This window comes from Lactuca sativa, chromosome 4 (assembly GCF_002870075.4).
Source record: "Lactuca sativa cultivar Salinas chromosome 4, Lsat_Salinas_v11, whole genome shotgun sequence".
NCBI lineage: Eukaryota > Viridiplantae > Streptophyta > Magnoliopsida > Asterales > Asteraceae > Lactuca > Lactuca sativa.
This window is the reverse complement of record NC_056626.2, coordinates 170,736,028-170,808,116: the sequence shown is the minus strand read 5'-3', so window position 1 is coordinate 170,808,116 and position 72,089 is coordinate 170,736,028. Positions and strand designations below refer to the sequence as shown.

At 37.5% G+C, this 72,089-nt stretch overlaps 4 protein-coding genes and 1 non-coding gene across 5 annotated transcripts; all 5 read left to right on the top strand.

The window, feature by feature from the left end:
- The first annotated feature begins 1,436 nt into the window (after positions 1-1,436).
- Positions 1,437-1,543, top strand: LOC111881477 (small nucleolar RNA R71). The gene has a single exon (XR_002846835.1). It is a non-coding gene; the product is annotated as a small nucleolar RNA R71 (small nucleolar RNA).
- A 34,397-nt stretch (positions 1,544-35,940) lies between these two features.
- On the top strand, positions 35,941-37,400 carry LOC111881475 (probable 2-oxoglutarate-dependent dioxygenase AOP1). The gene is made up of 3 exons (XM_023877864.3): positions 35,941-36,423; positions 36,507-36,831; positions 36,917-37,400. Exons 1-3 carry the CDS (start codon positions 36,059-36,061, stop codon positions 37,166-37,168), a joined length of 942 nt encoding a protein of 313 aa, XP_023733632.1. The 5' UTR covers positions 35,941-36,058; the 3' UTR covers positions 37,169-37,400.
- Positions 37,401-41,747: 4,347 nt separating this feature from the next.
- On the top strand, positions 41,748-43,898 carry LOC128133547 (uncharacterized). The gene is made up of 6 exons (XM_052771029.1): positions 41,748-41,918; positions 42,085-42,182; positions 42,661-42,958; positions 43,039-43,309; positions 43,463-43,682; positions 43,874-43,898. The coding sequence occupies exons 3-6, from the start codon at positions 42,875-42,877 to the stop codon at positions 43,896-43,898; spliced, it is 600 nt and encodes a 199-aa protein (XP_052626989.1). The 5' UTR covers positions 41,748-41,918; positions 42,085-42,182; positions 42,661-42,874.
- Positions 43,899-54,521: 10,623 nt separating this feature from the next.
- LOC128133881 (probable 2-oxoglutarate-dependent dioxygenase AOP1) lies at positions 54,522-55,865 on the top strand. The gene is made up of 3 exons (XM_052771394.1): positions 54,522-54,920; positions 55,002-55,326; positions 55,410-55,865. The coding sequence occupies exons 1-3, from the start codon at positions 54,556-54,558 to the stop codon at positions 55,656-55,658; spliced, it is 939 nt and encodes a 312-aa protein (XP_052627354.1). The 5' UTR covers positions 54,522-54,555; the 3' UTR covers positions 55,659-55,865.
- An 11,905-nt stretch (positions 55,866-67,770) lies between these two features.
- Positions 67,771-69,114, top strand: LOC111881476 (probable 2-oxoglutarate-dependent dioxygenase AOP1). The gene is made up of 3 exons (XM_023877865.3): positions 67,771-68,169; positions 68,251-68,575; positions 68,659-69,114. Exons 1-3 carry the CDS (start codon positions 67,805-67,807, stop codon positions 68,905-68,907), a joined length of 939 nt encoding a protein of 312 aa, XP_023733633.1. The 5' UTR covers positions 67,771-67,804; the 3' UTR covers positions 68,908-69,114.
- Positions 69,115-72,089: the final 2,975 nt, after the last annotated feature.

The following is a 72,089-nucleotide window of genomic DNA, read 5'->3' as shown; positions in this document are numbered from 1 at the left end:
AATGACCTCCCCAAAATAATCGGAATTTTGGGGTCTTCTTCCGTATCAAGCACCACGAAGTCTATTGGAAATATGAACTTGTCGACTTTAATAAGAAGATCCTCACAAATGCCTCGTGGAAAAATAGTCGTCTTGTCTGCCAAATGGATCTTCATGTTTACCGGCCTTGGCTCCGGTAAATTCAGTTTCTTAAGGAAAGAGGAAGGCATCAGATTGATGCTTGCACCCGAGTCGGTCAACGCTTGAGTGACAAATGCGTTTCCAAATTGGCACGGAATTATGATACTCCCCGGATCGCCCTTCTTTTCGGGTAGCTCATTCAATATTATCTCTGCGACTTCAGCTAAATCGTTCCTAGCAGCAAAGAGACCTTTTAGTAAGTTGAAGTACTTGGATGTTTTGAGCATTGTTTCCACAAACGGCACATTGACTTGTAAAGCTTTAACATGCTTCATAAAGGCTCTATAAGCTTCAACTTTTTCCACAGGCATGGCTCTGATTGGGAATGGCAAAGGGGGATTATATGGCTTTAAGGGAATGACAGTTTTGTCATTTACGCATGGACTCGTCGAGTCCATTAGAGGGACTCGGCGAGTCTGGTCGGGCTTAGCTGGAAGCGACTATTCTGCTTTTTCTGTCTTCCTATTGGAGATCCTCTGTGCATGTGTGAAAATTTCTTCACTGCTGGAAGTCACTGCACTCACATTCTCCATTCTCGGATTGGTTTCGGTATTACTTGGAAGTTGAACCGGTCTTCTGTCGTTCACTTGGTGTGCAAGCTGTCCCAGTTGTTTCTCAATGTTGAGAATGGATGCCTGCTGATTCCTTAGCATATTTCTGGTCTCGTGTATTGCAGCATCGTGATCATTGTGTCTCTTTTCGGACGCGGCTATGAATCTAGTGAACAACTCTTCTAAATCGGCTTTCTTTTCCATCACCGGTTCTTCCTTTTGATAAAATCCCCTCTCTTTCTGCTTGTATTTCTCCTCCTTAGCCTTCTTGTATTCTTCATATGGGAGCCATTCCTTCTTCGGTTTCCGCCAATTCTCGTCGTATCAATCACCACTTGAATAGAATACTTGAGCTTTTTTGTTTCCATTCTCATCCAAATCACAATCCTTTGTGAGATGGGGCCCTCGATAATTCTCACATCTAACCCGAATAATATGGATTGTTTGATCCATTTTTGTAATTCTTCTATCTAGACTATCAAGTTTGGCTATCACCGCCGCCATGCTATCATTTGCTGAGTTCACTACCCCCGACTTACTTCATTTCTTGGATTGTGGTATTCTCTAGAATGCTTAGAGAATTCTTCAATTAGCTCCTTGATTACCGAGGGTGCCTTCTTCATGACCGGGCCTTGTGAGTCGAGCAATTTCCTTGTGGTGACATTGACTCCATCATAGAAGATGGAGACCTCTTGTTGGCTATTAAGGTCATGGTGTGGGCAATTCCTAAGCAAGCTCTTGTATCTTTCCCAAGCTTCATAAAGAGATTCTCCAGGTTGTTGCTCGAAGTTGGCAATGGCTTTCTTTAGCTTGGCTATTTTGGAGGGTGGGCAAAAGTGGTCTATGAACTCTTCTTTCATCTTGGCCCATGTGGTGACTGATCCGGGAGGAAGTGACTTTAGCCAATCCTTTGCAGCACCTTTGAACGTGACTGGGAGCATGCGAAGAAGCTGGGTCTCGCGTGGAACATTCGGTACATTGAAGTATTCAGCCACATCATTCACTTTGTCCAAGTGTTTGTAGGCGTCTTCGTGATCCTTCCCATAAAAATGAATCTCCTTGAGTTGAGCGAGAATATGGCCTTTTAGTTCGAAAGTAGCGGTTGCGGGAATTGCGGGCTGCACAAGTCCTGGGCCGGTGTCATCGCATATCTTCTTCTTACATTCCCCCATGGGCACTTCATCGATACTAGCCATAGTGATAGCTAAATCGTCTTCAAACTCGGATTCGTGCTCGTATGTGGGCTCTTCTTCTTCCTTGGTCTCGTACTCGATATCTTCTTGAATTGGGTCTCCGATTGTCAAAGAGGCACTGGATGCTCCTAATTTGCTGCTCCTCTTCTTGCTGAAAACGGATTTGAGGTTTTTGAGTGGCGAGTTCTTTGAAGAAGCAGATTCTCCAACGGTTTTTCCTTTGCTACTCCTTAGTGCGGATTCCGGGTCTTCAAGAGGAGGGACCGGAGGTGTATCAGATCTTCGGGTCATGAAACAACTGTAAACAAAACAGAAAACGCGTAAAAAGAACAAAAATAAAATAAAGAATTAAAACAGTAACAGCGATGTACTCGCCGAGTCGGCACGAATGCACTCGGCGAGTTCAAGGCAAATACAAAAAATTTATTCTAGTAACTTTAAAAACGAATATTTATCAAAACTTATACTACTTACTAAATTATCTTTTAAATAACTTTGTGTAAGATAAATCCCACACAAAGGATCGATAAAACAAGAATTTAGCGTTAATTTTAGAACCGTTCCCCGACAACCGCGCCAAAAACTTGATGTATATAAAACCAACTAGTTTTAAACCTACTTTTAATTATAAAATAACACACAAAGGCAGTGGATCTATCAATTGTGGTATAGTTAAATAAGTAGGGTATCGAACACAGGGAACAACAAATTAAAACTAAAAACTAATTCTATCTAAATTAATTAATAAGTAGGGGGTTTCTCTAGTTTCTACAAGACTAGAAAACTTACTAACTATTACTTAATCTAAAACTTAGAAAAACAGAGAATTAACTAGATTCAATAATGGGAAGGAACTTCTGTTTAGTTCAACTCAATTGATCTTATGGTTGATTTCAAGGTAATGGTGCAATGGATTAATTCTTTTGTTGGTTAACGATTCAAGTGATTAGATTCGCATTCACTACACTAATCCTTAGTAAATAAACTAACTTAAACAGTGGCCAGTTGTCTAATTTAATTAAATTCACTAGATTAATTATTCAGGTTAATTTAGACTTGCAATACTTAACTAATTTAGTCTTTTAGTTAACTTCTTGTTGATGGTCATCACACAAGCTCACACATGAATTTACTTAATTTTCTTATTAACTCTAGTTTCATGTTCATCAATCCTAGACATATGACAAAGTGATCACATAGCATATGAGGTTAATAATTAAAAGATGTTCATGCTATTTAATTACCTTCCTATTAACAGAAAATTAATTATCATTCACACGTAAGGTTCTTTAGCAAGCTAAAATAACAAAAATCACCAACTTAGAATTAATCCTACCAACAATCAAACCATAGTATCAATTTTGTATCCCCAAACAGAAGTCTAAGAGCTTTAGCTCATAATTGAAGTAAATAACAACAAACAAACACATTCTAATTGTTTAACCATAATGACAAAACAAAAGATTAAGTAGAATGATGAAATTTGCCTCAAATCTCCTTCGGAATTGAATTCTAGCTTCTAACTTCGTCTTCTAGGGTGTTTCTGACTCTTTAATCGCAGTTGAACTCCTCTGAATCATTCCAGAAATTCCCCCCCCCCCCCCATCGTTCTGAGGAGTTATCTTTATATATACGAATCGACTCGTCGAGTCCATCTCTCAGTCCCCGTATTCGATAAGTCTCTGGGTCTCTGAGTCATTATCTTCTCGAATCTTCGTGTGGACTCGCTGAGTAGTCAACCCAACTCGCCGAGTAGGTGTAATTTTTAGTGTTTTTCTTCTTCGTTCCATTCTCGAGCTCTTAACCGCTTCTCCTGCTTCCTTTTGCTTCCGAGCTTCATTTTTGGACTGAAAATATAATTCAAACACTTTTAAGTATCTTTTGTCCATGTAATGCAATAATTTAGCTAATAAATGAATAAAAATCTACACTTAATATGAACTAAATATGCACATATCAGTAAATGCACCAGTAACTTGGTGTTATAAAACTTATTATTGTGTGTGATTTGATGAGTAAGTACAAGCAAACATTTAAGTCGAAGTTTATCCATTCCTTTTACCCTTGGAGGGATAAAAGCGATATATGTAGGACCCTCAATGATTTAGTGATGACACCCCTAAGTGTTTGGCCAAGTCTGAACTGATTTGATTTGTTCAATTAGTCGGTCGTCATAAATTAGAAATCGAGAAACAACAAATGGACCGAGAGAATGATTATAATCCATGCCTCAGTCCATATGATATCTAGAATGGAGGAATATATGATCCCTTATCTAATGGACGTGTCATTGACTAGGTCAGAGTTCGACAGCAGCTTTTAAGAGCTATGATTTCTAGTCGGGTTGTGGAGTCGTACTTGTAATAATAGTTATTAGACGAATCCAGGTGGGAGAATGTTGGATTAGTGTCTAAGTCCATAACTATAATTGGTATGTACTTGACCCGAGAGTAGCATGGTTCATTTGGGTTGCATATCACCTGGACAAGTTGATAGGATGTACTTTTGAGAAGAGGTTATTTATGATTTATTCATATATTAATATGAAATCATATGATTTAATTAGTATTAATCAAGAATTAATTTGGAATTAATTTTGTGATCAAAACAAACTAATTAAATCAATGAGGACTAATTGTGTAAATTAGTTATATATATATATATATATATATATATATATATATATATATATATATATATATATATATATATATATATATATATATATATATGTTTGGGCTTATGATCCATGGTGGACTAAGTTTATGTATGGATACATAAAGAGTTGGGCCACATGAACCATGGATCATAAACCCATGGGTATGGATTAGGGTTTACCAATGACCCTTGGAATCCTACAATATATATATATATATATATATATATATATATATATATATATATATATATATATATATATATATATATATATATATATATATATATATATATATATATAGGCTTATGTTATTCTATTAAAACTAATTATTGTATGAATGTATGAATGATTGTGGGCCAATCATTTTAGATATTTTAAGAAGATGATTAATAAATATTATTGAATTAAAAATAATTGAAATTACAATCTAATTTCACTATAAGGGTATTTTAATCAATTGAAATAAATTTAAAAAAGGAAAATTCCATATATTTAGGGATAATTAATTCTCCGGATTTAAAGATTCTGATTTTTTTTAATCAATTCAAATTTAACATAATTTTTAATTATACCGGATTTTATTCTGTCGGAATGACATTCTTTTAGAATGCCGGTTTATGACATCTTTTAAGAAGACATAAATAAGAAGAAAACATAACGAAGTATATTATGAAGGAATACACAAAATTGATTCTTGAAATAATAATATATCAAATAATTACATTGTATGATTGTGCTGCAAAATAAACATTCTTGAAGAATAACATTTTGAAAAAAATAACAAGTGTAATTCTTTAAATAAAATAAAATAAAAATATTCTTATATTTTGTGTATGATGAGTCTTTGATTCATTCTTCAAGCCATTTTTATAAGGTCTTCAACTCATTCTTGTGCCCTTGACCATAACATTTTATGAGAATAACTATCATGAAATCATTTCTGTCAGAATAAGTGGCATTTCGACAGAAACATCTATTACAAAAAAAATAATAAGAAAAAACATTCTAAAAGAATCATTAAATCTAAAGTGTAATTACCATTTAATTCTAACAGAATATGACATTTTAAACATTGGCAGAAAGCATACAACATTTAAAATTAGCAATGTGAGTTGTAATTCAGACAGAATAATTAGGGCAATAGAATATGATCATAATACATAAGGACAATTCTAGACCACACGAGTTGCTAGTAATTTTGACAGAATGCATACCACATGGTTAGATTCTTTTTTAGGCATTTCAACAAACACTTATTTGACATTATCATAAAACAAGCCAAATCGTACGTATCAATTTCTTAATTGTAAAAATTACCAAACAAAATAGGCCCAAAGAAAAAAAAAGCAAATACAAAAACCCATATGAGATACAAAAATGTGAGTATATAGGACGTTTGAGTGAATTATAAAACAATGAAACATAAAAAAAAAAAAAAAATTAGCTCGCTGTAATTCTTCCATTCATATTTATCGGGTCTGATGAACATCAAAGCATAACAGATCATCCACATAATTCTTCAAAAAATGGCCTTCAATTTAGAAAACAAAAAGTATGAATGAAACATTACAAAGATATATTAACATAATCAAAAACAAGATCAAGCATGTGAAATTATTAGCAAATTCCAAGGGTAAAAATTAAATTACGATTTCTAAATGTCATTATCAAAATGTGAATCAAATATTCAAATTAAATCAAAGTTTCAAAAGTTTATCAACTTATGTCACACCCCCAAACCTGAACGGCGGAAACGTTCGGGGGCGGATGACTTCATATGGTAACGTAACAAATGAATACATAGTAAAGAAAGCAATACAACCATCATATATATAATTGAAAGTTTACATTTGTCAAAAGTTACATGTTCAAAACCAATCACAATATGATGTCAAAATTCGAGATTAAACTGGCGCCGCAGCATCCCTTCATCAAAAACATAATGATACCTGAAATTACTGATTCCTTGGGACATACAAGTAATTTTGAAAGAGTAGATCAGCATTTAAGCTGGTGAGTTTCATAAGTATTTAAGTGACAATGTTTGTATGAAATGAAATATTTTGTCTTTGTTTGTTTGTGTTTAGAAAATCCTATATTTTCTACTAGTATAAAAGTAGCCTTCACTCAAGACCAATGTTTGTTTCTAAAATGTATGTAAGTGTAAAATAACCAATGTGTTTGAAAACCTTGTAAATCAATGCATTTTTAATACCCCATGTGAGTTTTATAACCATACTATTGACTCGGAATGCCTATACACAACGTTCTTCAGGCGTTGGAATGTTATGACGTTTGTCACCCCAAACGGTGGACTGTAGCTAACAGTCAGGGCGCGGGTTGTCAAGCCCGTATAGATCTATACACAAACACCATGCTCCCCCTCCAAGGGATTCTGGTATATAATACAGGACTTGAAAGGTGTACTCGAACGTACGTGAAGTTAGTGTCTCACAAAAACCGTGGTATAAAAACAGATCTACTTGTTAAAATGTTTCGTTTGTTTTTGTATATGAAAGTGACTTCTTGAAATTCGTGTTTCTAGTACGTAAGAGTTAGAAATTTTGTTTGTAAAACTATACCTACTATAGTTTTAAAAGTGTGTCTTGTTTGTTCAGAACTACCTAGAAAAGGAATCATTTGTTATGGAAGCATAGATTTTTGTAGAGCCTAAGATAGAAAAATATACATATAATCTAAGAAAATGTTTACTTTATACATGTATTACAACAATTCATATTATTAAAGATGGGATTTCATTGTAATATATTTTGTATACAAGAGTTCCCTAATAAGTTTATAAATCACATATGATTCTACTTAATGAAAGTGTATAAAAATCTTTATATATAACACCCGATAGTAGTCGTGTGTTCTACTTGTATTTCCCCCCCTTAGAAAGCATATAAAAGCATTTAGAATAATTAAAAAGGGTAAATTAAGGGGTATGAACTCACTTGAAAGTTTGAAGATAGCGAGATGGAAAACCGGGCATAGTTTTGTCTCGGGAAACGGATTTTTCTTGGGATTTTCGGGAATCTCAGGAGTAAAATCGACCCTCGGGACTTGAGCAAAAATGACCAGGGCTTCGGGGTAGTGCAGGCACGGAAAACGAGGCAAAACGCAAGGGAAAAGAGAAGAAATGAGCAAGTTTTTCGGAAGCCCTCGCATTCTATTTATAGGGGTCTGAGAAGCCTCGGTACGCGGGTCGTACGCTCGTACGCAATGCGTACTCGTACGTCATGCATGACCGAGTCCTCGACTGCCTCGGCTTCGGATGGGACGGCGGGTCGGATAGCCTCGCATAGGGGCGACGTGGACGGACCGAGACCAAGGCCCTCGGGTACGCTGGGCGTACGGGGTTACGCGGCGCGTACCTCGGATGAGGACGCTGACTCCTTCTTCGGATATTACCGGATTTTTGATTTATTTTATATATAATTTATTTAATAAACTTCAAAAAATCATATCTTCTTCATACGAACTCCGTTTTCGATGATCTTTATATCCACGCGTAGGTGAGACTACGCTCTCCGTTGGCAAATTCCGAAATTATTTTTATTATTTATTTATAAAATGACGTGATTAAGGAATTTCTTTAAAAATTCATAACTTCTTTATCTGACGTCGGTTTTTGCCAGACTTTTTACCGCTGAAATACCATTGTCGAGACCTTCGATTCTCGTTTAGGTCATTCCGGACAAAAGTCGCTTGATCTCCGATTCGAGTTTTTAGTTGTCTGTTGCTAAGCCGAACTTGGAAAAATCATAACTTCAATATACGAAGTCGGATTTGGGCGTTCTTTTTACGTACGATCATGGTTTAATGACATTTAAACATAGAAGGAATTTAAATAGAAACATTTTGGACATTTTAATATCAAAGTTAATTTTATTAACTCAAAAGTGGTTACAATGCTTGACTTTTTAGGTCATTACAAAGAGTTGAAATATCGGGTTGTCACATCATCCCCCCGTTAGAGGGAATTTCGTCCCGAAATTTAAAGTAGTAACGATACTAGTGGACATGAAAGAGATGAGGGTACTTTTGTTTCATCTGATCTTCGCGTTCCCATGTGAATTCAGGTCCCCGCTTGGCGTTCCGGCAAACCTTCACGATGGGTATACGACTTTGTTTCGTTTGTTTGACCTCTCGGTCCATGATTTCTAACGGTTCTTCCATAAAGCTGAGGCTTTCGTTGATCTCGATCTCGTCGAGTGGAATAACAAGAGTCTCATCGGACAGACACTTTTTCAAGTTCGAGACATGGAAGGTTGGATGTATGTTACCAAGTTCACGCGGTAGATTAAGCTTGTAAGCCACAGGGCCGATTCTGGCAAGAAACTCGAAAGGCCCTACGTATCTTGGATTTAGTTTCCCACGCTTTCCAAAGCGTATTAAGCCATTCCACGGTGAGACCTTCAATAAAACGTGGTCTCCTACCTGGAATTCCAAAGGTTTCCTCCTTCGGTCAGCGTAGCTTTTCTGTCGGTCTCTAGAGGCTTTCAATCGTTCACGAATTTGAACGATCTTCTCTGTCGTTTCTTGTATGATTTCCGGACCGGTGAGAGTGATTTCAGGAACTCGTCCTTTAGCTAAATGGTGTCGCCAACTTCCGTCCAGCACAGAGGGGACCTGCACTTTCGACCATAGAGGGCTTCAAACGGAGCAACCTTTATGCTTGTATGATAACTATTGTTGTATGAAAATTCGACAAGGGGTAAATGGATATCCCATGCCTTTCCAAAGTCAATCACACAGGCTCTCAGCATATCTTCTAAAGTTTGTATCGTTCTCTCACTTTGCCCGTCTGTTTGTGGGCGGTAGGCTGTACTCATGTCTAGCCTAGTCCCTAGGGAACTTTGTAGTGACTGCCAGAATCTTGAAGTGAATCTACTATCTCGATCGGAGATAATGGATATCGGAACACCATGCAGTCGCACTACTTCCCTTAAGTAAGTTCTTGTAAGCTTTTCCATTTTGTCAGTCTCCTTGATGGGTAGGAAATGCGCGGATTTGGTCAATCTGTCGACAATGACCCATATGCTATCGAGTCCACTTGTCGTCTTGGGTAACTTGGTTATGAAGTCCATAGTAATCCGCTCCCATTTCCATTCTGGTATCTTTGGTTGTTGTAGTAATCCTGACGGTTTTTGATACTCGACCTTAACCTTAGCGCAAGTAAGGCATTTACTTACGAAGGTAGCAATTTCTGCTTTCATGTTAGGCCACCAGTACAGTTTCTTAAGATCCAGATACATTTTATCTGAACCCGGGTGAACGGAATATCTTGAGTTGTGAGCTTCGGTCATGACTACGTTTCTGAAACCACCATGTTTCGGGGTCCAGATTCGGTCCATGAGATAGTAGGCTCGGCCACCCTTGACTTCTAGATTCTCTTCCATTCCTCGCAGGGATTCATCCACCACATTTTCAGGTTGCAAAGCTTCCATTTGTGCCTCCTTAATTTGTGTGGATAAGTGGGAATGGATAGTCATAGTTAGAGATTTGACCCTCCGACCAGTGTATTCCTTTCGACTGCGGGCGTCAGCTACCACGTTGGCCTTGCAAGGATGATAACGAATTTCGCATTTGTAGTCATTTAGTAACTCAACCCATCGTCGTTGTCGCATGTTGAGTTCCTTCTGATCGAAAATGTGTTGAAGGCTCTTGTGATCGGTGAAAATAGTACTCTTTGTTTCGTATAAGTAGTGCCTCCAGATCTTCAGAGCAAATACCACTGCTCCTAACTCGAGATCGTGTGTCGTATAGTTCACTTCGTGTGTCTTAAGCTGCCGGGAGGCATAAGCAATAACCTCCCCTCTCTGCATAAGAACACATCCAAGTCCTTGATTTGACGCATCGCAATACACTATGAAGTCTTCTATCCCTTCGGGGAGGGATAGTATCGGTGTGGTGCACAAGGCCTATTTTAGTGTCTGGAATGCCTTCTCTTGTTTCGCTTCCCAGTCAAAGGCCACGCCTTTCTGGGTTAATGTAGTAAGAGGTTTTGCAATGCTAGAGAAATTCTTTATGAATCTGCGATAGTAGCCAGCGAGACCTAGAAATTGACGAATTTCTGTAGGTGTCTTTGGTGCCGACCAGTTCTCAATGGCCTTAATTTTGGAGGGGTCCACGTGTATCCCTTTCTCGCTAACAACGTGGCCTAAAAATTCGACTCTTCGAATCCAAAATTCGCATTTAGAGAAGTTCGCATAGAGTTTCTCCATTCGCAGTGTTTCTAGGACTTTTCGTAGGTGCTGACTATGATCTTCCTCACTTCGGGAGTAGATAAGTATATCATCGATAAAGACGATGACGAACTGATCCAAGTAAGGACGGCATACCCTATTCATTAGGTCCATAAATACTGCTGGTGCATTGGTTTATCCGAACGGCATCACTACAAATTCGTAGTGTCCATAATGAGTTCGGAAAGCTATCTTTGGAATATCCCCCTCTAGAACTCGCAATTGGTGATATCCGGATCGTAGGTCTATCTTTGAGAAGTAGTTTGCTCCTTGAAGTTGATCGAATTGGTCGTCAATACGGGGTAGAGGATAACGGTTCTTGACAGTAAGTTTTTTCAGCTCTCTGTAGTCGATGCACATACGGAACGATCCGTCTTTCTTCTTTACAAACAAGACCAGTGCTCCCCAAGGTGAGAAACTTGGTCTTATGAATCCGTTTTGAAGGAGTTCATTAAGTTGACTGGAAAGTTCCTGCATCTCTGCTGGTGCGAGACGATAAGGCGGCTTCGCTACTGGGGTAGCCCCTGGAACTAATTCGATTCTGAATTCGACTTGGCGTTGTGGTGGTAATCCTGGTAGTTCTTCTGGAAAGATATCGGGAAAGTCGCGTACTACTGAAATGTTCTTGATGTCCTTCAGTTCTTGACTTGCATCAACGATGTGCGCTAGGAATGCTCGACAATCCTTCCGCAAGCACTTTCGAGCTTGGATGCACAAAATGATGCGAAGGTTTGTACTTGATTTGTCGCCGTAGATAACTAATGTTTCGTTGTTAGGGAGATTAAGACGGACTGCTTTCTCAAAGCACATGATGTCGGCGCGAAGAAGACTCAACCAATCCATGCCGACTATGACGTCGAAACTTTTAATTTGGACCGGCATGATATTGATTGGAAAATAATGGCCGTCTAAAGTTAACATACAGCCCATGTATATGCAGTTAGTGTTTTCGGTTTTTCCATTGGCCATCTCTACAATGAATGATTTTTCTAACTTGCTAGGTTTAGGTTTAAGTAAATGAATAAAGTTTTGACTCACGAAGCTTCTCTCCGCTCCACTATCGAATAATATGCATGCATATGAATTATCGAGAAGGAACGTACCGGCAACTATAGTTGGGTCAGCTACAACTTCGTCGTGGCCTATTGCCAAAACTCGTCCCACACCGCCAGTGCCTGCTGCCTTAGGACAGTTCCTCTTGTAGTGGCCCACCTCGCCACAACCGTAGCAAGTCTGCCCTACACCCGCACTGGGAACTTGAGTGATCGGCTTTGCGAGGTCCTTGCAGAAACGGGCTGTGTGTCCCTTCCTGTTGCAGTTGGTACACTGCATTTCCCGACAAGGTCCATGGTGGTGGTAAGTGCATTTGGTGCACTTTGGAAGGTTACCTACATAAGGCTTTGTTGGGTAGGTATTTGTAGGAGCTGTAGTAGGTACAGTGGCAGCATTCACTGAAACCAGTTGTTTCTTTGCGGATTCTTGGGAAGACCCACCCTTCCCTTTATTCCATACCCTCTTCCTGCTATTGTTGTTGTTGTTGTTGTTGTTGTTATTGTTGTTTCCTTTATGCGGTTCTGGTGCAGAAGTGGTTGAGTTCTGATGGCCTCCGTAGTCAATTAGAGATTTTGCCAGTTCCTTAGCACTTTCAAAGGTGTCATGTTTGGAAGCTAACACGCTTGATCGTATTTGGGGCGTCAGTCCCCAGATGTACCTTTCTATTTTCTTGCTCTCGGGAGCAATCATATCTGGACAAAGGATTGCCAGCTCGCAGAATCTGTTGGTATAAGTAGCGATGTCGGTACCAACCATTCCGAGAGTCCATAGTTCGTGTTCGAGCTTTTGAATCTCTCCCCGTGGGCAGTATTCTCTCATCATCATGGCTTTTAGGCTCTCCCATCTTATGGAGTTTGCCACTATTAGGGTAAGTACTTTAACGTGGCCATTCCACTAAGTTAAAGCTTTATCAATAAGGGTGAAAGTTGCAAATTTGACTTTGCTGTGCTCGGGACAGGAGCAAATTTCAAAGACTACCTCCGTCGTTTCAATCCACTGCCTCAGGGCCATCACACCACCAGTTCCATAAAACATCTGGGGCTTGGCATTAGTGAAGTCCTTATAGGTACATTCTCGGGGTGGTCCATGACTCTCGCCATGGTTGGATGGGTGTGTGCCAGATCCCGAGCCATTAGTACTCAAGTTATTGATCTGTGACATGGCAGCTGCCACCGCTGCGGTGACTGCTGCTTGGAACATAACAGCATCAAATTGAGGTGGTGGAGGTGGTGGTGGTACAGGTGCTTCCCCACCGTTGCTTCGCCTTGGATTCCTACGCGGAGGCATCCTTCAACTATAGGTCGAAAAGGTAAAGATAAGAATTCCATAGAATAGAAAATGCATGTGTCTCATGAACTAAATCGCTATAGTTGAACAACAGATGATAGTATGAGTCTTAAAATAGAAGAATGAAAGTTATTTGTAAGACTGAAAGTATGAAACAAGTATTTGGTTTCTCAAAGACTTTTCAAGGTTTGAACGAAATACTTAACATAGTAATAATAGTGTCACTTATATTAATATAAAAGTTGTAACAACGATCATGAAAATTTGACCCCTATAAGGGTCTCCGATTACAAAGTTCGAGAAATTTAAAGACTTTTAGCCGAGGTCCTAAGCTATAACAAAATTTAAGTCTTTGACAAGCACTACTTGCGACACAGGTTGTGCTTGGAGCTTGACTCTGCATCTGATTGCTTCGACTCCATTAGACGCCTATCAAAAGCGGCTTGTTGTTCCCTCAGTTCAGCGAGGGCTATAATCATTTGCGCTTGGAATGCCTTGGTTTGGAGTTGAGCATTGTCTTGTATCTTGTCCAGCCTACGGATGTCAGAAGTGTGAACCTGCACTTCCATGTTGACATCCCGGAGTCGGCTAGCTTGAACTCCGGACTGATAGGACTGATCGGCTAGCTTACCCACCATTATCGGGAGTGCCCGATCAGCCGAACCTCCGCCGCGGACATCATAGAAGTCCCGGCACATGCCGTAGGGAGGGTGTATGCCTTGTTTTTGGCTCCAATGATGGAGGTGACTTCCCCAGACGGGAGTCGGTCCTTGAAAGTTCCTTATGAAGACGGGAGGTTGAACGGGTGGTGGATCGATCACTTCCGGCTCTGAGTCGGTACCGGAGTCATCATCCATTTCTATGGGTTCCTCGTCCTCTTCGGGATCATCTTCGACCCATCCTCCGTTACCTTGGTTGGGAAAGTAGGGGTCGCCGGGGTGGTGAAATCCAGCCATTTGACTGTACGAGAAATATGGTTATAAGAATTGAATAAAGTTGAAACATGCAAAACATGTAAGTTAAACTAGTTTAGATAGCAAATACTCCTATAGTATTTAAATTCTTGTGTTTGATTCTAGTAATGGTTTGGTAAGTTTTGACTTGTTGCTTACTACGATCATTCATCGATATACGTTGGTCCAATCTTGGGCAAATATAGTTAATCACGCTATATTTGTCCAAAATCTGATTACATATATCGAGTCTCAATCGTAGTGTCAACTTGTCTAAATACTTGTATAGTTGGATATCACAAGAATAATTTGTGGTATGCATGTAATTGTACTTAAATAAACTATCAATTTAAGTTAAACGCAACGCTGCTTAAGCGTAAAAAAGAAAAATTGTTTTGTCAGAGAGTATTAGTCCCTTAAGCATTTATAGTTTGTATATCTTATGTGGTTCGATATATTTAGTTCACTATAAACATTGCTCTGATACCAATCTGTCACACCCCCAAACCTGAACGGCGGAAACGTTCGGGGGCGGATGACTTCATGTGGTAACGTAACAAATGAATACATAGTAAAGAAAGCAATACAACCATCATATATATAATTGAAAGTTTACATTTGTCAAAAGTTACATGTTCAAAACCAATTACAATATGATGTCAAAATACGAGATTAAACTGGCGCCGCAGCATCCCTTCATCAAAAGCATAATGATACCTGAAATTACTGATTCCCTGGGACATACAAGTAATTTTGAAAGAGTAGATCAGCATTTAAGCTGGTGAGTTTCATAAGTATTTAAGTGACAATGTTTGTATGAAATGAAATATTTTGTCTTTGTTTGTTTGTGTTTAGAAAATCCTATATTTTCTACTAGTATAAAAGTAGCCTTCACTCAAGACCAATGTTTGTTTCTAAAATGTATGTAAGTGTAAAATAACCAATGTGTTTGAAAACCTTGTAAATCAATGCATTTTTAATACCCCATGTGAGTTTTATAACCATACTATTGACTCGGAATGCCTATACACAACGTTCTTCAGGCGTTGGAATGTTATGACGTTTGTCACCCCAAATGGTGGATTGTAGCTGACAGTCAGGGCACGGGTTGTCAAGCCCGTATAGATCTATACACAAACACCATGCTCCCCCTCCAAAGGATTCTGGTATATAATACAGGACTTGAAATGTGTACTCGAACGTACGTGAAGTTAGTGTCTCACAAAAACCGTGGTATAAAAACAGATCTACTTGTTAACGGTTCTTGACCGTCAACTTGCTCAACTGTCGATAATCAATGCACATCCAGTGTGAACCATCCTTTTTCCTGACAAATAGGATCGACGCTCCCCATGGTGAGCTACTCGGCCTGATAAACCCTTTCCCCAATAGCTCCTGAAGCTGTGAGGATAACTCCTGCATGTTCGGTGGTGCAAGGCGATAGGGCGCCTTGGCAATAGTCGCTGCTCCCGGAACCAAATCAATATTGAACTCCACCTGCGTCTCCGGAGGCACACCCGACAACTCCTTGGGGAAAACATCCAGGAACTCGCGCACTATCGGGACCTCCTCGACAGAACTCAATCTCACTGAAACATCTCGCATATCCGCCACATACGCCAGAAAACCCATGCAACCCTGCTGCAAGCTCTGCCTCGCACGAGCTGCTGAACAAAATGCTAACCTAGATCGGGTACCCTCACTGAACACCATAAGTACTCCCTCACTAGGGTCTCGTATGGTCACCAACTGGCGCTCACAGTCGATAACGGCTCCGAATCGGCTCAACCAGTCCATGCGCACGATGACACAGACATCCCCCATCACAATCGGTACCAGATCTATCAGAAACTCAACACCGAAAATTTCGACTACACATCCTTGGATCACATCAGTGGCATATACCGCTCGCTTGTTGGCTATAGAAATTCGCAGAGGTCGACTCAACGCCTCTCGCCGGATGTTGATGTGCTGACTAAACGCTAATGGCACGAAAGATCAACTCGCACCTGAGTCGAATAACACCAAAGCAAGTACAAAATTCATAAGAAAAGTACCTAAGCATACCATAATATAAGCACAAAATCTCAAACTCAGCAAATAAAGAATAAAGAATACATACCAGCCATGACGTCGTACGCTGCACGGACCTCCTCCTTTGTCAACTGGAAGGCTCTACCGTGAGCCTTTGGCGCCTCGGCCTTCACTGGCTGACTCTCGGTAGCTCGTACGGCAACAGGGGTAGATCCCTGAGGTGCTCCCTATGCCGACCCCCGCAGCTGTGGACACTCGGCCTTCTGATTGCCGGTCTTGTTGCAGTGAAAGAAGACTGCAAATCCCTTGGGGCAATCCTTATCCATGTACCCCTCCTTGCCACACTTGTAGCAAGACCCTACCCGACAAATCCCCTCATGACTCTTGATGCACTAACCACAAGTATGGCCCCTCTAGTTCCCTGGTCTCGAATCGGAGGGCTTTTCCCGCTTGGCTACTGGCTGGGACTGTGCCGGTCGTCGATCCCTCCCCTGAGACTCCGCCTCCTCCCTAGCCTGAGTCTCGATCTCAATCTCCCTCTTCTGAGCATTTTCCGGGAGCTCGACAAATGTCTGGTACGTCGATTTCACCACGAACTCGCAAATGTCTCTCCTCAATATACTCAGATATTAACTCATGCATTCCTGCTCAGTAGACACATGCTCAAGGAAAAACATCGCCCTCTCGTGAAACATCCTGGTGATCACAGTAACAGACTTTGTTCCCTGCTTGAGGGACAAGAACTACTGGGCCAACCGCTCCCTTTCCACCGGGGGGGACATACTCATCACAAAACATGGCGGTGAACCTCTCCTAGGTCACCGCGGTAAGCTCTGCAAAAGTGAAATGTGTTGTCACAAACTTCCACCAATCCTTCGCTCCCAAGCGAAGCTGGTTCAGCACGAACCGTACCCTCAGATGCTCCGGACATGAACACGTGTAGAAGCATCCCTCAATGTCAGAAATCCACCTCATCGTGGCTATCGGATCCTGTGTCCCATCAAACTCTGGTGGCTTCGTATTGCTAAACTCTCGGTACAGCAACGAGTCACCCCCATGCGGCCTCGTGGCAGCGACAACTATGGTGGCTGCAACTACAACAGCCTCCGACAAAGCAGCATATCGCTCATCAAACGTCTCAATGAAGGTGGTCTTGAAAGACCCAAACATCTTCGGAATCTCCGCCTGGATGGCTGCGACCTCCTCCTTATAAATCAATCGGCGAATCTCCTCATCACTAACACCACTGCTTTCTAGAGTGATGCGTGTCCCAACCAGGATGCCTCTGAAACACAGCAAAAAGAAGTCAGAGACTCGCTCGAGTATACTCGCACTCGATAACTCAACCCTACTTTTTCCTTGGTACCTTGAGGATTCTTACTTGGAATGCCCACTGATCCGGTGTTTCCGGTAGTACGGGCCCTATACTACCTTCCACACCACATCAATATTCACCCCAAGTCCTCCTCCTAGGATCCCAACTCGCAAATACTTTATACTACTTTGAATCCAACCTACTCTCTAGCAAGCCTCTCATAAGCTACTATCTGCTACCTAAATGCACTCAAAGCAACTCACTGCAGCAGAACTCCTAGGCTAAGGAATCACAAATCAGGTCACTCTAGTCCTAACATATGAATTGCTTAGCCTACTATAGCATGCATAACTCCTTTCGTAATATCATAGCACATAATGTAAGGGTATTTTGGGAAATCACCATTCGGGCGCTGGCTGATCGTACACACTACTCATTTCTGCTTTTCTCAATAATCTTTTACACTTTTAGGTAGAGTTTTTTCTTTTGTGAAAAAATTCCTCAAATCCTCAGTTTGAGTTCAGATACGCCAGAAGGTGCATCCGAATCCCTCAAACCAAGGCTCTGATACCAACTTGTAACACCGTGAAAATTTAAAACATTTTTTTCATTTTTCAAACAACATAAAACTCATATAATATTCTCAAATCTCATGTTCATCGAATGTCATCATAATAAAACATATCCCAAGATCATAAAATACAATCCTCTGTCAGTGTGTACAGATCATGTCGGCGCCTTCCCGCGATCCTCGCTTGTACCTGAAACACATAACACATAACACTGTAAGCATAAATGCTTAGTGAGTTCCTCAAAATACCACATACAACACATAGTAGCCACTCGAGGCTATAACTCTATATGACCCTCTGGTCAATGTGTCTTAGTGGGACCCTCCAGTCTCATGTCTCTGTGGTCCCTCTGTTCCTAACTCTGTGGACCTTTCAATCCTAACTCTATAAACTCTAAATCATACATAGCACAAATCACATAGAAATCACATCATACAAAAGCATACAAGATACTTTATCACATAACTCTAATTACCACTCTTTGGTAATGTATAGTGAGAAGACTCACCTTGGGTAACTCGGATGATCTCGAACTCGAAATACTGATCTAGCCTCCGCCTAATCACATAAAATAAATTCTCCTAATCAATACAGCTCTCAAAGGCTAGACTAGTCCCTCTCTAAATTCCCTTAGAAGGGTAAAAGACCATTTTCCCCCTCAATTGGCTCAAAGGTCCAAATATTGACCAAACCCTAAAAGTCAACAAAAGTCAACATAGGGCAATACGTGGCGCGTACCAGCTCTTGTATGAGAGGTGTACTCCGGTGATCCAGAATCGGGGTCTCAAACCCTTACGTGACGCGTTCTGAGATTTACACCTAGCGTAAGTCTCAGTCTCATGCTCTTATTGATTTTTAGTCTTAAACGGTTAAGACATAAGCTCAAATTTCAGATCTGACTATTCTAAGGCCACTTAATCCATAAAGTCGAAATCTTTAAGCCTTTGCATGGTTGTAAAGGCCTCCAATCACTCTAAACACCTTTCCTCTTTCCTCATTAAGACTATATCTCATGCATGACTTAATGTTCACGTCCAAGATAGGATTTTTATGGACCTACAACACATAGTACACTGGAATAGGGCAGATCTAAGCTTATGGAGACTCTTTGCTCATAAAGTCTCCACCTTGGAACCAAAAACCCTAAAAATGGGTCCATAAAGCACAAATCAAAGATGACAAGGAAAGCTTTGAGCTTTTTACCTCCAAGTGAAGATCCAACCTCTGTAGAACTAAGATCTAAGCTTGTCTTCCAACTTCTAGCTTCCATAATGGTCTCCTCTTCTCCTTCACCACCACAAGATGACACTTTCAAGGTTAAGAACACACACGCAAGCTTATAACGAGTTTTTTCTCTCTTAGGGTTTTTGTTGAATCAAAAAGTGACCCTCTTGAACTTCAGCTACCGCAACCTCCTAGCAACTGCAGTCAAGCAATCCCATCAACAATAGCCATCTGAAGTTTTCAACACCGCAGTCGTTATCTTTACTTAGTTTTTTTTGTCTTTTCTGTAAAACACTCTAATGTCCAGTATGCCTTGCATGGCTACTTTTAGAGCTGTAAACTTGTCTCTATAAATAGTGATCATTTCTCATGTAATCGGTACCAGTGTGAATATCTTATCAATTTCTAATACACATCTCAAACTTCTTATTCTATCTTACTTATCAAATCTTCTTACCTGCATAATCAATCACTATCTCTTTTCAGAGCAAGTCACCTGTGACTTAATCACTAAGCTAGATCTCATTTACTAACTTGGTTTGAATGTGTTCCTTGTTATGAATCTTCTTATGTGTATACTTGATATAACAATTGTTGTCATTTACATTCCTTTACTTTTCCGCATCTAACTCACTAACTCCTAACTCTTAATATTATTGTTGATCTAACAGATCCTTCGAGATTAACTATTCCGCTATATACTTATACTAACAATTTGTTCAAGTGTGTCTCAAACTTTTTCACTCAACAATTGGTATCAGAGCCATAGTGGTTGCTTTTTGAAAATCGGAACACTGATTTTTCGAAGAGCTTTCTATACCACCAAAAGCTTATTTCTTAAACACAAAAAAAAATCTTCAAAATGGCACAATCGTTATCACTAAATGTCTCCAACAGTGTTGGTGGTTCTAATTGAGCCCCAATATTGGTGGAGAATGAATACTATCACTGGTCTCAAAGGATGGAAAGATATCTTAGAAGACTTGGTAGAGATGCTTGGTGATCTATAGAAGAAGGACCACACGTTCCAGTCCTCACACTAGTACAAACTGAGGGAGCCACAGCAAGGCTATGAGGAGGTCAACCAGCTTTGAACCGTCCCACCAAAGATGATCTCGACACGATGGAAAATGATGATATCGCCTTTTATGAAATCTCTTGTGGAGTTGCTCCTGACAACTTTAACATCATCATAAACTGTAAATCAGCAAAAGATATTTGGGATGCTCTCAAAAACTTGTACGAAGGTTTAAAACAGCCTCAAGACAAGAAGCTCACTACGGCCCTCAATGAATTCAACAACTTCAAAGCTCACTCCGGTGAAAGTTTGGAAGACTCTTTTAAGAGATTCAACTTGATTGTCACAAAACTGTCCAATGCGGGCACCGTCCGCAGCAATCATGAAACAAACCTACAATTCCTTAATGGCTTGGGAAGAAACTGGACAACAGCCAAAATGATTGTTCAAGGAGACAGGAAGATTCACTCGTTGTTCCTCTATAAACTCTATGGAGAGTTGCAAGCTCAAGAATCCACTGTACTCAAGGACTGCTCAGACATCAGAGGTCCACTTGCTCTTGTAGCGCAATCACCTCACACTCAAACTTATCCCACTTTGTATGACTCATCACTACAGTCATATGAAGCATACTCAGAATATGACGATGAAGAAGAGTTTCAAAATGCCATTGCCCTTGTCAGTCAAAAATTCAATCGCTTACCACCTTCATTTCGTAAAAATCAACAGTACAACGGACCACCTTTCAACCGCAACTTTCAAAACAATCACTTTCGTTCCACCAAGAATCCTCTCCCTCCACCGCAGTCTCAGCAAACACAGTCTAAAGACGTACCACCACAGCCTCAATCAACTGGCTCCAGTACCTCTTTAGAAGACAAAAGTGACATTGTTATATGTCACAAGTGCAACAAAGAAAACCATTTTGCCAAGGATTGCAAGGCAAACATAGTGAAAGATAAAGCCTTCTATCTCAGAATGGCTCAAGAACTGGAGGACAAAGAAAAGGGAAAAGCCTACATTGCTCAAGTGAAAAGAAATCATCAAGTGTGGTCATCATTGCTATATGGCGATGAAGATGGCTCAACTAAGCTAAAGAAGAACCATTGCTATATGGCGAAAGATGGAACTCTTAGCATTTTGGAACAGGTAAAACTTATGATCCAAACTTTAAATTACAGCATGCATGACTGTCAACCTTACTTGGACACACTTAATGACACATATGATGCCGTCCTTACATACTACAATAAAGCATTAGATGAGAAGAACATCGCTTCGCAGGAGATGTTCCACGTTAGAGGATGTTTGGACAATAAGAGACTCAAAATGGCAATGTTAGAGAAGAACTTGATGCTAGAAAAGGATGCTAGGATGTTAAGTGAAACACAATTAGAAATAGCTTTAAATCAGAGAGATTTAGCACAGAGTGAAATTGTACGCTTAAATATTTTAATTGAAAAGTTGTTTAATGAATTGAGGCCATTGAGAATCTTGTTAATAATGGGAATGTTGATAACATTTTATTTGGGGTTGGTCCAATGGGTATCCAACCGTAACAGACTCCTCACCTCGGTTCACACCAGAACATCCCTATGTCCCTCCAGACCGCACCTTCTTATTTCCTGTCAATGACAAAATGTTTCCTGAGGATATCCAAGCTCATTTTGGTAAACTCCATGATCTGAGTAACAACTGTGTTATCGAAGAAATTCTCCCTGAATTTTCTAATCATGTTGATAACATAGATCACTGTGATTCTCAAACATCATCCGTAGCCGATGAGGAAATTGTTGTAGAAAGTCCGGAAGTCACATTAGACTTCCCATATCTATAGTCTGACCACAGTGTTCCTAACCGCAGTCATGAACTGCAAACGATCCAATTACCCAGTAACATTTGTCCCACTAAAGTTTCCACCAAGACTTACTCTGCGGTTGTCCAAAGCACTACACCGCAGACCATAGTCAAAAGTTCTGTGACTATTGAACCAATTAATCATGAATTACCAATCGAAAATTTTGAATTTGGTAAATGTTCTCAAAGTCCTGACTTTTCCAGTTCGGATGAATCAAGTCCCTGTTTTTCAAAATCTCTAAAAAATTTAAGGAAACCGCAATTAAATGTCACTGACTGTGGTTCTCCTAAGACCGAAGCAAAAAGAGCTTTTAAAGAATAATTTCGTTCCCATGGGAAGCAACGGGAAATTCATTCAAAACGAAAGAAATTTATGAAATATCCTAAGTCAAAAAGTCCATAAAAATTGTTTTCTCAGATTACCATTTCAAATCAACTGTTTCAAAGAAAACAAAAAGGAACGAGTTTACTATTTCTGACATTGCTCAAAAATCACCTGACTCTAAGGATAAGTCTTTTCGATCAAATGGTTTTCAGGTCTATTCCCTTCCAAAGTCACTTTCAAAAACTCAAAAATAGAAAGGAATTTTGCCAACTCCGGCACTCAAAAGGTCATCTCAAGAGTTTACGAAATCACCTCACAAAAGGCCTGCCCGTGTCTACACACCTGCAAGACCTGCAAAAAACACCTTTTCAAAACACACAAACAAAAGGGTCAAATCTTACAATCCTCGGACTGGACAAAAGCATACTTTTTCTTCAAAACCACAGACTAAGCCAAATGTCATAGAAAATGATAAAAAGTTCACGTGTCAATGTGAATGTCAAAAGATCTTCTCTCATGACAAATCTCATCGTTCTCAAAAGACTCGTAACTATCCACAATTTCACACAACTCCAAAAAATCTCAAACACCCAAGACTAGGCTTGAAAGTTGACTTAAAACCTGTCCCTGCCACCTCACATCATGCATCGATTAATACCTCGTATGTGACTCCGGGCTCCAAACTCGCTTGGGTGCCCAAATTAACCACTTAATTTCTGTAGGCATTATGCAATGAGGATCAAGAAGAAGAATGGTTGATCGATAGTGCCTACTACTTGCACATGACCGGAAGGTTAGAATACCTTCAGGATTTCAGGCCTATATGCAATGGTGGAAATGTTACATTTGGCAACAATGTGAATGGAATCATCCGAGGTTATGATGTACTCACTACGGGGAACTTTTCAATTCAGAAGGTTGCTTGTGTAGAAAGTCTCAAACACAATCTTATCAGTGTTGGCCAACTATGTAAGGCAGGCCATCGAGTTGAGTTTGATGATCAATTTTGTTATGTTATTACGAGTGACAGAAGTACCTGTTTGATTAAGTCACAATCTAAGGGTACCATGTATCCTTTGGATGTCTCTCTCATCATTGGAAAACCGCAGTTGTGTTTTCTCTCCAAAGATGTATCCGAAGTAGCTGGTTATGGCACCGCAAGCTCGCTCATCTCAATTTCAAATATATCAACACCTTGGTCACTGGAGAGCTGGTTAGAGGATTACCCATTCTCAAGTTCAACATTGACACTCTATGTCCTGGTTGTGAATGTGGTAAGCAGTCCAAGGCAAGTCACCCCATGGTGATTGATTCGTCAATATCTGAACCACTTGAACTTCAACACATTGATCTCTGCGGTCCATCAACCGTAGCCATTCTTCATCACAAAAAGTACATACTGGTTATAGTTGATGACTTTACTCGCTTCACTTGGGTATTCTTCCTCAGACTCAAATCAGAAACACCGCAGATCCTCATCAACTTCATCAAAGAGATAGAACTTCAGATCAAACTGCCTGTAAGATGCATCCGCAGTGATAATGGCACTGAATTCACTAATCATCCTCTCAACAACTTCTTGGTGTCAAAAGGTATTTCTCATAACTTTTCAGCTCTGTATACACCTCAACAAAATGGTGTAGTAGAAAGGAGGAACTGTACTCTAGTTGAAGCAGCCAGATCCATGCTCAACTTCGCACATCTTCCTCTTTACTTCTGGGCTGAAGCTGTAGCAACTACATCCTTTGTTCAAAACCAAGGCATCGTGTGCAAACGCCTCAATAAAACACCATATGAGGGTCTCAACAACCGCAAACCAAATGTTCGTTTCTTTCACATCTTTGGGTGTATATGTTTTGTGATCAATAACAGAGATCAGCTTAACAAATTTGCACCGAAGTCCGATGAAGGCATTTTTCTTTGCTACTCTACAAACAAGGTTGCTTATCGAGTTCTTATCAGACGTACGAGGCTCATCATTGAAAGCTTCAATGTGTAGTTCGATGACGCTTACATCCACAATACCCCTCCATCTACTGAAACCATTGCCATCATGGAAAGAGATATTCCTGCTTCTTCAGGTCCTCTAAACCTGGTTGAAGTCAATTATGATGATCTTTTCGACCCTGTTGAAACTGCTAAACTATCCGAAGTCCTTGTGTCACCAACTTCTCAACAACAACACGCTGATATTTTTGGACCATCTCTGTCCGAAGTAGGATCTCTCAATACTTTCACATCTCCGGTTGAGGGGGAAAACTCTACTCCAGATCAAGCAACAACCATCGAGGTTCCAGTATTTGATGATGCTCAAGCTCCTCTCCCTAAAAGATCACTACCATCAAACGTATCCTCATATTCGGACGATGAAATCATAGAGACCATTGACACTCGAACCGACTCAAGGATCATTTCTCTCCCATCAGCAGTCCAGGGGGAACCTTCTCAAGTTCCAGAGGAACTCCCTTCAGCGATCCAAGGGGAACCTCTCCAAACTTCTCAAGAAAATGTCATGATCGCTCCAACAAGTCAAGATGTTTCCGCAGGCTGTTCACAAATCCAGGGGAAACTTCCTTCTCCATCCGAAGCAACCTCTGATATTGAAAAAATTCCTTCTACCGTAGCTGCTGACCATCTGATGCCTCGTCTACACGTAAGGACGAAGGATCACCCACCAGGTCAAATTATTGGCAACCCATCCGCAGGTATTCAAACTCGATCTGCCAAAGATTTATCTGATCATTGTCACTATGCAGCATTCACGTCCGCAGTCGAGCCTCGATCTATCAACGAAGCATTATTGGAACCAGATTGGATTTCTACAATGCAAGAAGAACTGGAAGAATTTGAAAGAAACAAAGTGTGGCAACTTGTTCCCATACCGCAAGGCCATCCTTTTTTTGGAACAAGATGGGTGTTCAAGAACAAGCTAGATAAAGTTGATGCGGTTATCAGAAATAAGGCAAGACTAGTTGCAAAAGGGTATAGTCAACTGGAAGGTGTTGACTACGATGAAACATATGCTCCGGTGGCTAGAATGGAAGCAATTCGAATCTTTTTCGCATATGCTTCCCACAAAAACATCAAGGTACACCAAATGCATGTTAAAAGTGCTTTTCTCAATGGGGAATTGAAAGAAGAGGTTTATTTGCAACAACCTCCCGGGTTTGAAAATATTGAATTCCTTAACCACTGCTACAAGCTTCAAAAGGCAGTCTACGGTCTGAAGCCAGCTCCAAGAGCTTGGTATGAGACTCTTTCTAAATTCTTAGTCTCTTCAGGCTACAAAAGAGGAGTGATTGATCCCACGCTATTTAGAAAAGCAAATGGTACTCACCTTATGCTTGTACAAATATACATGGATGATATCATCTTCGGATCATCAGATCAAGGAATGGTGGATGAATTTGCTAAGCTCATGACAAACAAATTTCAAATGAGCATGAATAAAGAGATTAATTTCTTTATAGGTCTTCAAGTCAAACAAATTCAACAAGGAATATTCATTCATCAAGAAAAATACACCATTGAACTCTTGAAGAAATACTCTATGGACAACTGCTCTTCGGCTAAGGTTTCTATGGCCTTCGGATATAAGATCTCTACTGATCCCTCTGGCGAATATGTAGATCACAAGACTTATAGAGGTATCATTGCCTCTCTTATGTACCTCACAGCAAGCCGATCGGACATTGTCTTTGCTACTGGTGTATGTGCAAGGTATCAGGCTGACCCAAAAGTCTCACACATGACCACAACCAAACAAATTCACCGGTACCTAAAAGGAAGCAAATCCCTTGGTCTATGGTACCCCGCAGGCAATGAATTCAGCCTTCAAGCGTTTACCGATGCGGATCATGTTGGATGCAAACTTGATTGAAAAAGTACATCTGGTGGATGTCAATTTTTGGGAGGTAGACTTGTCAGTTGGTCCTCAAGAAAACAAAGATGTGTTTCTTTGTCTACTGCAGAAGCAGAATATGTGGCCGCAGCCAGTTGTTGTTCTCAAGTTCTTTGGATGAAAACTCAACTATTAGATTACGTTTACAGAATGCTGCGGATACCAATCTACTGTGATTCTAAAAGTGCCATAGCGATTTCTCATAATCCTATTCAGCACTCTAAGACAAAACATATTGAACTACAGTATCATTTCATCAAAGACCACATTCTGAAAGGTAACATCGAACTCATCTTTGTCCCTACTCATGAAGAGATTGCTGATGTCTTTACAAAAGCACTTGATTCTACCAAACTCAATGCGTTCTTACAAATGTTAGGGATGATGAATCAGGACCCCCAATTCTTCTTGAATTGATAGGTACCGCAGACCTTCTTGGTCTCCATTGCGGTTCTAGATGAAAGACACTTATAACAGATGGTTTTGGTACATTCTGTGTACCACAGTCAATGTACCGCATCCATATATTATATCTATCTTTCATTGGTCTTTCTTGTTTGTTGTTACTAACTCTTATACAAGTGCTCTCCTCAATTTATCCCACTGCAGTCATACGCAATGCCAAGGAAACCATCCTCAATGATGTGTTCGTCCGCAGTCACGTTAATTGTTTTAAAGACGGTTCATTTAAAAAAAACAAAAAAAAAATGGTGTGCTATTTAATGATCCTTCATTAAATAAAACATTAAATAAAAACATTCCTTTGAGAAACTGTCACATTCTTTTCTCTCAAAACCTCGTGTCAGACCTATTTTAGGTATGATGACAAAATAAAAGATTTTCCAAATCAAATCCTCTAATATGTCTTTTCCACTTACCCCTAAACCATCACATCCGTTACAACTTCTACTTTATCCAACAGATTTTTCTCACCCCCTGCACACGTTCTCAAGACGTGATTCAACATCTGACATTTTATTAAATGCAGAGTCCTTTTCTGATTAATCTCAATTTTAATCTTTATCCTTCTTTTTTCAATTTGTGGTTAAGATTAAAAGATGCTTATCCAAAGTTAAACCCAAACGTTTTTACCCAATTTCATCTAGGTCCAAAACATAAACGTTTCCCGCTCCAATAATCCAATATAAAACCCTTTTCTTCTCCACAAAGAACACTTTACGCTCTCAAAACCCTTGATTAGTGAACCTAGCTGGTTCAGATTCTCCCACAATTGCCTCGAGCAATTTCAGAGCTGTGTTCGATGATCAACCCACATACAATGCACCAACAAAATTGATGATCAAGTTCTTGAGGAATCATCCCCTGTCTGGACCTTTTGATGCATTCACAGACATTGTTCCTCTTTCCACTCTCTTCAAATATGCTTTCTTTGCATATCGCCCTATCGATAACCCTCAAGAAGTCCACCAAAACCTTGTCAATGATTCCTTGGTCATCCTGACCAAAAAAAAAAGTTCCTTTCTGCCATTAATCTTCTGATTCATCCCTCTGTCAAGTTCTTCACACCATCAATGGCGAACATCACCTCTGCACTATATCAAATGGGCTATCAGAAGTCAATCAAAGGCATTGGTGAGTTCAAGAAGAACCAATTGCCTGCGGTCTGGCAGTTTGTCTGTCACTTCATCATCCGCAGTCTGTTTGGCAAAACCAGAGGCACAAACAATATGGGTTTAAAGCTGTTAGAACTGGTTTGGAGCATCTTCTCAGGCCACGATGTGAACTACGGTCAGATTCTTTGGGATGACTTTCTACAATACATTCCTAAGGAGAGCCCAAGGCAAAACCCATCCGAGCTCACTTTTGTACGTTTTTGGTCTCTCTGCATATTTGATTTGCATGCGGATGCAAAGATAGACATGGGTGATGACATCAATTTCTTCATCACCAAAGACTTAAAAAGGTACAACCCTTCATCTGGTCAAACTATTTTTGGTCCCCATCCGCAGACTCCCTACACACATTCTTTCTTCTCTTGGTCTCAATATTGCTGATGTCTCAGATCACATAGAGGCTACGGAAGGTATTGACCCATACCTTCCTATCCCACCTCTCCGATCCACAGCCTTAAACCCTGAAGGTACCACAGTCCCTTCTTCCACTACTCTTTCTAATGTCTCTCAAAGACGCAAACATAAGGTTTCTTCTATCCATCGCCCTCACACCTCAAAGAAATCTAGCACTCTTAAAAAGGATGCGCCCAAACCATCCAAACCATCAAAGAAGAGAAAAACACCACCCGTAATCACAACTGCTGAACCGAGTCGCCATGACTCCGGTAGTGATTCTGAAGAGGATAACCAACCCATTTCTACCCTCAAGAAAAGGAAATCTGATCCCACTAGCCAAATGCATGACCAGACTGATACCTCAGCCTCTCAACAGGCTCCAATAGTCCTTGGGATGCCTGCACATCCATTTGACAACACCATCTTTTTCTTTTCAGACTCAAAAAGTAAGTCTAAATCACAACAAAGAGGAGACTCCCCACTAGTACACTCCCAAAGGGATAATACTGGTTCTCGCCCTAAATTCTTCAGGGCTTCCCGACTATATGTTTTTTCATCTGAGGAGTTGAACTTCATCCTGTTGAAAGTCACCCATACACTCCAAACATACTCCCATCCGCAGGGCACTTCTTCTGCCCATGCCAGAACTGAGCCCAGGCCAAACTTGACCATGGGTCAAGGAGACCAAGGAAGCTCATGAAATCCTACTCTGCTTACCTTACAATCAGGTGGTTTAGGTACGGTGGGAACAAATGTGCAAGGATCCGTGAACCCAATGGACACCTTGGTGCGATTTACAGGAATTAATGGAGAAGATTCTAATGATTCTTGGAGCATATATCAACCCTCTAACGAGGTTGAAGCCAAGAAATATGCCGCTTTTCATAGGGCATTTCAAGCTCGCAAGGATCAGTAAATCAATCAACAACAACTCAAGGAACAAGAAATTCAAGCCGTGGCCAAGTATTAGGCAGATGCCATAAACAATGCCAATACCGTAGCCACCATCCTAAAGGTTTAAGAATGGATGTCTTCAATGGCAGACAAACTTCAACAAGCTCAACAAACTGCTGCTGATCAGCATGTTTCTCAACCTCCCTCGTTTCCCACTGCTGCAGGTTCACAAGATGAAGAACTTGAAATCGAAGTGAGCTCTGCTCCCATTTTGGCTTCGATGATGATGAACCACAAGAGGTAAACAAACCCTCTCCTTCTGATGACGATCTGATGATGTTTGATGAAGATCAAGAATCTAGTGGTTCACATCACTCCACTTCCAAGCCAAAAGAAAAAAAAAAGAAGAAGAAGAAGAAGAAGAAGAAGAAGCATGCAGTCACAAGAAAAGAATTCCTCAGTCTTCAGGCTAAGGTTGATCAAATCTTCGCCGCAGTCAAGCCAAATCAAGCGCAACCAGAAGACAGCCCGGGACTGCAGTCCCTGATGGAAAGAATAGAAAGATTGGAAACCAGAGAAAGAATGGTTGTTGAGCGCATCTCTCTGAAGGTTGAGATGGGAAACAGATCACTTGACAACAATCATCAAGTTGATCACAAGGAGTTTATGGCTGCTGCGGACGCCTCATCTCTGAGGTTACCGCAATAAAAACTGACCTTCAAGCAGCTATTGCGGATCAGGCTTCACATTTTGAGAAGTTGGTTGCTGAAACTCATACTGCCTATGAGTCCGCAATCTCCGTTCTCCATGCAACGATCAACAGAATGCAACAATCACTTTCCACCAACTTCCATGGTCCGGAAATTCTTCAGCTCACCAAGGAAATCCATAAACTGCTCTTCCATCCCTCCATTCCCAACAATCAACATTTGGCAGAAGCCCTCAAAGCGCAATTTCAAATGGTTTTTAACAAGGTTGATGGCCTTCGTCAATGGCTTGAGGAGGCTCCGGGTCTGAACTCTTCAAGAGGGGGAAGTGAAGAAGTCCATCATTCCAACCAATCCCTCTCGCATCATCAAACTCCCCCAGCCTCTACTAAAAAAATTCCCACACCGCAACCATCTCCGCAACAAGAAAAACAACCCTCTCCACAACCATCTCATCTCACTCCACCTCACAACTCCCCTCCTCAAATTGAGATCACTCCTGCAAAACCAGAGACTCCCCCGCACTTCAAGAATCTGGAGAAGCATATGTCTTCTCCCAGCACAAACGACTCTCCTGCCACTGCTAAAAAAAAGTGATTGGAGAGCAGCAAAGCTTGCTGAAGAAGTATGGCGTCTTTGCGGATTCGACACGGTTATGAATGAGTCCTTAATAAACTCTTGGGTCAATCCCAATAGAAGACTTCTTGATGATGACTATGTCCCTCTTCTTACATATGCGGAAGCCCCCTCAGACGGTCACTGGGATGTCCCAATCTCACCGAATGCTAGATACTTCATTGTATTTGAGCAGTTCGACCGCAACATTCCCAACGAGAAAAGGCTTACAATGGAGTTCGAGAGACTTAGCTAATTCTACGCTAAGCATGCATCTCCTGTTGAACACATATTGTCTAACGATAGACCATCCGCAGTCAAAAATTACAAGGTTCGGAAGTTCATGAAGGCTGAGTTCATCCAGTACACCCTGACCTGGAGGGACCACGACTACATCCGCACCCAGGCTGATTTTACGTGTATGAACCCTGAAGAAGTTTTTCACATTGCCAAGGTTTTTCAGCACAAGTCTGAGAAACATCCGAAGATGAAGATCGCTCTTGAAAGGGCCAATACCTTTCTTAAGGAAACAGTCTGTGACTTCGCTAAAATAGATGCATACATTCATCCCATCATTTCCAAGATTGCTGACTTGCCACCACTTGACCCCGCACCCATGCCTACCGAAGGCTATGAGGAAAGATCATTAGGAGCAACCAATTATCCTGAGCTAGGAGTCATTTTTAAGAGGAAGACTGGCAACGTCAAATATTTCATTCCTATGACTGCCATGCACCGTCTCACCAGAAAACAACATGAGATCTGCCGCAATGCCGCTAAAAAATCCAAGCATACTACCGCAGAAGACAAGTTTGATATACTAAGAAGAATCAACTGGCTAGAGAATGTTAGGAAGTTTTGGTGGATCCTGATCAAGTTCCTTAAACTTGATAACTGATCAATGTTAAAGAGGTCACTTAAGGGAAATTGTTGAATCAAAAAGTGACCCTCTTGAACTTCAGCTACCGCAGCCTCCAAGCAACCGCAGTCAAGCAATCTCATCAACAATATCCATCCGAAGTTTTCAGCACCGCAGTCGCTATCTTTACTTAGTTTATTTTGTCTTTTCTGTAAACACTCTAATGTCTAGTATGCCTTGCATGGCTACTTTTAGAGCTGTAAACTTGTCTCTATAAATAGAGTTCATTTCTCATGTAATCGGTACCTGTGTGAATCTCTTACCAATTTCTATTACACATCTCAAACTTCTTATTCTATCTTACTTATCAAATCTTCTTACCTGCATAATCAATCACTATCTATTTTCAGAGCAAGTCATCTGTGACTTAATCACTAAGCTAGATCTCATTTACTAACTTGGTTTGAATGCATTCCTTGTTATGAATCTGCTTATATGTATACTTGATATAACAATTGTTGTCATTTACATTCCTTTACTTTTCCACATCTAACTCACTAACTCCTAACTCTTAATATTATTGTTAAGCTAACATATCCTTCGAGATTAACTATTCCGCTATATACTTGTACTAACGATTTGTTCAAGTGTATCTCAAAGTTTTTCTCTCAACAGTTTCACTCTCTGCAATATGGTGGCTGGGGTAAGGGCCTTATCATTCCTTTTATAGCCCTCAAGTCTCATTTAGGGTTTTGCATCTGAGCCAGTTACGCCCGACATAACTTTGGGTACGCCCAGCATACCTATTAGAGTCTGCGTCCAAATTAAGCGCATGAGTATGCGCAGTGTACTCTTGAGTACGCCCAACGTACTCATTTGCAACATTTTCCACTCAAGGGCTAAACTTGACAAGTTGGAAAATAAGAAGGGTTAAATAAACGTACCTGAATTTCAGGATGTTACAGTATTCGACCACACCATGATGTGTCGTTCTCTCTTTTTCTCTTTCAGATGTTTCTTTAATTTATGTTCTTTTTAAGTGCGATTTCTTTTAGTTTTTTTTGGTGTTCCATTTTTCTTTATCCTTTTACCTAAAGCTTGAAGAGTTATTTCAGTTTGCACAAGATACCAATACAGGGTTAACAGTAAATAAAGAGCTTTGCTAGCATATTTGGGTTGAGATGGTGCTGATCTCTCTTTCTTTCTCTCTCTGATGCTTCTTTAATTTAACATTATTATTAAGTGAGATTTCTTTTTGTTTTTCTGTTGTTCTATTTTGCATCCTTTTACCTAAAGCTTGAAGAGTTATTTCAGTTTGCATAAGGTGACAATATAAGGTTAAAAGTCAAAACAGAGCTTCGGTGGCATATAGGGGTTGAGATGGTGCTGACTGTGCTTAAACTGTAATACAGTCAAGGGCTATAGTAATTTCTCAAGCACTACTTCTATTAGCCAAACAACCCCTCCCGGTAAGTCTCATGTGAATGTACCATACTATCCTCTCAACATTTTTGTATTCTTATTCATATGATGTGCATCTTGAGGAATAGTACATCATTTGGGACTCCTCCACCCACTATTACTAGAATATAATTGTTTAATTGAGTTTATATAAAGAGATCATTTTGAGAAGCCTTTGGTTATTAAAATCTATAATGGGTATCAGCATATCCCGGGCATCTCCAGAAATTCATGAGATTAACTATGGCCATGACAACAATATATTTTACCAACATGCCGCTTCCGATAAAAGAATTGGCTCCATCCATACACATCAAGGATCCAAAGGATTCAACCAAGATGCAACCATTCTTTACCAGGTTTCCTATATCACTCATTGTAATTCATTACTCAAATTCACCATTTTCTTTCTTTAGATGGTATGGGTATATATATATATATATATATATATATATATATATATATATATATATATATATATATCAATTTTTTATTTTTAATGATAATATGATTCTTGATGAAGGACTATGGAATGGAAGATGGAGCATTTGGTGGGGTGTTTGATGGCCATGGAAGAAATGGTCAAATAGCGAGTAAATTTATGAGAAATAAGATGCCATCATTGATCATTAAAGAAAGGAATTCCATCATAGCAAAGGGGAAAACAGTAAAGATAATGAGAATGAGTCCAAAGATTTCTAGTTTTGGAGAGATGTCTGTGTTAGTGCCTTCAAAGTCATGGACAAGAAGATTATTTGACAAAATCTCATATTAATAGTATTAGTTATTTCTCATTTGTCATCATCACAAGTTGTTGGTAGGATTGATTGAGACTACTTTTGCTTTGAGGTATTTGAGGTACTTCACTGTGTAAATTTGTTCAAGGGTTTTTTTTTTTGGATACTGTGTTTGAGTTTTTGAGAAAGGGCACGAAAGATTGGGTAAATCAGATTATCATCAATCATTTTTTAAGTGAATTGCAGAATACTCCACGTATAGTATTAACCATTTACAACTACAATTACAACTAAACTTATATACACAACATACAGTATTTATAGATTTATACTTTGTTGTTTCTTGAATTAAGTCTCTTGTCTAAGTTTGTAGTTCTGGGATGCGTGATGCACTGTTGCATTTAGAAACATTTTTTTTATTTATTATAAAAGAATTTATTCGCTCTAAATCTTGAAAAGGCTCAATTCAAATGTTCATTTTTTTTACCATGGGTTCTGACTAACATAGCTAATTCTTGAAATTAGTTTAATTAATATGAACTTGATGTAGAAAATGACAATGAATATGTGAATGCATCAGTTTTCTCTTAAAATAGATATTTGTATATCTGTACGGAAAAGAGTTGGCATTGATTGAATATCGACCGTGGCAAAGTTATATGAAGTTGAATACAAGAAATACAAATGTACTTTTATATATATATATCCTTTTCGTACACATTGCACACTAACGGTTTTGCTGCCGACAAAACCTAACATCATTCATATGTGACGAATGATGAACTGATTAATTTCTGGATATTGCTTTATTTGGATTTTTGGTGAAAACAAAACATAATTTTTTTGAGAAAAAATTCAATTACTCGACTTATAATTGAATAGATCATTACTTTGGTTATATTCTTTGTGATTGTCTTACAATAGTGCATCTTTGAATACAGTATTTGCATGCGATTGTTGTTTTGTATTAATTACAAAGTATTAAACACAACAAATAGGAAAGTACGTTTATATAATTGTCATTTATAACATCTTATTTTCATTTTGCCCTATTACGGTATTGTACTTATAATTTTTTGTCTTATAACATTTTATCAACACATTTTATTTTGAAAAATCTACTAAGTTATAACATTTTAATTTATCAATCTCAAAGTAGCCTTTTAAAATACCCACATTACCTTTTACGGGGTCGTGCTTAGCACGGGCCATAGAAATTTACTAGTATATATATATATATATATATATATATATATATATATATATATATATATATATATATATATATATATATATATATATATATATATATATATATATATATATATCCGGTAAAAAAATTTTTTTGGTAGGAAGGTAAGAAGTTTTTTTTCTACATATTTTTTTAACGAACAAAAGAAATAAATCACTAGATGATTCATTTGTAAAATGATTCACAATAAAAAATTCACAAAAAAACATCTTTACGATTCATTTTTAAGTAAATTAAGAAAAACATTCACTTTTGTGACAATTTTAGTGAATAACAACAAAATCATTATATAAATGAATCATCGAGATGTTTTTTTGAGAATTTTTTCTTGTGAATCATGTAATGATTCATTTTGTTTGTTCGCGAAAAAAATATATAGAAAAAAAATTCTTACCTTCCTATCAAAATTTTTCTTCTTATTTGATGTTGACTATATATATATATATATATATATATATATATATATATATATATATATATATATATATATATATATATATATATATATATATATATATATATATATATATATATATATATAATGGTTTTTTGTTAATTTTATAAAAAATTGTTTAAATAGCTAAATTGGTCAAGTTTAGCAACAACACTCCATTGAAAAAACACGTGTGGATTCACACGTAACGTTTAACTGAATGAAATCTCGGTTATTGCAGTGGTTTCGGAATGGGACCAAAATTGGGTTCGGTATGGGACCAACGCGTTTGCTTGAGAATTGCAATCTCTTCTTCTAGGCATATGAAATCGTTCATTAATATCCATCACGTAATGTGCATATATATGTCAAATATGACATAGAAAAAATCTGTGTTTCAAATATATATATATATATATATATATATATATATATATATATATATATATATATATATATATATATATATATATATATATATATATATATATATATATATATATATATATATATATATATATATATATATATATATATATATAAAGAAATTGGTTTGAAGATAACATCGTATTAGAATCCTAGGTTTGAAAAAATGGCACCACCAAATCTTTCTGTTATCGACTTTTCGGTGAAAAATATATATATAAAAGAAATTGGTTTGAAGATAACATCGTATTAGAATCCTAGTTTTGAAAAAATGGCACCACCAAAGCTTTCTGTTATCGGCTTTTCGTTGAAAAACCTAATCCCTAACTCAAGCTCATGGATCACAACGTGCAGCGAAGCTATGCATGCGCTTGAAGAACACGGGGCTTTCATAGCCAAGTACGACGGTGTGCCTCAGGAACTTGACGACGCGATTTTCCTTGCATCACGAGACCTATTTGATCTTCCTACCGATGTTAAACTCCTAAACACTACAGACACACCATATCATGGTTACACTGGGCAAATTCCCTCCATGCCTCTTTTCGAAAGCTTAGGCATTGAGAACGCAACAACTACAGGAGGAGTTGAAAAAATCACAAAAGTCATGTGGCCTTCTGGAAATGAAAACTTTAGGTATATATATGGTTTCTTATTTTACGTCTTACATTCAATATATACGTAGTAATTATAATTCGTTTGATTCACCGGTTTTTCAGTAAAAGTGTTTTGATGTTCTCCAAAGCTGTAGCAGAACTATATCAGATAGTGATGCGGATGGTAGCGAAAAGCTATGGAATAGAAGAAAATTGTGAGTCGCTCCTTGAGTCCTCAGTTCATGTTCTTCGATTCATGAAGTACTTATGCCCTCAGGGGGACGAGGGAAATCCTCTAGGTGTTGTTCCTCACACTGATATTAGTTTCATGACAATTCTTCATGAAAAACAAGTAAAGGGTCTGCAGATAAAGACTAAGGAAGGACAGTGGATCGAAGTTGATCCTTCACCTTCATCGTTCATAGTCATGGCAGGCGATGTTTGCATGGTATGTATCAAATATACCGATTAACTATTCATCAATATTATTGTGCATATATATGTAAGAAATTGAGGTGTTTTCATTCACTTAGGCATGGACAAATGGAAGAATCGAAGCACCGTATCACAGGGTTATGATGCAGGGAAAAGAAGAGCGATATTCGCTGGGGATATTTACTTTTATTAGGGATCTGAACATACAGATACCTCAAAAACTCATTGATGAAGACAACCCACCACGGTTTAAGGAATTTGATCACTACAAGTACATCCATTACCATCGATACACCAACGACGGGAAGAAATCGGAGTGCCCCATAGAATCCTACTGTGGAATTAATTGAGGCTGTAATTGTTCAAAATAAAGGTGCCACCACATGTTTGTTGGATCATATGCATGTCTCTTTCAAGTTGTTTCTCTATTCAAATAGTATTTATAGAATAAATACATATAAGTTGTGTAAACATCTTCAATATAAAGGTGTCACAACTACGACATAAGCTTTGATTACCACCACTAGGTCATGCTAAGTTTGTAAGCATATAATGATTATAAATGCAGGAAAAATGCAAATATGTTTATCTTTTATCATAAAATCACTCCTCTTGTAAGAAACCAATAATTAATTTCGATAACTAAAACTTTCATTTCGAGTTCTAAGAAATCAATAATTAATACAATATCCAATGAAGGAAAAATTATTATAACATAGTAAAACTAAATTTTATGGTGAAATGCAAGACTACACATAAATATGTGAACATGCTTCAAATGGAAACACTAACCCAAGTTTTCATTATTCATTTCTTTGTCAATGTGAAAAAATTAGTCAATAACCGTAAACATGAACAAAAGAAGAAGCATAATTTCTTAAAGACAAATTAACCAAAATAAGAGAGGGACGAAAGAGAAGAGACAAGAAAGTACCCTGATTCTTTCAAACGGAAAGGTGTTGAAAAACCACCAAAAGTTAGTAGTTTAGTGGCAAAGGTGCATGATAAGAAGCTTAGCGGTGAGAGTTTGAACCTTGCCTCCAATAGTTTTGTTTTAATCTCATTGTTAGTTGTTTTATTTTTTTAAAGACGTGTTGTTATGTCACATCGGCAGTTAAGTCTCGTTTCTACATGTCACATCAGTGGTTCAGTCTCGTTTATACATGTCACATCAGTGATAATCTCCTAGTCAACTATTAAAACTTAATATATTGTTTTTTTTTTTTTTTTTGTAAACTAATGGCAAATATATAACAAAAAGAAATGGGTAAATTAAAATTAACGTGTAAACTTGTGGACTTTAGACCATTAAGGGCTATTTGGCATGATTTAAGATTTTAAGAGTTCTGAATTTCTAAAAAGATTTGTTTTTTAAGATCTGAACTTTTAAAATGATTGTTTGGAACCTCCGAGTTGTATTGAATGATAAAAATGTTCGTTTTATTTTGTATCATTTTTTTCGATTACAACATTATATTTTCCTTATTAAGACATAATACTCTAAAATGAATTCGAACATAGAATGCTAAAAATGGTATCTAATGCTTTAAATTGGTTTGATCATCAAAAGTAGAATTCTTAAAATATAAGGAGAGTTGACTTTTTTAAGTATCAAAGTCTTAAAAATAATTCGATTTAGCAACTAAAGATCTGATCAAGCAAAATTAGACCATAAATTTGAGTTTTAACTTGTTTTGCTTGTTACAACCTCATGTAACCACTTACGTGTTTGCTCTGCCTATATAACATTTTAAAATAGACCTTAAACTTGTGAGGATGCTAAATTTGAAAATCGAACTCTGATGTTTTTTTTTGTTCACTACTAGAAAAACAGCCTTTTACGACGCGCAAAACACGACGCTCTTTGATTTATGTTACGCATTAGAGAGTGACATTAAAAAAGTATCATCTCTTCAAAAAATTTAAGGATAGTGGACACGCATTTGTGCGTGCCCTGAAATAAGTGTTAGAAAAGAAAAAAAATACAAACACGGAGGGCGCTTATCTTAAACGTGTGACCTCTTCAAATGTCGCTTTATATTTTTTCTTAAACGCACGTTTTTAAAGGGGGAAAACGAAATCGTGAAATTCTAAAATTTTGAAGAATCCCGCTTCTACCCTCTCTCATCAATATAACCCTTCATTCACTCCTTCCTTCTCTCTGTAAACCCTAATCGCCACCGCCACCTCCACCACCATTGAACCTTAAAATCTGAATCCATACTTCACTTTAATTCACTCAATCCGGCCCTTAAATTTTAGCAAACCCACCAGAACCCTAAGTCATGCCTTTTATGCTTTCACATCCTTCCTTCCATAGTCCCGCCTCTATCGCATCGCTCTGCTCACCGTCGTCGTCTTAGGCTCTTACGCCTCCATCGTGGTCTCTGTGCTCATCGTATCATCATACATGCCATTTATTCTCGTCGTTCTTCTCCTTAACCCTACGCAGGTAAATATCATCAGTACTCCCTCTTATCGTCGTTCTGCTCCTTGACCCTACGCAGAGCGTGGCTATTACCTTCTTGTCGAACGACCCATCAACCCAAATCCTGACATGGCTATCCTATGGCGATTCACCGCCCAATGCCGACGACTATGGCGACGATTGGAATTCAAGCTTTTGACCTAATACACTTCATCTGAGAACGACAAGGAAGATTTGATGAATTCAATCAGACGGTCAATTGTTCACTTCTCGAGGTGTGTTACAATCTCTATCTTTTATTAGTTTTGTTTGTAGATTTTGGTATGATGCTCGTTTCTTCAATCCCTTAGAGACATGGCTTTTAACATGTCATCATCATAAGTGGATCTGGATCAGTAAACAATAGAGTACATGAAATTGAAATTGAAATTGGTATTATCAAGCTGAATGGATATCGATTTAGACATACTAGGTTCTATGGTTCCGGTTCTTAAATCAGAATATCCCAACAACTCGTAAATTATATAGACAAAAGAAATATCACCTTTAAAGGATTCCCGAAAAGCCTGTCAAACGAAACCAACAATTACTTTTTTAATCTCAACACTTGTGAAACACCATGTAACAAACAGATGCAATCAACATTAATTCTTTGGACGAGATACAAAAAAAAGTAAGAAGCATAGGGTAAGGTAACCATCAATCCCTGATTCTGAAATCTTTATGTTGTTGAGATGTATTATGGATATAGTTTGAGAAGCATCACAAAATTTTCTCGTTTTTAGCAGATGCCCCTGTTTCATATGTGGGGGGAAAATTGCTATGGTTCTAAGAAAAGGCATGATATTTACACAGAATGACTAAAAACTGTGATATTGTATGGGCCTTAAAAAGTGACAATAAAAGGTGTTACCTTCCCCAAAATCAAGGGTATCAAAAGTGTGATTATAAGTCTTCTGAACAATTGCTCAGTTGGAACAGATGCCCCAAGTCCAGAACAGATGCAGCCACTAATCACATGAAAACTCAGATTGATTATTTTCTCTAATATGCAAGATTAGAGACAAGAATCACTTCTAAATGTAGTGAACTTTTGTTTTTAAATGTTTTTAGAGAAGCAGGTAACATCAAGTGTAGATAGTCAAGTATTTTGTCAATTACTAGAAATGCATTAGGAAAAGAGCATATGTAGGTGAAAATGATGGTCACAGGTGATAGGATTCTGTTGGAGATTGTGGTTCAAGGGGATCTCTAGCACTGTGAGATGAGGAATGAGTTTATTTGGTGTAATGGTTTATCAAAAATAAAGCGTATGCATCCTTTGAATAAATTAATTGCATTCTAAAGATAGATGATGAAGGGCATAACTGTCAATTTACTTTAAAAATCCATGGATGTATAAAAAGATGTGGAATTATCAGCTCCCCTTATATATATATATATATATATATATATATATATATATATATATATATATATATATATATATATATTAATATTAGAATTTCTTTTTATCATAGCATTGTAAATAATAAATATACAATCTTTTTATGTACAGACATTCCAGGTCTTGTCTGAGTACCTCCAACTTCTGGATAGCTTACCAGTGCTATCAGCTATACAAGAGATGAGTCGTGGTGTGGAGGTAAGATTAATAAGATACCCTTCATATACATTCATCATTATCCTATATTACTTTGCCAGCTGGACATATACGTGTACATCATCTGTACTGATACAGTCATCACAAACGTACGTTACAGATATGGCTGGGAAGAACTCTACAGAAGTTGGACTCACTTTTATTGGGTAGGATGTTGAACACAATAGGGGAGGATGTTGAAGACAACCCTATGGCTGTTGAAGTTGATAAATCTGATATTTCTGGTCTTACATGGATGAAAGTTCCATGGACTAATCAGCTTGCTGTTAGAATAAAAGATGGTTTGAAGTACAAGTTCATTGGTTTTCGTGATCAGGTAGCTTTTCATGGTGATTCATGCATGTATCTTTATTACATATCAAACATCTTTTTCCTTATCATAGTTTTCTATTTTATTATATTACAGGATGTTATTAGCCTGACCAACTTTATCCAGAACTCCTGTGGGTTAACAACAGAAAAGAAACAGCTTTCTATTAGTGGGAAAAACTGGGGAGAAGTTGATTTAAATGGTTGAGACCTTTATCCTTATCTTGTTTTGTAAAATCTCCAAATTAGTATATTGTGGAGCAACACACATTTAGTAATATTGAGATGTAAATGAAACTAGTTAACATGTTATTCATACTATATGTAGTGTTACTGTGATAAGATCTGGAACAAATGATGGAAAACCTTCTGGTGTGGTAAAAATTGTGGATTTTGGCGAAGTTATTGAAGATAAGAACAATAATGTGGTGGAACCCGTAAAAGGTATTGTTGTTGTTATTTATTAACCATGAATAACATTTATTTGATTATATAATTTATTGTTACATTTTCTTTATAGGTAAAAAGAAAAAAACTGTGAAGTAAGAACAAACGGAAAGAAAGAAGCTGATTCCGATTCTTCAAGTTCATCTGCTGGTGGTAACAGGAGGAAGAAGAGATCAACAAAGAAAGAAGTCAAACAGCGTAAGAACAAACGGAAAGAAAAGAGACGGTTGTCTGGCAAAAGATCAAAAAGAAGGTCCAAATAGTTGCTTTTGATATATATATATATATATATATATATATATATATATATATATATATATATATATATATATATATATATATATATATATATATATATAACTTAAATCTCTTTTCATATAATATTGTATTTGTAACTTGTAAAAGTGGACTTACTTTAGGAGCTTTGGGAGTTCAAATGAAACAGAAAGTGGAAGTAGCAGTTCTGATGATGGAAAAGCAAATTGACGTGTTGCAAAGGCCAAAAATAGACCTCCAAGTACTTCTGCTGTACTTTTTTCCCTTCTTTTTAAGGGCATATTGCAAGAAATTACAACATACTATACTCTTTCTACCAATATAGGCATTGTACTGTATTTTTACCCATAATAACAATATAGCAATGTTGGATTTTAATCTTGATAGCTTGTTTTTAGTAGCAACAAACTTATATTTTCTTTACAGATAGTAGTATTATGTAGTAGATAACTTAAAATGCTTGTATATATATGTAGAAAATGCAACATTGCCATTTTGGGTAAAAATCAAGTACATTGCTATTATGGTAGGTATAACTTATAAGTGTTATTATAAGTAAAAAATAATAATCAAATACATTGCTATTATTGGTAAGGAGACGTACGTATGTAAGTAGGTTGCTGCTATGGGTAAAAAATAAAGTACAAAGCAAATTTCAGTTTTCCTTACTCAACTGTTAGTGAGATAGATGCTTAGAAATCTTGTTATGTAATATGTAGTGAGGAAAAGTTTACCAGATCTGTCACGAAAGGAACCTGAATCAAAGGTGAAAATTAAGGATCAAAATTCAAAGAAAACAACCTTAGAAGAGCAAGAACTTGTTAAAAATGGGGTTGTGAAGGACAAGGAGAAGGAAAAAGAGCTTCAATTACTTACTGCATAACCTACATTCTGAGTTGCATCACCAAGCATTCACCTCAGTACAGAATTCTAATGGTGTGGCGTATATTGGGAGGGATTGCCACCTCTCTCCTCTTTTCAGCCTTTGAATCATGGCTTGTTGCTGAACACAACAAGGTGAGATATAATATTACATTTCTAAATACACCCTTTATATTGTGTATGGTTCTAATGCTCTTGTTTTGATGCATCTATAGAGAGGTTTTGAGCAACAATGGCTATCAATTACGTTCTCTAAGGCAATATTTCTTGGGAATGGACTGGTTGCCATTTTAGCTGGTTTATTTGGAAATCTTTTAGTTGGTTCATTGGCCATGGGACCTGTTGCTCCATTTGATGCAGCTTCAATCTTTCTTGCCATTGGAATGGCCATCATCATATCATCATGGACTAAAAATTATGGTGACTCATCAGAAAGCAAAGATCTAATGACCCAATTCAGGGGTGCTGCTGTTGCAATTGCATCAGGTCTCTCTCTCCCCCCTCTCTCTCTCTCATACATATACAGGAGAAGCATGAAGAATCCAAAGTGGCAATCTTGTAATTATGCATACATATCATTCTGCCTTCTAAATTTGGACCTAATAGTTTTTTTTTTTTTTTTTTTTTGTGTAAAAACAGATGAAAAGATAGCATTATTGGGTGCAATACAATCTTTATTCGAGGGTTCAATGTACACTTTTGTGTTTCTATGGACACCTGCTTTAAGCCTAAATGGTGAAGACATTCCACATGGTTTCATTTTTGCTACTTTCATGTTATCTTCCATGTTAGGAAGCTATTTAGCTTCTCGGTTATTAGCACACACACTAACATACATTGATATTGTGTTGTGTTGTGTGTGTGTATATATATATATATATATATATATATATATATATATATATATATATATATATATATATAAATGTATAAAATCAAGATTCACTTTCCACTCGGACAAAAATACTCTTCCGGATTGTTCCAAATTATTATGACCATTTTGCCCTCATAGGAATTTTGACATTAACATACATGCGCACATTTTTTTAGTGTAGATTTTGTCGAAGAGAAATGACAACAAAGAAGATAAGTGTCTCTTGTTGTTTGTATATATACACTTTTTCTTCTTTTTTAATAACTTAAAAACTATATGAATGTGAAAATTGAAGGTTCACACACTGTTAAAAGGATTGGAAAAGATAATTGCAAGTGCAGATATTCCAATGTTCGTCTGTGGTGACTTCAATTCAGTTCCAAGAAGGTATGTGTCATTTCTGCTACATTTGTTATGTGTGTTGTGTGGCCAACAAACATCTGTTTTCATTACTTTGGTGTATGTAATTATTGATCCACAGTAAGTCCATGGATTTATTGTGTTTTTGGATTGTCCTATAGGTAGCATCTCAGCTTCTGATTAATTTGGTGTACTATTTTGGCAGGTTGATCTCTAGGGCCTGCTAGAAGGATTGGATATTACAGTTAAGCATCTATCTAAGACTTCACAGCAAGGACTTGATGAATATAATTTAGCAATGTTTTACTTGATTTGGACATGCATAAGACTCAAGCAAAAGCAAGACTCATACTTTGGCATGGCTAGAAGCTTTGGAGGAAACAAAACTCAAGCAAAAGCAAACACCTAGAGAGTTGTTAGCACATAGTAAGCTAGATAATGCGATTGTATATAAATTCTACTTCTCTTGAGTTCATTTATTTTATTACAATTACTCAATATTGGAATAATTATTTGTATTTGACATATTAGTGAAATGAATTATCTTTGTTACTTATGGTATTTTATTTTGTATTATGAGATTTTTAATGTATTATTTAATTTGAAAATTAGTAAATCAATAATATAATATTTTTTTTTAAAACATTTAGAATTATGATACGCAAAAATGTGTGTCATCTTCATTTATGACATGGCCTTTCTTGACAGGGGCTTTCTTGATACGCATTGCGTGTCATTAACACGCGCGTCGTAAGGTTACGACACGCGAATGCGTGTCGTCTTCCTTTATGACGGGGCCTTCCTTGATACGCATTGCGTGTCGTAAACGCGCGTCGTAAATGCGCGTCATAAATGCGCGTCGTAATTGCGCGTCGTCTATAGACGACGCGCAAAAGCGCGTCGTCTCTCTTTATGACAGGGCCTTCCTTGACACGCATTTGCGCGTCGTCTGAGCGTTTTACGACGCGCAATGAGCGTCGTAAAAGGCCTTTTTTTCTAGTAGTGGTTTTTAAATTATTAAAACTAAACTCGGTTTTTAAATTTTTTTACTTTTTAGTCAAAACTAAACTCGATTTTAATTTTTTTTTAATGAATTTTTTATATATTTATTTTTGTTTTTTGCTTTTTATTTATTCATGTTCACATTAAGTTTACATCAAAAATAATAAATTTTGTAAGCATTTATATGTAAATCTATTTATTATAATTTTATAACAGAAAATTATAAAATTATACAAGTTGAAAACATATATTGTGGTTATTATCATGTATAACCTTATCTAACAATTCTTTATATTAAGCCTACGTAAAACTAACTGAGCAAATAACATATTTGAGCCCTAGGATTTTTATATTTGTGATTTTCATCCAACTTTTTTTCTTGTTTTTTTTTCATTCTTTTGAACTTATAGTTTTTTGCATTTGCTCAAAATAAAAATAAAAAACCATAAATAACAAAACTTATAAAAAAGTAGAATAAAAAAACTCAAAGGTCAAAAATTATAATATACTCTTTTATATTCATACACTTTACACTTTTGAAAAATATCAAAGAAAAATTATCAAATTGATGAAAATAACACAAAAAAACAATAAATACATAAATAAATAAAACCAATACGAAAAAATAAAATAAAATGAAATACGAAAAAATTTAAAAGCGAGTTTAGTTTTGAATTTAAGAAAATAAATAAATAAATAAACTTTAAACCAAGTTTAATTTTAATAAAAGAAATTCTAAATTTTTTCAAAGTTTCGGGATCTAATTTATAATGATCATAAGTATAGGGTTTTATTTAGGATGTCACATAGGCGGGAGAATCAAGTAACCAAACGACTATAGGAGGTCGTAAACAGCAAAAGGAGTCAAAACTCATACTTTAAAGTCCAATTTATCGTGATCAGACCTCTAGTGGACAAATCGAATTAATTTTGATACTTCCATTATCAAAAAAGTCAAAATTTCTTCATATGAGTAGCATGCTAAAAATTAACACTAGACCTTTGAAAAGCATATTCTCAATAGCCTCCTCGTCATGTCCATGCATCATTTTGGTTCTTGAACATGTGAATGAAAAAACGTTGCTAATCTACGCAAGACATTTTCGTCTCACCATCAACTGGCGACCATGAAGCTCAAATTGAGAAGAAGAGTTTCTTGTACAGCTTCTACATCAAGAACCTTAAAAACACAGCACACAAGAATGAAGGGAAGGAAAAGAAACGCATCCTTGTTCATGTTCTATTAAGAAATCAACAAACGTTTTCATCAAATGTGGAGGAGAAATCACCGACTTCAACAATAAACCACCAATTTCAACAAGAAATCGCTAATTTCATAGCATTTTGATCGATTTCAGCAAAAATCAAGACAAATAAGGAACAATTGAACGAAATACATATTGTGCCGACCATTGCCACTCTTAAGAAAGAAGAAACTCATTGCCCACCGCCTGTTATTCAAAACGTAAACACATATATCAATGGTGGGTTTTGTTTGGAACAATTCGAATAAGAAAATACACACATCACATCCACAACTCTGTTATAATCCAAACTGCCATGTGTAGATACCTTTCCGTAAGTGTCGTGTTTTATGGAACCAAAACAACATTAAGTTTTTTATATCTTGTGGTTGCTAGAGATAGTGAGGTATGAAGATGGAAAGAAGATGAGAAGGTGTCGATCGAAGATAGCAGAGGGTGGTCGCTGGTTGGGGTCTTCGTTTGGATGGATCGGTTTGATCCGATCCAATCAAGTGAATCTGAATAGATTTCGATCTTCAAAACATTGATCTAGATAGTCCAAACTAAATTTAAATTCGATCCGATCCAACCAAATTACAATTCAATTGGATCGGTTTTTACAATTCGGTTTTCAAGAGGCAAGGCATTTTGAAAAATATATAACTTGAATATTAGCAAAATCTATAAAGAAACTATTTTTTTTTTATAAATTATAATTTATAAACAGATACTAAGAAAATATATTAATTAATATTTCATTGACAAAAAAATTTTGATAAGAAGTAATTTTAAAGTAGTATATTCGATGAAAATTTCTAATAATTAAAAGTAATAATTTAGTATATTTATAAATAGTTAAAGATACATATGAAAAATAGATAATATGTTGTTATTCGGTTTTTTGGGACTATTCGGTCCTTCGTTTATAAACCAACACTACTAGAAAAAAAAGGGTGTTTTCCTACGGATAATAGCTACGGAAATTTTCCGTAGCTAATTAGCTACGGAATAACTACGGATTAGCCACAGAATGGGACGCCCTAATTTAGTAACGGAATAGCTATGGAATAGTTATGGAATAACTACGGATGCTATTCCGTAGTTATTCTGTAGCTAATTAGCTACGGAATAGCTATGGTTAACCCATAGCTATTCCGTAGCTAATTAGCTACAGAATGGCTACAGAATAGCTACGGATACAATATTAAACCATTAAATGAGTAAAGTATCTCAAAGGTGCAAACGACTTTATGAACACTATTAATAACTATAAGTTGTTGAAAATAAAAATAATCATGTATAATAGAGGTGGGAAAAAATGAAGAGAAAAAAAATGATGTTTAATGCCCGAAAAATCAAAAATAAGAAAAATCCGTAGCTACTGCGTAGCTAATTAGCTACGGAATTTTTTTTATTTTCTATTTTTCGGGCACCAAACGTCGTTTTTTTTTTTCGCTTAGTTTTTTTTACACCTCTACTATACATGATTATCTATACTTTCACCAACTTATAGATATTAATATCATTCATAAAGTCGTATGCCCCTTCGGGATCAAGTATTCGTTTCATAGTTTTAACAATGTAATTACTATACTTTTCACCAACTTGTAATGAATTTATTTTTGTATATGTATAAATACATACATGAAAGAGTTGTGGTATATGTGTACGTGTATGTGTGTACGTACACGTGTTTGTGCGTATTTATATGTGAATGTAGATCATAAGCGTGTTAAACCATTAAACGAGTCATGGATCCCGTATGTATACACGACTTTATGAATGATATTAATAGTTATAAGATTGTGAAAATATAGATAATCATGTATAATAGAGATGTGAAAAAAACGAAGCGGAAAAAATGACGTTTGGTACTCGAAAAATCGAAAATAAGAAATATTTGTAGCTAATCTGTAGCTAGTTAGCTGCGGATTAGCTACGAAATATGTTTTCCGTTAGAATTCCGTAGCTAATCCGTAGCTAACTAGCTACGGATTAGCTACGAATATTTCTTATCTTTGATTTTTCGGGCACCAAATGTCTTTTTTTTGCTTCGTTTTTTTAAACCTCTACTATACATAATTATCTATACTTTCACCAACTTATAGCTTTTAATATCATTCATAAAATCGTGTGCACCTTCGGGATCAAGTATTCGTTTCACAGTTTAACAATGTAATCACTATTCTTTTCACTAACTTGTGATGAATTTATTTTTGTATATGTATATTTTGCATACATTAATGAGTTGCGGTATATATGTATGTGTATGTAGTAAGTATATGTGTTTGTGAGTATATATATGTGAATGTAGATCATAAGCGTGTTAAACCATTAAACGAGTCATGGATACCGTATGTATACACGACTTTATGAATGATATTAATAGTTATAAGTTGGTGAAAATATAGGTAATCATGTATAATAGAGGTGTGAAAAAAATGAAGCGGAAAAAACAACGTTTGGTACCCGAAAAATCGAAAATAAGAAATATCTGTAGCTAATCCGTAGCTAATTAGATACGGATTAGCTACGGATTTTTCTTATTTTCGATTTTTTGGGCACCAAACGTCGTTTTTTTCGCTTCGTTCTTTTCACACCTCTACTATACATGGTTATTTATATTTTTCAGTAACTTATAGCTATTAATATCGTTCATAAAGTCGTGTGCACATACGAGATCCATTACTCGTTTAATTGTTTAACACTATAATTCTTATGAGTATGTTCACATACATCTCACAAACACGTATACCTACATGATGATGATGATCATCATCATCATCACCACCACCATCATCATCATCATCACCACCACCATCATCACCACCACCACCATCATCATCATCATCACAATCACAATCACCACCACCATCATAAACATCATCACCATCACCATCGCCATCTGTCACACCCCAAAACCGGAATGGCGGAAACGTTCGGGGGTGGAGGACGTCATGTTAAGTATCACGAGATATGTATATGGTAAGCAAGTAATAAACAACCATTTCATTTCAAAAGAAAGTGTTTACAATGTGTGTTCACAAAAGATATAATTCATACACAAATAACAAAATAAGACTTGAAGCTATAATGCTCCATCTTCCGAATCCCCAGCACGAGCACCTGTCTAATAGTCTCCTGAGAATACAAGTTATTTGAAAGATTTGATCAGCAATTAAGCTGGTGAGTTCATAAGATTTTAGTGATGTGAGTAAGCTGTAAAATGTTGTTGAAAATGTATATGTAAAAGTGGTGTAAGCTGTAAGTTCTGTTTTGAAAAGTTTGCCTGTTCCTCTAGAAAATCCTATATTTCCTACTGGAATGAAAGTTAAGTAAAATGACACTACAAGCCTTTCTATGGGTACTAAGTGGGTACAAGTTATATATACCTCAGAGTAAACAAACAATCGATTGTGCGCATCTGCCCTAAGCTTACCACCCAACGGGGACAAAACGTAAGGCGGATAGCACACATTCCATTGGTTGTTAGATCATTGTCATATATAACCCTGCTATATTCACTTGTTACTCATGGAGTTATTTTTAATGGTTCCTTTATATGTAATCAGAAGTTCTTTTAAGAAAACCTATATTTCTTATAGTAAAATATTGACCACAGTGACTACTTTTATAATAGCTTTGTTTATACTGCTATATATAATCTGATATCGGGTAGAAAGTTAATTGGGTGAATCTGCCCTAAGTTAACAACCCAATGGGGAACTAGAGGAAAGGCGGAAAACACACATTTAACTACCTATTGGATATTAGTTTTATATATCAACATGGTGTATAAACTAAGATATTATAGAGTTATTCACCTAAAGTCTTTAAAATTGTACTGGCTTAATAAAATGGATTAAGCCCTTAACTGGGAAATCTCTAGTTTTGTATATCAAAAGTACTGACTTTGAAAAGTATGTTTTGTACTAGAAAAATTGTAGTTCGACTCCGTGTCCTATAACCTGATCCATACTTGGTACCCTTATGATGACTTAATGTATACTAAGCATAAATATATATAGATTCAGGTAGATAATAGATTGGGGGAATTCGGTTCAAGACCACAATCCAACGAGAACAGGCAATGAAACGAAAGCACACATCCTATTAGCTGTCGGAATCTATTAGTATATATGTATTCTATAGTGTATACATTAAGGAATCATAAAGCTAGCATTAAGATCCTAAACTTTAATCGTAGCCTTCTACCAAGGCATCTTCTGTTCTAAGTTAAGCCCGACTGTTCCTTTTTCAAATGTAAAGTATATTCTTCCTAGTTTATAACTATCTTGACTAGAAAATAGGTCAACTTTCAAGTGGTACCGACACTTTATGAAAGTAATGGAAGAAGTAAGTACACAGATCTCGTTTATAATGACCTGCGGATGTACTAATAACCTAAAAACATATTTGTTTTTATTACGGTCATAATGTGAAAGCTAGAACCCCTACTAAACGCTCTTACGTAAAGAGATTAAGGGAACTAAACGCGACTCCAGCAATCTCTTGCAAGCCGTGTAATTCACATTAAAGTTATATGATCATGTATACCCAATATAACTATCACTAATGCGTTAGTGATTCATTGGTATAATTAGATCCTGTCTATGTGTTCTCATGCTATAGCAACCTAACTTGTTTGTTATGTTCTGTTCTGGTATTGTTTGATTCTCGTCACTATTTGTTCTGTTATGGTATTGTTTCCTTGTGAGCTTCATTGTAGTAGAAGTAATGAATAGCATTCTCCTAAACTATACCTATAATAGTTTACTAATGCTCTACTTGGACTGTTACTGGAAAGACTCCTTTCTCTACTAAGTTATGCTTGTACTTTAATAACGGAGTTTTGTATAACTATAAAGTAACATAACCTTAAACCAGTTTTGAAATGTTTTGACAACTTATAAATAACATAAGTAACATTTTGAAAGATGTTTAACAACAAACATTTACACAATTACCATTGTGTTCAACCTGTATTCCCCCCCTAAAACAGTTAAAATAGTTAAAAGATCCATTACGGGGTATGAACTCACCTGATGTGGGTGATTCAAACGGGTATGCGCATATGGATGAGAAGTTCCACGAATGAAGTCTCGAGACACAATAAGTCCTAAATGACATATATGGACACATATTGATATGAATATAGTGTTTATAACAACTATATGAAAGGAAACACCTTCCGGGACTAGGAAACACCTTGACCAAGTGTTGGAATCACATGTGATTCAACATAGGAAGGTATAAAGGCACTCACATGAGTTTACTACCATGGTTTTACGGCCCAAGGGAGTTTATGGCCGTAAACTCATGGTTACTCTTGGGTAAGTGCAAGTTTGAGGGCTATGGGATGATTTAGGGACCTTAGCTCTACCCTAGGATGAGGTAAACCACATTCTTTGTAGTTTTTGAGGTGTTCACGGCCCAAATGAGTTTACAACCATAAACTCATGGCTATTTATGTTTATGAGGGTCCTAAAGGTCACAATGAAGCATCCTAAATTCAAGTCTAAGCCTTTGGAAGTGTTAGTGGCATCATAACACCCTTAGCTTGAGTTTTCGGCCCTTGGACCATATTGGCTTGAGTTTGCGGCCGTAATCACCTATGGGTGATGGTATTTTGATTGTTTTGAGTCCTAAACACATCAAGGTAATGTGCTAGGCTAGTCTCTTGGCTTAAGGAAGGCATTTAGGGCATTTTGGCACCATAAAATGGAGTTCACGGCCCAAGAACATCCTTGGCCGTGAACTCACTTCTTGCCCTTGTTTCTTAATGATTTTGAGGTCTAGACATGTCAAGGGTAGTTCCATGTTTGGTTCCCAGGTCTATAGGGACATCGGGCACACTTTTGGCCCCAAATTTAGTGTTCACGGTCCAAGAGGATCTTGGGCCGTGAACACCATTTCCTTGGTGTTCTTTGATGATTTTCATGTTATTTATGCACATATAACACTTTAATACACTCTAGTATCGAAGTACTTACAATTCGGGGTGATCGGGTGAAGATCCTTGAGAGAGAAATCGGGTTTTCTCTAGTTGGAAATGTAAGAAATGAATTCAAAATGGCTAAGTTTTTCTTATATAGTCTTGAGGGTTTTTGGTCGAAATACCATTTTTGGACTGTAAATTCCAAACTCTTGAAGTTTTGGACACTTATTGTTACGTAATAAACCCTAGGGTATCCTCTCTCCTGATATCTCTTGATGTACTATCTTTAAAACACTCAAACTTATTCCAAAAAGCTTGAAAGTTAGCAGAAACAGTTTTGACTTCTATTGAAGTGGATGGTTGTACATAATGGAAAGTTTTGGGTTGTCACACCATCACCATCACCATCACCACCATCATCATCATCACCACCATCATCACCATCATCATCATCACGAACATCATCACCATCATCATCTTCATCATCATCATCATCACCACCACCACCATCATCATCATCATCACCACGACCACCACCATCATCATCATCACCTCCATCATCACCACCACCACCACCATCATCATCATCGTCATCACCAACATCATCATCATCACCACCATCATTATCACCGCCACCATCATCACCATCATCATCACCATCACCATCACCATCACCATCACCATCACCATCACCATCACCATAATCATCACCATCACCATCACCATCACCATCACCATCATCATAACCATCACCATCACCATCATCATCATCATCATCATCATCACCAACATCATCACCATCATCATCTTCATCGTCATCACCACCACCACCACCACCATCATCATCATCATCATCATCATCATCATCACGACCACCATCACCACCACCATCATCATCATCATCACCACCACCATCATCATCATCACCACCATCATCACCACTACCACCACCACCATCATCATCATCACCACCATCATCATCATCATCACCATCATCATCATCACCATCATCATCATCATCATCATCATCACCATCATCATCACCATTATCATCACCATCAGCATCAGCATCACCATCACCATCAGCATTACCACCATCATCATCACCATCATCACCATCATCATCATCAACATCATCATCACCAACATCATCACCATCATCATCACCACCACCACCATCATCATCATCATCACCACCGTCATCACCACCACCACCACCATCATCATCATCGTCATCACCGCCATCATCATCATCATCACCACCATCATCACCACCGCCACCACCACCATCACCATCACCATCATCATCACCATCACTATCACCATCACCATCACCATCACCATCACCATCACCGTAGCTATTTATTTCCGTAGCAATTTCGTAGGTATTTATTTCCGTAGCTATTTAGTTCCGTAGCTATCCACTTCCGTAGCTATTTTGTAGCAAATCTGTAACTATTTATTTCCGTAGCTATTCCGTAGCTATGGTAGCCACGGAAAGTTCCATAGTTATTTCGTAGCTAATCTGTAGCTATAATTTAGCCACGGGCCATTATGCTACACCTATTTTTCAGTAGCAATTCCGTAGCTATTCGTTTATAGCTACGAAATAGCTACGGATTGTGCTGTAGCTATTGGACTAGTTTTCTAGTAGTGCAAAATCAATCTGAAATCCAAAATAATAATTCGGTTTTGCTGAATACCAATCCAAAATTCTGAATATCCGAACCAATTACTTTAATTCTAAATTTTCCAATTAGACAATTCGGTTTTATCCAAATAGTGAACAACCCTAGTCGCTAGTCGCTGATAGAAACGAATATATAGGAAAATTAAGGAAGAGAAAGTCGGAGATTGGCAGGTGGAGATATACTGGTGATGACGATAGAAGGGATGGGAATACGATAAGGGCCATTTGGTATATTAATAATGGATTTGAAACATAAAATGGATAGCTGGGGTCTAGCTACGAGATTACCATAGTTTTGTATTTAAAATTGGAACTATCGTGGCCTGGGATATAAAATTGGTATTTTTGGTAAAAATCTCGTTTTAGCAATGACTTTCTTTAGTAATTATAAAAACAATCTCTTCTAGGCATGATTACGTACGTGCATTAATTAATATCCGTAACTTAAATTGTGCGTACCGTTTCCTCAGAGAAAAACGTGTATTGTCTAATAATGAAAAGGCTTAGAAATATCTTATATACGGAATATGGGACATACATAAAATCCGTTTTCCAACTATATAAACGAAATAGGTCTGAAGACAGAAAAATACATCGTAAAAGATATCCAAGGTTTGAAAAGAGATGACACCACCGAAGCTATCTGTTATCGACTTTTCGTTGAAAAACCTAATCCCTAACTCAAGTTCATGGATCACAACATGCAGTGAAGCTATGCATGCGCTTGAAAAACACGGGGTTTTCATAGCCAAGTACGACGGTGTGCCTCAGGAACTTGACGACGCGATTTTCTCTGCATCACGAGATGTATTTGATCTTCCTACCGAAGTCAAAGTCCTAAGCACTTCAGATACACCATATCATGCTTACAGTGGTAAAACTCCAGTCATGCCTCTTTACGAAAGCATAGGCATTGAGAACGCAACAACTACAGAAGGAGTTGAATTCTTCACAAAACTCATGTGGCCTTCTGGAAACGAAAGTTTTGGGTATGGCTTTTTATTTTACGTCTTAAATTCAGTTACACCTAGCAAAAATAAATTTCGTTTGATTAAACACTGGTTTTTCAGTAAAAGTGCTTTGATGTTCTCCAAAGCTGTAACAGAACTATATCAGATAGTGATGCGGATGGTAGCAAAAAGCTATGGAATAGAAGAACAATGTGAGACGCTCCTTGGGTCCTCAGTTCAAAATCTTCGATTCATGAAGTACTTATGCCCTCAAGAGGATGAGGGAAATCCTCTAGGCATGCTTCCTCACACTGATATTAGTTTTATGACAATTCTTCATGACAAACAAGTAAAGGGTCTACAGATAAAGACTAAGGAAGGACAGTGGATCGAAGTTGATCCTTTGCCTTCATCGTTCATAGTCATGGCAGGTGACGTTTTCATGGTAGGTAGCAATATGTTGATTAACTATTCATCAATGTTATATATTGTATATATGTGACATTTAAGGTATTTTCATTCACTTAGGCATGGTCAAATGGAAGAATTCATGCACCGTGTCATAGAGTGATCATGCAGGGAAACCAAGAGCGATATTCGCTAGGGCAATTTACTTTTATTAGGGGTCTGAACATACAGATACCACAAAAACTCATTGATGAAGACCACCCACCACGGTTTAAGGATTTTGATCACTACAAGTACCTCCATTATCTACTCACCAGTGAAGGGATGAAATCTGAGTGCCCCATCAAATCCTATTGCGAAATTAATTGAGTTGTGTATTGTTCAAAATAAAGGTGTCACCACATCTATCTTATGTATCTTTGATCATATGTATGTCTTTTTCAAATTGTTTCTTTAATCAAGTATCATATGTATTTCTCTTGAGAAATTAAATATCCTTCTACTTTTATTCCTACAAATCCAACTACCAAATTAAATCAAAACATGTGTCATATTAGTATACTAAAATTTCATTAAGTTGTTTCTCTAATCCTGTTGTAATTACTGAATGAATATATATAATTTGTGTAAACACTTCAAAATAAAGGTGCACCATAAGCTTTAATTATTTATTTATCTATTGCTAAGGACATGTCTGGATTTGTTTATATACGAAAAGTAATTATGTAATTAATTATTTGTACTTTGAAACCATTTATGTTAATATATATATATATATATATATATATATATATATATATATATATATATATATATATGCTTAATGTACAAACCTCTAATGCAATACCATATTTTACCGAACCGTACATTAAATAAGGTATGTTTTACTGTACTTAAATAACATATCTTAAATAAGATTTGATACTTATATAACTTGTCGAGTATGAGGTTATTATCAATGGCAACACTAAGTTCTTCATTTATCGGTGTATATCAATGAAAACTCCAATGGAGATTGACCCCACCAAATGCCAGCCACCCACCCTAGAGATCGACACCACTAAATGCCACTGGTTCTTCTTTACTCATTTATCGCTTTATTTCTAGGGTTTTAAAAGAAGTGTTTGGATCTGGAAGATCAGGAAAAATAGTTTCCGATTTGCAACACATAGCAAGCAATTACCTTTTACATAATTACATCTTTATTGTTTTTGTTTTTCATTGCTTGATTTTTCAGTGACATTTGGAAACAAAATTGTTTTCTTGATCCTCAATTTCGTTTTTATCTCTTTCCTTAAAGATTTTTGTTTTTTTATAGGTTTGCAACATATCATGAAACCACGTTGATTTTGGTTAGGTATGCTCATGTATTTTTCATATATTTTTTCCAAGTTAATTTTTATTTATGCTTCCTGGTAGATAAATGTTTGATTATTTGGGATTTTTATCATGGTTAATTGGTTATAAGCTTAATATTTGATGCGATATTGGAGGTAAAGGTGGTTACCTTCAGAGTTCACACGTTTTTAACATTTGCTTTTTGTTCATGACAATGACGAGTATGCGTGTCTGTAATTGTTTCCTCATTTATCATCTTAATTAGCTTTCAGTCCTAACTAAATGTAATTGTTGGATTACTTCTAAATTGTATTTTATGGTATTGTAACAGGTACTCTACACTAGGGCAAAGATCCAAGAAGGCCATGATGTATTAAGAGAAGTAGACAAGAAGCTTCTATTGTTTAGGTAAGTAAATAAAATTTTTGTTTACGACTCCCATTTTGGGTTTGGAGTACATTGAAAAACAACAGCAGTTAAAGAATCCGCAGATCTTCTGAAAAAAGGGTTACGGACAAAAACATCAACATCACCAAAAATTCACCAGATCAGCAAACTAGGAAAACAAAATCAAGACCATCAAATCAGACCAATGAAAACAAGACAACTAGTAATCGAGAAGTAGCCAGCACACATGAAGGGGAGAAAATGTCAAGATCCCAAAAAAAATGAAGATATTCTGAAATGCCATCACGGAAAGCACCAAACCTACGAGAACTAAGATACTGTTAATCAGTTTTTAAATCTATGTTCTTTTGTTTTTGGATCAAAAAACGGACTACTAACTACAATGTTTGCTTTTATTTGAAGATGGATGAAATGAACGAACTATTGGTAAGATTGTTACATTATGTTCCCTTTTCAATTTCGCTATATGGATTTGGGTTGCCAATCTTTGATGGACTAATTTGTTCATGATATATGACTAACAAACAAAACATGAAAAAAATAAACTTCACATAGTCCCTAGGAATTGTTAAAGAATGACCCCTACAGGTAGCATCAATTAAGGTGCGTATTCATTTTTTGTTGTGTTTATTTACTAGAAGCTAGGTTTTAGTTAGATTCATGGTTGATTTTGTTATTGTGAAGTGTCAGCTTATGTTGTAACATCATGTTTTGGATCGTCCGTGATTAGGGTTCGTGGGCTGCAACCCGGGCATGAGGAAGTCTCGGGGTTGCGACGAGTTTCTAGAAGTGTAGGGCATCTCTTCACCTTTCTGTGGATATGAGGTTCATTGGAAACGAAGTTATATCGAGGAAGCACCAGAAGTTTGAAGTTTTGGCAGGATTAATCCCTATTTTAGAAAGGTGGCAGCTGAGTACGCATAGCGTACGTATATGTACGCTTAGCGTACTCATGTGCATGATTTTTAACCGGAGCCACCTAGTACGTTGGGTGTACTAGGCACTGAATGAAAAACCCTAGTTGAGGGGTGTCCCTATATAAAGAATGAGATGGCCTCATTCTTGGCCACCATCCTCATATTGCAAACCTTCTTAAACCCTAAACCTTCGTTCATGGAGATTGTGAGTGCATTTGAGAGCCTTTGAGTGTTTTTGTGTGTTCTTGGAGTGAAGAAGAAGCTTTGGAGAAGAAGGAGTGATAGTCCAGGCCCTTGGATCTGAGCATATCTATGTTGGGAGCTTCATATAGAGGTATAAAGCTTCAAACTTTCTCACTCTTTTGATTTGTGCATCTTAGTAGAGTATTTTAGGGTTTTGTCCCCAAACGTTGTAGACTTTATGAGATATTGATCTCCAGAGACTTTGATCAACCCCTTTGAGTGTATTTAGTAGTGTAATGTCATAAAAATCAAGACTTGGACGTTGGAATCAAGCCATGCATGAGATATAAGCATTTTGTAATAGAAGAGTGAGAGTTTTCTGTGTTGGTGACCTTATCAGCCATCCAAAGTCTTAAAGTCATTGACTTTATGGAGTAAGAGCCATTAGGGAGTCTAGATCTGGGATTTGAGTTAATGTCTTAACGGGTTAACACCAAAGGAGTAGGAAAAACAATCATGGTCGTACGTTGAGCGTAATTCCAATGTGCCCTGCGTACTGACCAAGTGTCCCCGAGGGCCAATCTGGATTCGTGAGTACGCTAAGCGTACCAAGAGATGTCTTATGTGCTTATCTGTGTATTGTGATATTCTGCATTAGGTCTTTGTGATTTATGTTGAGTATTATTATTATGAGCTTATTTAGTTCAGACCGGAGGGTCCACCTGAGTTGTGGGACCGGAGGGTCTCCACTAGAACACATTAACTGGAGGGTCGTATTGAGTTAGCCTCGAGTGGCTAATGTGATGTGTATGGTATTTTGGGTAACTCACTAAGCTTCATGCTTACCGTGTTTTAGGTTTTTCTCAAGATCGCGGGAAGACACCGACTTGATTGTACACACCAGTGAAAGAGTTGTGTTTTGAGGATCCTAGATTAGAATCAAACATTATGGAGTTGCGATTTGTAAATTAAATAAATGAGATTTTTGTGAAATGTGTTATGAGAATTAAGTGATTTTAAATGAAAATTTTGTTTGAAAATTTACGATGTTACAAGTTGGTATCAGAGCCTTGGTTTGAAGGATTCGGATGCACCTTCGGGTATGTCTGGACTCAAACTAGGGATTTGAGAAAAACATTCAAAAGAAATGAGTTTTCTAAAGCGAGCAAGAGTTTCTTAGAGAAAACGAGAAGGAGCAGTGTGTACAATCAGCCAGATCCCGAATGGTGATTTCCCAAAATACCCTTACTTATTTCTGTTATGAGTTATTATTGAGATATTAGTGATGCATGCTAGAAGATACGCTAGGTATTTCATATATTAGGGCTAGAGTTGCTTGATTTGTGATGCCTTAGCCTAGGAAATGTTGTTATCTGTGATGTACTTTGAGTATGTGCGGAGTACGAGTATCTAGTAGGAATCTTTTAGAGAGAGCTTTGAGTAGAGGAGTAATCTATGAGAGATGCCTAGATGAGCATTAGAGAAGCCTACTGAGGGAGTAGTTAGATAACTGCGAGACATAGGGTTGCTTGAGTTCGGTGATACCTTTTGAGTGTGAGTAGAACAAATAGATTTGTAACCTAGAGTGGTTTTACATGCTGGTGGAGATTATTCGATGCATGAATGTTGCTTGCTACGTGCTTTGTGGAACTCTTAATGATGGAAGTCAGCTACTACGTGAAAATTACGATATTTAGGAGGTAGATGGGTGGCATCATAAGGAGTTCTTCAGCAGTTGATGGCAAAGAAGTGTGAGTGTAACATCCAGATTCCTAGGTATTTCGTTTTTTAACCTTTTATTTTGAGTTAAAGAGAGGGATTCGACCAGTTGACGCCTAGAGTCGTCGAGTAGGATCGCGATTCTCTGACTGGATTAATGAATGGACTCGACGAGTCGGCTAGGTGACTCAATGAGTCTGTGCTGGCGGCAGAACCCCTAAATCTTTAGGCCTATGCCCTATTTAAAGGCCTTTATGGCCTTCATTTGCGGCCACTACACCCCCGAGAAACCCTAGAGAGCGGAGAGAAAGCTTGTAGAGCAAGAGGAGGGAGAATAAATAATTATTTGGTGTGTTTTAGCAAAGGGAAGGAAGGATTTCGAGCTAGGATGACTTGTGGGACTCAAATCTTCCATCATTTCGTTCAGAGCTACTGTGGGAGGTAAGGATTCATGTCTATCTTCATTTAAGTAATAGATTTCATGAATCTAGGGTTTCTTCTCTTCACTTTTGGTAAGCGATCTAGTGTGTGTGATGTCCCCTTGTGATAATATTATTAGATCTGGACCTTGAGAGGTCCAGAGAGTCCCTATTTTTTAGCTTTATGCAATCCTTTATAAGTTTTGGTGCCTAGGTTATCATATAAAGGGTTATTTTGGCATATAGAGATGATAGTGTGATGCATGGGCCGAAAGTTCGAACCTTTACATGACTTTTGGGTGCTAGAAGGTTAGATCTACTAATTTGAGAAGCAGATCTGACCTCAGAAGGTCTTTTGAGTGTTGCCATGGAAGGAACTCGCCGAGTCCATAAGGGGACTCGACGAGTCGAGTCGGGTTGCCCCGAGATTCATGACCATAGGTAACCCGTTGAGTGGAAGGTTCGCTCGACGAGTCGAGTAAGGTTTAGATAGACTCAGAGGACACGCTTGGACTCGCCGAGTCACCTATGTGCACTCGATGAGTCTGTTCAAAGTTGACCATTGACTTTCGTTGATTTTTAGGGTTAATTCAATGTTTGGTTTGAATCATTGGAGGGGTAAAATGGTCTTTTACCCTTCTGAGAGAACTTAGAGAGGGTTTAGTCTAGCCTTTGATAGTTGTATTGATTAGAGTAATTGTTCCATGTGATTAGGCGGAGGCTAGACCAGTATTACCGAGTTCAAGATTTACCGAGTTACCCGAGGTGAGTCTTCTCACTATACTTTACCTAAAGTGGTAATTAGAGCTATGTGATAGAGTCTGTTGTATGCTATTATATGATGTGATATCTATGTGATTTTGTACTATATGTGATTCAGAGTTTACAGAGTTAGGACCGAAGGGTCCACAGAGTTAGGACCAGAGGGTCCACAGAGTTATGGGACTGGAGGGTCCCACTGAGACACTTTGACCAGAGGGTCATACAGAGTTATAGCCTCGAGTGGCTAATATGTGTTGTATGTGGTATTTTGGGGAGCTCACTAAAAATTTATGCTTACAGTGTTATGTGTTATGTGTTTCAGGTACTAGTGACAATTGCGGGAAGGCGCCGGCATGATCGGTACACACAGACCGAGGATTTTATTTGTGATCTTAGGATATGTTTTAATTGATGACATTTATTCAACATGAGATTTAAGAATGTTTAAATGATAAATATGTTGCTTGAAAAATGATAATTTGTTTGAAAAATTTACGTCGTTACAAGTTGGTATTAGAGCCTTGGTTTGAGGGATTCGGACACACCTTCGGGCGTATCTGAACTCAAACTGAGGATTTGAGGAATTTTTCGCAATAAAACAATTCTTCTAAAAAGAATAAAAGGTTTTGAGACAAGAAGAACAGAGCAGTGTGTACGGTCAGCCAGCGCCCGAACGGTGATTTCCCAAAATACCCTTACATTATGTGTTATGAGATACGCTATGATATGTTATGCATGCTGGAGTAGGCTAGGTACTCATATTAGGACTAGAGTGGCCTGATTTGTGATGTCTTAGCCTAGGAGATTTCTGCTACTATGAGATGTTTGAGAGTGATTAGGTAGCAGCGAGGAGTGTATGAGAGGTCTGCTATAGGGTAGCCTATGCATAGCAAGGTTAGAGTACTTGTGATCTGGGATCCTAGGAGGAGGACTTGGGGTGAATACTGATGCGGTGTGGACGGTAGTATAAGGGCCTGTACTACTGGAAACACTGGATCAGTGCGTAGTCCAAGTAAGAATCCTTAGGGTAATGAAGAGCAAGTAGGGTTGACGTTCTCTTGACTGGTGTTCAGGTAAGTTTTAACCCTGTTGCAACACCACATCATTCCCAAACACAAGTTGGTCACATCTCGAATGAATATAGTTGATCAGGCTAAATTGATCCTAGCTATGATTACATAACTGTTCGGGTTGACGACAGTGCCCAACCTTTAAATACTTTTAGTTCTGTTCTCCTCGTGACACTAGTTCTATTATGTACATGTATGAGCAAGTAGGTATATATTTATAACTTGAAGTTATATTCTCAAATATATCATTATCTAGAGCACTTAAGCCCCATTGTATTTATAGTTGTATATCTTTTATCGGTTGATAGACTTAGTTCACTATAAACAATGCTCTGATACCAATCTGTCACACCCCAAAATCGGAACGGTGGAAACATTTGGTGGGTGGAGGACGACATGTTAAGTATCACGAGATATGTATATGGTAAGCAAGTAATAAACAATCATTTTATTTCAAAAGAAAGTGTTTACAATGTGTGCTCACAAAACATAGAATTCATACACAAATAACAAAATAAGACTTGAAGCTATAATGCTCCATCTTTTGAATCCCCAGCACGAGCACCTATCTAATAGTCTCTTGAGAATACAAGTTATTTGAAAGAGTTGATCAGCAATTAAGCTGGTGAGTTCATAAGATTTTAGTGATGTGAGTAAGTTGTAAAATGTTGTTGAAAATGTATATGTAAAAGTGGTGTAAGTTGTAAGTTCTGTTTTGAAAAGTTTGCTTGTTCCAATAGAAAATCCTATATTTCCTACTTGAATGAAAGTTAAGTAAAATGACACTACAAGCCTTTCTATGGGTACTAACTGGGTACAAGTTATATATACCTCAGAGTAAACAAACAATCGATTGTGCGCATTTGCCCTAAGCTCACCACCCAACGGGGACAAAAAGTAAGGCAGATAGCACACATCCCATTGGTTGTTGGATCATTGTCATATATAACCCTGGTCTATTCACTTGTTACTCATGGAGTTATTTGTAATGGTTCCTTTATATCTAATGAGAAGTTCTTTTAAGAAAACCTATATTTCTTATAGTAAAATATTGACCATAGTGACTACTTTTATAATAGCTTTGTTTATACTGCTATATATAATCTGATATCGGGTAGAAAGTTAATTGGGTGAATCTGCCCTAAGTCCACAACCTAACGGGGAATAGGAGGAAAGGCGGAAAACACCCATTTAACTACCTATTGGATATTAGTTTTATATATCAACATGGTGTGTAAACTAAGGTATTATAGAGTTATTCACCTAAAGTCTTTAAAATTGTACTGGCTTAATAAAATGGATTAAGCCCTTAACTGGGAAATCTCTAGTTTTGTATATCAAAAGTACTGACTTTGAAAAGTATGTTTTGTACTAGAAAAACTGCACTTCGACTCTCTGTCCTATAACCTGATCCATACTTGGTACCCTTATGATGACTTAATGTATACTAAGCATAAATATATATAGATTCGGGTAGATAATAGATTAGGGGAACTCGGTTCAAGACCACAATCCGATGAGAACAGGCAATGAAGCGAAAGCACACATCCTATTAGCTGTCGGAATCTATTAGTATATATGTATTCTGTAGTGTATACATTAAGGAATCATAAAGCTAGCACTATGATCCTAAACTTTAATCGTAGCCATCTACGAAGGCATCTTCTGTTCTAAGTTAAGCCCGACTGTTCCTTTGTCAAATGTAAAGTATATTATTCCTAGTTTATAACTATCTTGACTAGAAAATAGGTCAACTTTCAAGTGGTACCGACACTTTATGAAAGTAATGGAAGAAGTAAGTACACAGGTGTCGTTTATAATGACCTGCGGATGTACTAATAACCTAAAAACAAATTTGTTTTATTACGGTCATAATGTGAAAGCTACAACCCCTACTAAACGCTCTTACGTAAAGAGATTAAGGGAACTAAACGCGACTCCAGCAATCTCTTGCAAGCCGTGTAATTCACATTAAAGTTATATGATCATGTATACCCAATATAACTATCACTAATGCGTTAGTGATTCATTGGTATAATTAGATCCTGTCTGTGTGTTCTCATGCTATAGCAACCTAACTTGTTTGTTATGTTCTGTTCTGGTATTGTTTGATTCTCGTCACTATTTGTTCTGTTATGGTATTGTTTCCTTGTGAGCTTCATTGTAGTAGAAGTAATGAATAGCATTCTCCTAAACTATACCTATAATAGTTTACTAATGCTCTACTTGGACTGTTACTGGAAAGACTCCTTTCTCTACTAAGTTATGCTTGTACTTTAATAACGGAGTTTTGTATAACTATAAAGTAACATAACCTTAAACCAGTTTTGAAATGTTTTGACAACTTATAAATAACATAAGTAACATTTTGAAAGATGTTTAACAACAAACATTTACACAATTACCATTGTGTTCAACCTGTATTCCCCCCCTAAAACAGTTAAAATAGTTAAAAGATCCATTACGGGGTATGAACTCACCTGATGTGGGTGATTCAAACGGGTATGCGCATATGGATGAGAAGTTCCACGAATGAAGTCTCGAGACACAATAAGTCCTAAATGACATATATGGACACATATTGATATGAATATAGTGTTTATAACAACTATATGAAAGGAAACACCTTCCGGGACTAGGAAACACCTTGACCAAGTGTTGGAATCACATGTGATTCAACATAGGAAGGTATAAAGGCACTCACATGAGTTTACTACCATGGTTTTACGGCCCAAGGGAGTTTATGGCCGTAAACTCATGGTTACTCTTGGGTAAGTGCAAGTTTGAGGGCTATGGGATGATTTAGGGACCTTAGCTCTACCCTAGGATGAGGTAAACCACATTCTTTGTAGTTTTTGAGGTGTTCACGGCCCAAATGAGTTTACAACCATAAACTCATGGCTATTTATGTTTATGAGGGTCCTAAAGGTCACAATGAAGCATCCTAAATTCAAGTCTAAGCCTTTGGAAGTGTTAGTGGCATCATAACACCCTTAGCTTGAGTTTTCGGCCCTTGGACCATATTGGCTTGAGTTTGCGGCCGTAATCACCTATGGGTGATGGTATTTTGATTGTTTTGAGTCCTAAACACATCAAGGTAATGTGCTAGGCTAGTCTCTTGGCTTAAGGAAGGCATTTAGGGCATTTTGGCACCATAAAATGGAGTTCACGGCCCAAGAACATCCTTGGCCGTGAACTCACTTCTTGCCCTTGTTTCTTAATGATTTTGAGGTCTAGACATGTCAAGGGTAGTTCCATGTTTGGTTCCCAGGTCTATAGGGACATCGGGCACACTTTTGGCCCCAAATTTAGTGTTCACGGTCCAAGAGGATCTTGGGCCGTGAACACCATTTCCTTGGTGTTCTTTGATGATTTTCATGTTATTTATGCACATATAACACTTTAATACACTCTAGTATCGAAGTACTTACAATTCGGGGTGATCGGTTGAAGATCCTTGAGAGAGAAATCGGGTTTTCTCTAGTTGGAAATGTAAGAAATGAATTCAAAATGGCTAAGTTTTTCTTATATAGTCTTGAGGGTTTTTGGTCGAAATACCATTTTTGGACTGTAAATTCCAAACTCTTGAAGTTTTGGACACTTATTGTTACGTAATAAACCCTAGGGTATCCTCTCTCCTGATATCTCTTGATGTACTATCTTTAAAACACTCAAACTTATTCCAAAAAGCTTGAAAGTTAGCAGAAACAGTTTTGACTTCTATTGAAGTGGATGGTTGTACATAATGGAAAGTTTTGGGTTGTCACACCATCACCATCACCATCACCACCATCATCATCATCACCACCATCATCACCATCATCATCATCACGAACATCATCACCATCATCATCTTCATCATCATCATCATCACCACCACCACCATCATCATCATCATCACCACGACCACCACCATCATCATCATCACCTCCATCATCACCACCACCACCACCACCATCATCATCGTCATCACCAACATCATCATCATCATCACCACCATCATTATCACCGCCACCATCATCACCATCATCATCACCATCACCATCACCATCACCATCACCATCACCATCACCATCACCATCACCATAATCATCACCATCACCATCACCATCACCATCACCATCATCATAACCATCACCATCACCATCATCATCATCATCATCATCATCATCATCACCAACATCATCACCATCATCATCTTCATCGTCATCACCACCACCACCACCACCATCATTATCATCATCATCATCATCATCACGACCACCATCACCACCACCATCATCATCATCACCACCACCATCATCATCATCACCACCATCATCACCACTACCACCACCACCATCATCATCATCACCACCATCATCATCATCATCACCATCATCATCATCACCATCATCATCATCATCATCATCATCACCATCATCATCACCATTATCATCACCATCAGCATCAGCATCACCATCACCATCAGCATTACCACCATCATCATCACCATCATCACCATCATCATCATCAACATCATCATCACCAACATCATCACCATCATCATCACCACCACCACCATCATCATCATCATCACCACCATCATCACCACCACCACCACCATCATCATCATCGTCATCACCGCCATCATCATCATCATCACCACCATCATCACCACCGCCACCACCACCATCACCATCACCATCATCATCACCATCACTATCACCATCACCATTACCATCACCATCACCATCACCGTAGCTATTTATTTCCGTAGCAATTTCGTAGGTATTTATTTCCGTAGCTATTTAGTTCCGTAGCTATCCACTTCCGTAGCTATTTTGTAGCAAATCTGTAACTATTTATTTCCGTAGCTATTCCGTAGCTATGGTAGCCACGGAAAGTTCCATAGTTATTTCGTAGCTAATCTGTAGCTATAATTTAGCCACGGGCCATTATGCTACACCTATTTTTCAGTAGCAATTCCGTAGCTATTCGTTTATAGCTACGAAATAGCTACGGATTGTGCTGTAGCTATTGGACTAGTTTTCTAGTAGTGCAAAATCAATCTGAAATCCAAAATAATAATTCGGTTTTGCTGAATACCAATCCAAAATTCTGAATATCCGAACCAAATACTTTAATTCTAAATTTTCCAATTAGACAATTCGGTTTTATCCAAATAGTGAACAACCCTAGTCGCTAGTCGCTGATAGAAACGAATATATAGGAAAATTAAGGAAGAGAAAGTCGGAGATTGGCAGGTGGAGATATACTGGTGATGACGATAGAAGGGATGGGAATACGATAAGGGCCATTTGGTATATTAATAATGGATTTGAAACATAAAATGGATAGCTGGGGTCTAGCTACGAGATTACCATAGTTTTGTATTTAAAATTGGAACTATCGTGGCCTGGGATATAAAATTGGTATTTTTGGTAAAAATCTCGTTTTAGCAATGACTTTCTTTAGTAATTATAAAAACAATCTCTTCTAGGCATGATTACGTACGTGCATTAATTAATATCCGTAACTTAAATTGTGCGTACCGTTTCCTCAGAGAAAAACGTGTATTGTCTAATAATGAAAAGGCTTAGAAATATCTTATATACGGAATATGGGACATACATAAAATCCGTTTTCCAACTATATAAACGAAATAGGTCTGAAGACAGAAAAATACATCGTAAAAGATATCCAAGGTTTGAAAAGAGATGACACCACCGAAGCTATCTGTTATCGACTTTTCGTTGAAAAACCTAATCCCTAACTCAAGTTCATGGATCACAACATGCAGTGAAGCTATGCATGCGCTTGAAAAACACGGGGTTTTCATAGCCAAGTACGACGGTGTGCCTCAGGAACTTGACGACGCGATTTTCTCTGCATCACGAGATGTATTTGATCTTCCTACCGAAGTCAAAGTCCTAAGCACTTCAGATACACCATATCATGCTTACAGTGGTAAAACTCCAGTCATGCCTCTTTACGAAAGCATAGGCATTGAGAACGCAACAACTACAGAAGGAGTTGAATTCTTCACAAAACTCATGTGGCCTTCTGGAAACGAAAGTTTTGGGTATGGCTTTTTATTTTACGTCTTAAATTCAGTTACACCTAGCAAAAATAAATTTCGTTTGATTAAACACTGGTTTTTCAGTAAAAGTGCTTTGATGTTCTCCAAAGCTGTAACAGAACTATATCAGATAGTGATGCGGATGGTAGCAAAAAGCTATGGAATAGAAGAACAATGTGAGACGCTCCTTGGGTCCTCAGTTCAAAATCTTCGATTCATGAAGTACTTATGCCCTCAAGAGGATGAGGGAAATCCTCTAGGCATGCTTCCTCACACTGATATTAGTTTTATGACAATTCTTCATGACAAACAAGTAAAGGGTCTACAGATAAAGACTAAGGAAGGACAGTGGATCGAAGTTGATCCTTTGCCTTCATCGTTCATAGTCATGGCAGGTGACGTTTTCATGGTAGGTAGCAATATGTTGATTAACTATTCATCAATGTTATATATTGTATATATGTGACATTTAAGGTATTTTCATTCACTTAGGCATGGTCAAATGGAAGAATTCATGCACCGTGTCATAGAGTGATCATGCAGGGAAACCAAGAGCGATATTCGCTAGGGCAATTTACTTTTATTAGGGGTCTGAACATACAGATACCACAAAAACTCATTGATGAAGACCACCCACCACGGTTTAAGGATTTTGATCACTACAAGTACCTCCATTATCTACTCACCAGTGAAGGGATGAAATCTGAGTGCCCCATCAAATCCTATTGCGAAATTAATTGAGTTGTGTATTGTTCAAAATAAAGGTGTCACCACATCTATCTTATGTATCTTTGATCATATGTATGTCTTTTTCAAATTGTTTCTTTAATCAAGTATCATATGTATTTCTCTTGAGAAATTAAATATCCTTCTACTTTTATTCCTACAAATCCAACTACCAAATTAAATCAAAACATGTGTCATATTAGTATACTAAAATTTCATTAAGTTGTTTCTCTAATCCTGTTGTAATTACTGAATGAATATATATAATTTGTGTAAACACTTCAAAATAAAGGTGCACCATAAGCTTTAATTATTTATTTATCTATTGCTAAGGACATGTCTGGATTTGTTTATATACGAAAAGTAATTATGTAATTAATTATTTGTACTTTGAAACCATTTATGTTAATATATATATATATATATGCTTAATGTACAAACCTCTAATGCAATACCATATTTTACCGAACCGTACATTAAATAAGGTATGTTTTACTGTACTTAAATAACATATCTTAAATAAGATTTGATACTTATATAACTTGTCGAGTATGAGGTTATTATCAATGGCAACACTAAGTTCTTCATTTATCGGTGTATATCAATGAAAACTCCAATGGAGATTGACCCCACCAAATGCCAGCCACCCACCCTAGAGATCGACACCACTAAATGCCACTGGTTCTTCTTTACTCATTTATCGCTGTATTTCTAGGGTTTTAAAAGAAGTGTTTGGATCTGGAAGATCAGGAAAAATAGTTTCCGATTTGCAACACATAGCAAGCAATTACCTTTTACATAATTACATCTTTATTGTTTTTGTTTTTCATTGCTTGATTTTTCAGTGACATTTGGAAACAAAATTGTTTTCTTGATCCTCAATTTCGTTTTTATCTCTTTCCTTAAAGATTTTTGTTTTTTTATAGGTTTGCAACATATCATGAAACCACGTTGATTTTGGTTAGGTATGCTCATGTATTTTTCATATATTTTTTCCAAGTTAATTTTTATTTATGCTTCCTGGTAGATAAATGTTTGATTATTTGGGATTTTTATCATGGTTAATTGGTTATAAGCTTAATATTTGATGCGATATTGGAGGTAAAGGTGGTTACCTTCAGAGTTCACACGTTTTTAACATTTGCTTTTTGTTCATGACAATGACGAGTATGCGTGTCTGTAATTGTTTCCTCATTTATCATCTTAATTAGCTTTCAGTCCTAACTAAATGTAATTGTTGGATTACTTCTAAATTGTATTTTATGGTATTGTAACAGGTACTCTACACTAGGGCAAAGATCCAAGAAGGCCATGATGTATTAAGAGAAGTAGACAAGAAGCTTCTATTGTTTAGGTAAGTAAATAAAATTTTTGTTTACGACTCCCATTTTGGGTTTGGAGTACATTGAAAAACAACAGCAGTTAAAGAATCCGCAGATCTTCTGAAAAAAGGGTTACGGACAAAAACATCAACATCACCAAAAATTCACCAGATCAGCAAACTAGGAAAACAAAATCAAGACCATCAAATCAGACCAATGAAAACAAGACAACTAGTAATCGAGAAGTAGCCAGCACACATGAAGGGGAGAAAATGTCAAGATCCCAAAAAAAATGAAGATATTCTGAAATGCCATCACGGAAAGCACCAAACCTACGAGAACTAAGATACTGTTAATCAGTTTTTAAATCTATGTTCTTTTGTTTTTGGATCAAAAAACGGACTACTAACTACAATGTTTGCTTTTATTTGAAGATGGATGAAATGAACGAACTATTGGTAAGATTGTTACATTATGTTCCCTTTTCAATTTCGCTATATGGATTTGGGTTGCCAATCTTTGATGGACTAATTTGTTCATGATATATGACTAACAAACAAAACATGAAAAAAATAAACTTCACATAGTCCCTAGGAATTGTTAAAGAATGACCCCTACAGGTAGCATCAATTAAGGTGCGTATTCATTTTTTGTTGTGTTTATTTACTAGAAGCTAGGTTTTAGTTAGATTCATGGTTGATTTTGTTATTGTGAAGTGTCAGCTTATGTTGTAACATCATGTTTTGGATCGTCCGTGATTAGGGTTCGTGGGCTGCAACCCGGGCATGAGGAAGTCTCGGGGTTGCGACGAGTTTCTAGAAGTGTAGGGCATCTCTTCACCTTTCTGTGGATATGAGGTTCATTGGAAACGAAGTTATATCGAGGAAGCACCAGAAGTTTGAAGTTTTGGCAGGATTAATCCCTATTTTAGAAAGGTGGCAGCTGAGTACGCATAGCGTACGTATATGTACGCTTAGCGTACTCATGTGCATGATTTTTAACCGGAGCCACCTAGTACGTTGGGTGTACTAGGCACTGAATGAAAAACCCTAGTTGAGGGGTGTCCCTATATAAAGAATGAGATGGCCTCATTCTTGGCCACCATCCTCATATTGCAAACCTTCTTAAACCCTAAACCTTCGTTCATGGAGATTGTGAGTGCATTTGAGAGCCTTTGAGTGTTTTTGTGTGTTCTTGGAGTGAAGAAGAAGCTTTGGAGAAGAAGGAGTGATAGTCCAGGCCCTTGGATCTGAGCATATCTATGTTGGGAGCTTCATATAGAGGTATAAAGCTTCAAACTTTCTCACTCTTTTGATTTGTGCATCTTAGTAGAGTATTTTAGGGTTTTGTCCCCAAACGTTGTAGACTTTATGAGATATTGATCTCCAGAGACTTTGATCAACCCCTTTGAGTGTATTTAGTAGTGTAATGTCATAAAAATCAAGACTTGGACGTTGGAATCAAGCCATGCATGAGATATAAGCATTTTGTAATAGAAGAGTGAGAGTTTTCTGTGTTGGTGACCTTATCAGCCATCCAAAGGCTTAAAGTCATTGACTTTATGGAGTAAGAGCCATTAGGGAGTCTAGATCTGGGATTTGAGTTAATGTCTTAACGGGTTAACACCAAAGGAGTAGGAAAAACAATCATGGTCGTACGTTGAGCGTAATTCCAATGTGCCCTGCGTACTGACCAAGTGTCCCCGAGGGCCAATCTGGATTCGTGAGTACGCTAAGCGTACCAAGAGATGTCTTATGTGCTTATCTGTGTATTGTGATATTCTGCATTAGGTCTTTGTGATTTATGTTGAGTATTATTATTATGAGCTTATTTAGTTCAGACCGGAGGGTCCACCTGAGTTGTGGGACCGGAGGG

Bases quoted from the DNA above. Each gene is read 5' to 3' on its own strand.
- LOC111881475 (XM_023877864.3), top strand. From the start codon at position 36,059: ATGGCACCACCAAAGCTTTCTGTTATCGGCTTTTCGTTGAAAAACCTA. The intron at 36,424-36,506 runs GTATATATATGG...CCGGTTTTTCAG, and splicing joins TCTGGAAATGAAAACTTTAG to TAAAAGTGTTTTGATGTTCT. The intron at 36,832-36,916 runs GTATGTATCAAA...TCATTCACTTAG, and splicing joins TGGCAGGCGATGTTTGCATG to GCATGGACAAATGGAAGAAT.
- LOC111881476 (XM_023877865.3), top strand. From the start codon at position 67,805: ATGACACCACCGAAGCTATCTGTTATCGACTTTTCGTTGAAAAACCTA. The intron at 68,170-68,250 runs GTATGGCTTTTT...CTGGTTTTTCAG, and splicing joins TCTGGAAACGAAAGTTTTGG to TAAAAGTGCTTTGATGTTCT. The intron at 68,576-68,658 runs GTAGGTAGCAAT...TCATTCACTTAG, and splicing joins TGGCAGGTGACGTTTTCATG to GCATGGTCAAATGGAAGAAT.
- LOC128133881 (XM_052771394.1), top strand. From the start codon at position 54,556: ATGACACCACCGAAGCTATCTGTTATCGACTTTTCGTTGAAAAACCTA. The intron at 54,921-55,001 runs GTATGGCTTTTT...CTGGTTTTTCAG, and splicing joins TCTGGAAACGAAAGTTTTGG to TAAAAGTGCTTTGATGTTCT. The intron at 55,327-55,409 runs GTAGGTAGCAAT...TCATTCACTTAG, and splicing joins TGGCAGGTGACGTTTTCATG to GCATGGTCAAATGGAAGAAT.
- LOC128133547 (XM_052771029.1), top strand. From the start codon at position 42,875: ATGGTGTGGCGTATATTGGGAGGGATTGCCACCTCTCTCCTCTTTTCA. The intron at 43,310-43,462 runs GTCTCTCTCTCC...GTGTAAAAACAG, and splicing joins TGCTGTTGCAATTGCATCAG to ATGAAAAGATAGCATTATTG. The intron at 43,683-43,873 runs GTGTGTATATAT...ACATTTTTTTAG, and splicing joins GATATTGTGTTGTGTTGTGT to TGTAGATTTTGTCGAAGAGA.